This window comes from Suncus etruscus, chromosome 4, assembly GCF_024139225.1.
Source record: "Suncus etruscus isolate mSunEtr1 chromosome 4, mSunEtr1.pri.cur, whole genome shotgun sequence".
NCBI lineage: Eukaryota > Metazoa > Chordata > Mammalia > Eulipotyphla > Soricidae > Suncus > Suncus etruscus.
This window is the reverse complement of record NC_064851.1, coordinates 163,454,903-163,526,991: the sequence shown is the minus strand read 5'-3', so window position 1 is coordinate 163,526,991 and position 72,089 is coordinate 163,454,903. Positions and strand designations below refer to the sequence as shown.

The 72,089-nt window shown below is 42.5% G+C and overlaps 1 protein-coding gene and 1 non-coding gene across 2 annotated transcripts; both read left to right on the top strand.

Moving 5' to 3' along the window:
• Positions 1 to 24,241: 24,241 nt before the first annotated feature.
• On the top strand, positions 24,242 to 59,663 carry TNFAIP8 (TNF alpha induced protein 8). The gene is made up of 2 exons (XM_049771410.1): positions 24,242 to 24,257; positions 58,965 to 59,663. Exon 2 carries the CDS (start codon positions 59,030 to 59,032, stop codon positions 59,528 to 59,530), a length of 501 nt encoding a protein of 166 aa, XP_049627367.1. The 5' UTR covers positions 24,242 to 24,257; positions 58,965 to 59,029; the 3' UTR covers positions 59,531 to 59,663.
• On the top strand, positions 43,623 to 43,828 carry LOC126008204 (small nucleolar RNA U3). The gene has a single exon (XR_007495557.1). It is a non-coding gene; the product is annotated as a small nucleolar RNA U3 (small nucleolar RNA).
• Positions 59,664 to 72,089: the final 12,426 nt, after the last annotated feature.

The window sequence follows — 72,089 nt, the reverse complement described above, 5'->3', positions numbered from 1 at the left end:
ATGCTACACACAAAGGGAGTGTGTGTTTGTGTGGAATAGTTGAAGAGACCAGAGGAGTTGGAGGGTAGAATTTAAGATTGCTTTTGTTTTTCTTTTCTTGTTTATTTGTTCAATTTCAAGGGCAAGGGGCTTGAGGGGTCTCACACAGTGGTGCTTAGGGGATATTCCTGGCTTGGTGCAGAGATTGCTCCTAGTAGTGCTCAAAGAATCATACAGTATCGGAAACTGAACTTAGGGCCATAAATATGCAAATACAAGAGTGCCCCTGCTGAGCCCCAGGCCTAACCCCTTGTTTATTTTGTTCTGTGTGAAAACATAAAGTATTTGTTTTTTGTCTGGCTAATTTCATCTCTTATAAAAGACTCTATGTCTGTATATATTGTTGCAAATGACTAGATTTCATATATTATCAGCTTATCGATGGGCATGAAGATTGTTTTCTGGTCTTCGTTTATTAAATAATGCCTACCTTCGATAACCTCTGACTGCTATTTCATTTCAAAGATACAGTTTTGGAATTTAGGTTTGAAAATTGCCACCTGAATAAACACACATTATACCAAACTTCTCTATAGAGAATAAAATGATTTTGCTAGCTTTCTCTCATAAAGTGATTTCTAGAACCATCTTTGATTACTTCTTTTTAAAATATATGTTGTAGTTTTACTCTTCATTGAGGCATTACTGCTTTACAAAGTATAATTATTAATATATTTTAAGGATATAGTGTTATCACACACAAGACTGACGTGCCAATATCTCTCCACCCCAGTCCATTGGGAGCTACCTTTGACTCCCTGAAAGCAAAGGACTGAAAAGAATCTTCAAGGAGATGGGAATTGAGGAAGCAAAGATGGAAGGCAACAGAATATCGTCAAGGTCTGACCATCCAAATGCATATTTAAATTGGCAGTGAAAGGGTGATGGGTTGGGAGGAAGAAGGAACCCAAATAGTTTAAAGCAGAGAAAATAGTTAAAGCAGAGATTTGATTTAATATGGGAGGGGAAGATTATAAAATGCTCCATTTATGAGAAATTAAAAATTTACAGAGATCTTTTACTCTAGAGTTGGAAAGTTTTTCTTGGCAAGTTGAGAATTGAATTAATCTTGTATTGTAATGCATGTTTGGGGATCATGTTTGGTTTTAGGTGAAGGTTTGCAATGGACGAATGTTATAAAAGGTCAGCACTTTATCTCAGTTCAGTAGAAAATAAATGACGTTCAAATGGCAGGACTCTGAATTTATTGCAGTCAGTGCTCTGCCATTTCTTTGCTTTATAAATTTCAAGTTAGTGTTTTTATGGGTGAGGCAAGAAGAGAGAGTGTTGAAACCACACTGTAGGAAAACAGACATAAATGTTCTGTCTACTACACGGTATGAGCTCTGGATGCGGCTCTCACCCATCCTGGGCTGCCTCATTCATTGGGAATGGGCTATAGACAGATGAAAGCACAGGTTTGGCCAACACTGACCTTATGGTGTGAGGAGAGAAGAGAGATGCTTTATAGTTTGTTGTTTGATTTTTGCTTCTGGTAACAACTTGTAGAACTTGACCTTAAAACACGCTGGGGGATAGAATGGGGTTGCCTTCCCACACTTGCATTTTGATTCCCAGTTGAAGGTAAATCCTAAGGTGACCAAGTATGAATCTCTACCTGTCTCTAAGGCCAGTCCCCAGGATCACCTGCTGCCCCACTGAATCAGTGCTCCTCTGGCTTCAAAGACTGGATTTTTAGGTGTTCTTTTTCTCTCCACTACTTGCACTTGATGTCTGGCAAATTAAGGATACTTTCATAAGATATGAAGAGGAAAAAAGGTATCAATTTGGCCAGAGAGATAGCCTGAAGGTAGGGCGTTTGCCTTACATCCAGAAGGATGGTGGTTCCCATATGGTTCCCCCGTGCCTGCCAGGGGGCAATTTCTGAACACAGAGCCAGGAGTAACCCCTGAGCACTGCCTCCCTCCCAAAAAAAACCCAAATCAACAAAAAAAAGGCAATCAATTCTTTCCGAGTCAGATGGGCATTTCCCTGGGAAGTGTGCTAGATTTATGGAACGTAGGGCCAGAGAGACCGACACTTCAATTGGCTGGAGGACATGTTTGATATATATCAGACCCTGGGTTCAATCCCCAACACCATGTGGTATGGTGATATGCAAACCCACCACTCTCAAAAACCAACTTATGGAGTTGGGTTTCCTTCAACCTCACAGTTTGGGTGACATCCGAGTGAACAGAAGGAAATCATCTAACTGTGGTCATCATCAGGCTTAAATGGGGGAGGTCTCCACTCTTGTTTAGACCTGAACCAGGCACCCTCTGCTGATACATGGCCTAGCTTAATGAGAGTCTGGCAATAGCTGTTATTATGAGAACATTTGGAAAATGCTTCCGGAACATTCACCAGTTTCAGACCTATGTCTCCCAAAAGAACTCCCTCCTCTCTCAGCCTGCTTTCTTTCCTACTTCTCCAAACTCCTTTCTCCTTGGGGAAGAGGAAAAAGTTAGGAGAAAGGGGAAACTCAGATTAAGGAGGGGTGATAGATGGGGCCATTGGTTTGTGGGCATCAACTGAGTTGTGGTGGCAGAGAGAAAGTAGAGGCAGGAATCTAGAGAGGATGGTCTGTGAGAGGAGAGAGTTAAATGAAAAGAAAACACTGTCCTTGACAGTTCCCATTTTGTATCCTGGAAATGAAGGAGTGCCATGCCAACGCTAAAGGTAATGGGTTTTGTCAACATTTCTGGTTTTGTCTGCAGTATAACAAGGAAATAGAGAATCAGCATATAGGCACGAGGTCAGAATTTTTGTGGTGACTTTGTTGAGAAGACTGCTGATAAGGATGTGGGTGGCTGTTAAGGAAATATTTTTCTTGGGGTACACAGCAGTGGGTGAATGAGAGAGTGTTTATGAGAAAAAGAGTGCTTGAGTTCTGGAGATGCTTCTAGAAGAGGAGGACTTTACTCTCCAAGTTTTCAGTCCTGCCTCATCTCATCTGTAGAGCCAACATTGTTCTGTCTGAATCTCAGAAAATTGCCACTCTGTTCGCAGGGTGTGGGAATGACCAAACAAGGCGTGTCAGCAGTAACTAGAGTACCAATAGCAGTAGCTGGAGATGGAGATAAGGTGTTGCACCTTCAGGCTTGCACCTTTCAGCAGATACACTGGTTTTCTAACGTGCAGGGTCAGGTGGTTGTGAGAGATGGTGAAGAGCCCAGATAAGGAAGTACCAGATAAACCAGATCCAGACTTCCTGATCTGCAGCTTCTGTAGCATCAAAGTGGTTCTCTAGAAATTTTTAGCATCCACAGTGTCCTATTCCCAGGGATAAGGCTGGGATTGAGGTGCTGAGAAATCCCTTCTACTTTAGCTACAGAACTGGGAGCACTGAGGAGAAAGTGTCACATGCATTCTTGTACCCACTTGACCAGAGTACATCCAGAGAGATTTCTTGACCACTGGGCCACTGGGCAAAGCTTCCTGCCTCATAGCAGTGAAGACTTCTAAGCTTGAGAGAGACTTTACCTTTTTTTTTTTAAACATATATAAGATGTGCATTGGTGAAGGGTATTATACATACCCTTCTGATGGTGTAAGACTAAAATTCACTCATATCCAACTTTGTTACTGTAAATCTCAGTGATTCAATTAAAGAATTTATTTATAAATTTATAAAGCATACATAAGTTGATTCTGTGACTTTCACTCTCCCCACAGTCTCCCTGATCTTAAGTTTCTGGCACTGATATTATCACCAGTGATATTTGGGCAGGCAGTGTTGGGTCATACCCACCCAGCAGTGCTCAGAGGTTACTCCAGGCATGCTTGAGGGAACATATGGGAAACCAGGAATCGAACCAGACTCTTTCTGGTGTTGGCCGTGTGCAAGGCAAATGCCTTACCCCTCTGCTATCGCTCCGACCCCATTGCCAGTGATCTATAAATAGGACGGGGCATCTGGAAATTCAACCATGTAACTGCTTTAAACAAACTTGAACCCTGTTCAGAATTCTGTAAGACCTGGGAATTCTGGACACAGTCAAAACAGAGAAGGATGACCAAAGGAATCGGTAGTCCAGCCATGTACATTGCTTTTTCCCCCCAATGTTAGTGAGCTCTTGCCCAAATCAGGAATGTCCAGTTGGACATGAAGGTACCCAGTGATACGGGAAACCCTGATGTCTGTGGCCTCCTCTGTCTTTGCCTGCTTCTGGAACTGGATTGTGCCTTTTTGGCTAGAGGATGTGGGACAGGCCAATCCGGTTGACAGGACTCCTATGCTGCTTTGTCCGTTCCCAGCAATCAATAGAGAGATTTCTATCTGCCCCCATCCAGGAAACTATCCCTGAGGCCACATTTTGGGGGAAGGAGTTGTGAAACCAATTCCTAGATGGACCATGTCTGTCTGTTCTTTAAGCTTTGTAGTTTAACCTTAGAACTGTCAGTCATTCCATGGGGAGATGTTATTTGCAGCCCCACTCTTCCAGACTGAGTTTCGCCTTGACATCTTCTGTGACCTTTAGTGTGTGTTGATGTTGCTGTAACATTAAGGAACCAGTCAGGAACAGAGGAATCCACACACAGGAATACAAGAAAATGGATGGTTGCTAAGGTGCAAATAGTGAATCATTAAGAGTTTAGCACATGATAATGTAGGTTAAAAAGAAAAGAAGAAATATCTGCCTATAGATAAGTGTTGGTTTGGTATCGGCCTCCTCCCAAATTTCTAGTAGGTTTTTAATTTGAATTCAGGTCAGCACCAAGGCCATTGTTATTGAATCACTCACCGTGCCTGCCTTCCATACTGTTGTTTGTATCATGTGTTGCACTTTACATCTCGGTAGCAATTCTCTAAGGTGGGTGATACTATTCTCATTTGATGGAACAAAATTATTTAAGTAAAAGGTAAAGTAAATTACAAGTCTACAAAACCAGGAATGGCATAGCTGGCATTGGAGCTAAGCTGAGTTGATTCCCATGTATTTGTTGTATTCTACCTGCCCCATCCCTTTTTGCTGAAACTTGGCAGCTCAAGATCTTTGTGGTTATTTCTAAAAAGATAAAAATGAAATTAAGGACTGGAGAGGTAGTACAGAGGTTAAAGTACTTGTCTTGAATGAAGCTGATCTCTCTTCTTTTACCCTGAGCACTGCTAGGAAGGATTTCTGAGCAGTCTGGAGTAAGTACTGAGCACTGTCCCAGGTGTGGCTACGAAATCAAATAATAAAATCATGTTACTGTAGAGCAGGGGAGAAGAAAGACTACCAAAGACAGCATAAAGACATTTGTGAGAAGGACTTAGAACGTGTTCCAAAGAAGCTCAAATAAGATGCCTAGAGGTCTAAAAAGCGCTGAACTCCTGACTCAGGTCTATCTTGTTGATGCTGTGGGCTGGAATCTTGCTCGTGACAGTAAAGCCAGCACTGCCATTAAGTGAGGCACACCAATATGTTGGTTTTCCGATGCTTAGATAAAATGCTTACATTTTACCAGAGTCTATTTAATAGCAGTCCTATGTCTAAAAAGACATGCATTTACTATCTTTTAATTTAAAATAGCTTAGTGTTAAAAATATAATTATTGCTGGACTGTCTCAACTTCCATTTGTAAAAAGCCTCAAATGTGTGAAATAGAGTGAAACTACAAAATAAGTTGGACTGGGACCTGTAGTCTGTGTATGTAGTACATCTACCAATATTCATGCACGCTGTGTGAACATACACAGATTGTGTGTGCCTGTATAGAATATTGTATTCAGGGCCTGGAGAGATAGCACAACGGCATTTGCCTTGCAAGCAGCTGATCCAGAACCAAAGGTGGTTGGTTCAAATCCCGGTGTCCCATATGGTCCCCTGTGCCTGCCAGGAGCTATTTCTGAGCAGACAGCCAGGAGTAACCCCTGAGCACTGCTGGGTGTGCCCCCCCCTAAAAAAAAAAAAAAAGAATATTGTATTCATTATTTATAAAGGGAAAGACGAATCATTTTAAGTACAGCATTGCCATGACTCGGTTCATTGGTTCTCTGGAGAACAACAGCTCCACTGACTTGTACTTACTAAGAACAGATATTCATGTTTCTACTAGCCAGGTAGAAATGAGATGTTTTTGTTTTAATTTTTCTTTTTTCCAGGTAACTAGAATTAGGGCTGCACCTTCCCCACCCCTGCCCCACTTTGTCTGCTTGTTTCTGGCTTGTTGAAATGCTAGACTTCCTGTTTCTGCTTGATTTTGAAAATCTTCCCTATTCGCCTATCACAGGTAACCGCTGTGTTTCTGTGTCGTTACGGGCGGCAAGTGCAGGCAGCACCCCAGCCTTCCCTGCCGTGACTGTGGCGACCTCTCCGGATTCCCATTTAGAAGCTCCATAATGCATTCCAGCACAGGTGACGACATCTGGCTCCCAGAATAACAAGCAAGACAACTTTCAGAGGGACTGTTGGTGACCAGTGGCTTCTGTGTAGAGGTTCTGGGTGCTCACGGTGGAGTTTCACAGGGACGCTTGACATTCTGAATAGCTCAGTTTCTGCCCTACAGCAGCTCCTGACTGGTGTCTGTTTGATTCTTCTGCCAGGTAGCTGCACAACCCTCCTCTGGCTGACCACAGGGCAATGCTGAAACTTGGTGAGTTCAGTGTCACTCGGACAGCCTGGGCTGTGCTGCATCGGGAATCTGGCAGAATGTCCTGTGACTTGCTAACGTGCTGCTGCTTCTGCGCTAGCAGGGAACCAGACTTATTGTCGGCTTTCAAGTCCTAGTGTTCCATAACTCACAACTTTTAGTTCTCTCTGACTTTGGATGGTGGAAAAGTCTTTGGTGTCTTTTGGTGGAAAAAGAGTTTGGATGGTGAATGAGTGATGATAATGGAAGTCTGAGTCTTGTGGGTGGAAAAAGGAAAGGCAAAAGAAGTTTGCAGAGTTTTATTTGTCAACAAGTTAGACTCTGAATGTTTTGGCAAGGCTCCTCTGATTGGATAGCTTTTTGTTTTTACATTTTCATTTACATTACATTATATTTTGTAATATAATCTTATTTTCATTCATTCATTCTTATTCTCTGTGGTCTATTAGGGGTCTGCCTTCTGTTTGTTGTGTGATAACCTACACATATGAACGTTTATTTCTGATTCTCTATTGTGTAGGTATTGGTCAGATTATTACTGGTGCCATTTCTGTAACAGCCAGTAAGCAATTTAAGCTTCTTTAGAAGGCCTTTTATACTTTATTTTATTTTTGAGTTTTGGTTTTTGAGCCACATCCGGCTGCGCTCAGGGGTTACTCCTGGCTTTCTGCTCAGAAATCGCTCCTGGCAGGCACGGATAACCGTATGGGATGCCGGGATTCGAACCACCTTTGGTCCTGGGTCGGCCACTTGCTAGGCAAATGCCCTACCACTGTGCTATCTCTACAGTCCCCCTTTTATACTTTAAACTCACACAAACTTTGTTTTCAGTTATACTTCATATTTTTACAAAGGCTTCATTTTTAGGTAAATTGGAAAATACTTTGAGCATTGAAACAAAGAGAACATTTAAAAACAGCCTTTAACTATCTACTGTTAGATACCTATGTCCAAGTTTATGCCTAATATTTGTTGGGCTGTATAGAGATCATTTTGACTTAAATGGAAAAAGAGGTAGGAACTAAAACTTGGAAGACATGGAAAAAGAGGTAGGAACTAAAACTTGGAAGACATAGTTGGCTATTAGCGTATCTAGTCTCTTGTCTTTTTAATTGAACCCTTGGCAGCCGAGACTGTTTCCTTATGCGTGACTTCTGTTACATTTAGTGCTGTCATTTATGTGAAATGCCCATTTGCCTACCAGATGCCTGAAGCTGTGCGAATCACACTCTCTACCTCCTCTGTGTATGTTTACTGGCACACCACACCATGTGTATGATGCATTTATATTTGTATCTTTGTATAGAAAGGTTTATGTGTCTATGAGTGTATGTCATAGCATATTTACATTTGAAATCAGAGCCAGGTTTTCCTAGGAGGGTTTTGTGAAAGAAACGAATTTTTGGTAGCATTCTAAAAGGGAGGTAAGGAACAGATGTTGGCAGAGAGAAACAGCATACGTCCAGCTTACAATCGAATTAAGCTAAGTGTTGCATACAATGAGTAAGCAGCACAGCTCAGAGAAGAGTGGCAAGGGGATAAAGTGAAGGCTGACATGTGGGAGGTGGGGGTTGGGAACGGAAAAGTAGTTGGTGTGTTCAGTTAGTTGCTGCCCGGTTTCCCTCTGGAGATCAACTCAAGCAGCCTGCGTTGCCATCTAGTGGAATGGCCTGAAGAGCATGTTGACACCCTTTATGAGTGTGGTCTTTGAGTTGTAGTAGGGAAGCTCATTTATTTTTCTTTCTAGGGGTTTTAGTGGAAAGAACGAGAGGGAAAAAAAGTAGGTGTGACTATTTGGCCCAAAATGGTATTAGTTTTGGGGCCGGAGAGATAGCATGGAGGTAAGGCATTTGCCTTGCATGCAGGAGGACAGTGGTTCGAATCCCGGCATCCCATATGGTCCCCCGAGCCTGCCAGGAGCAATTTCTGAGCGTAGAGCCAGGTGTAACCCCTGAGCACTGCCAGGTGTGACCCAAAAAGCAAATAAATAAATAAATATATAAATAAATAAATAAATAAATAAGGCATTAGTTTTGATTGTAGGAAATGGAGCTGAATGTCACTTTAAAGAGCTTCCCGGTCTAGGGATGGCAGCCCAGTGGTTAAGAATATGCCTCACATGCCTAGACTCATATCCAATCCCCCAGACTGCTGGTGGTAATCACATATATTAGTAACACATTACTGGTTATATTAATAATTATATGACTATATAATATAGAATTTGGGGACTATACCCAGTGATACTCAGGGGTTATTCCTGGCTCTGCACTCAGAAATTACTCCTGGTGGTTGAGGCTGAAGAGATAGCATGGAGGCAGGGCATTTGCCTTGCATGCAGAAGGACGGTGGTTCGAATCCCGGCATCCCACATGGTCCCCCAAGCCTGCCAGGAGCGATTTCTGAGCATAGAGCCAGGAGTGAACCCCTGAGCGCTGCCGGGTGTGACTCAAAAATAAAAAATAAAATAAAATAAACCAAAAAAAAAAAAAAAAAGAAAGAAAGAAAGAAATCACTCCTGGTGGTGCTTGGGAGACCATATCATTTGCAAGAGAGAGAACCAGCATCAGCCACAAGCAAGGCAAGTGCTCAAAATGCTCTATTTGCTGTATTATCTCTACAGCCCAAGTGTAGAATGTGTTAATGTATTAGTCTATTTAAAGTTTTTCATATTATTTTAAAACATAATTTTAAGTAGATCAAATATTTTAAATAATATAGTTTTTTTAAACCCCACCACACCCCAAATAATATAGTTTTAATATAGGTTTTATTAATATTAATAATGAAACTGACGATATTATCTAAATAATAAGTATGTATGATTATTCCCGTAAAGTGAACAATTTGAGATTGGCACTGCTGAAATACTGAGGAGTCCACATTCCTTCAGTCTGGTGCATCGAGCATGTATGCAGGACTTACCTCTGCATTTCCACTCCGAGGGAAATCATCCCAAACTGGCGCTGGTTGGCTGGTTGGTGTGTGGTCGTAGACTCCATCCTGACTCTGGGTGGAAGAAGAGAACCCTTTGAGAAGAGACGCAATGGCCCATAGACCTCAGAGCTGAGAGACATTATGGAGGGCTCTACTCTTCAGTCCATCCATGCTGAGTTCATTCCACTAAACTTGCAAAGTTCCCTTTATGTCTTTAGCACCCTTCAAATTCCAGGACTACTTTGGGCACATAGTAAATTGACTCTGGAGGCTAATAAGAAAACAAAGGCAACATGCATCTCCTTAGTGATCAGTGTCCCACCTAAGTATATTGAACTGACTGGTGATGGAGGAAGCTAAGTATGGAGAAGGTGAATGAAACAAAACCAGCTGAAAAGAGTGCGAAGAAGTTTGTGTTTGAGGGAAGGACATGCAGTTGTGTGTCCTTACCGAGAATCAGATCTTAGATGACAGAGATATGAGTGGGCAGACATGGCCATGTTGGGAAAGAACATTCCAGGCAGAGGTCAAGCAGTTGCAAAGACCTCCAGGTGTGAAATCTTGGTGTTTTCTAGGAACAGCAAAGGGTTGAAGGGGCTAAGGACAAGAGGGAGATGAGCCCCGAAATGGGGAGGAGCAGACTACGAGGTGCCTTGAGAATAATTAGAAAGACTGACTCTTAGAGGATTTGAAATGAGAATCTTTTGATCTAGTTTTATCTTCTGCTTTTACAAATGATGTGTGAGGCAATAGATTCATGGTTGAGAACCTGCCCTTGACCCTAATGTCATTCTTTTGTTGTTGTTGTTGTTGTTGTTATTGGTTTTTGGTTTCTGGGTTACACCAGCAGCGCTCAGGGGTTACTCCTAGCTCTGTGCTCAGAAATCGCTCTTGACAGGCTCAGGGACCATAAGGGATGCCGGGGATCGAACCGGGGTCAGTCCCAAGTAGGCTTTATGCAAGGCAAACACCCTACTGCTGTGCTTTCACTCTGGCCCCTTCTAACCTCATTCTTGCCCTTTTCCTCCATATACCACCTTCATGCTGAGCAAGATAGGCAGACCCAAGCTGTTTGGGCTGTGTGTCCACAGGAAGCTAATAACTGTGGGCTTGTGTAGCCACTTTTCAGCACCAAGCACATTGCTGTTCCCCCAGTATGTTCCGACCCACCTCCAGATACTACCCCCATTCTACTTTGTAAATACAGAGAGCTCAGATCATTTTACAGAGAGTAATGACCAAATGTTACCTCTTTTTGATCATGAAGAGGAAGTTTTATGGATTGTTCCAATGGTTCACTGAAAGAGGGTACAATATTTTAAAGTTGCCTAGTGTTCTTTGGGTTTTTGCTTTTGTATTTTGTGGTGATAGGTGTTAAATTCAGGTCCTTACGCAGCGTAGGGCAAATGTTCTTTTACTGAGTTGTATTAATAGATCCTAATGTTATTTTTTAAAAGTAACTTTGATCTAACAAAACTTGAGATACAGTTCCTATGATCATCAGGTATTTGAGCTAAGTTTTCCACATCATATGCTTGTCATGGGAGTAAGACTGAATCCTAACCATTGTATCTAGGGGTGGACCCCATAGTACAGGTGGTAGGCTGCTTGCCATGATGGTGGTCAACCAGATTCTATCCCTGGAACCCCATATGTTCCCCTGAACCTGCCAGGAGTGATCCCTGAGAGCAGAGCTAGGGATAAACCCTGACCACCTCTGGGTGCAGACCTAAACAATAAAATGCATTGGATCCTTGCCCAGGAATGTGACTCAGGGGTAGAATATGCACGGTGAATAGATAAGGCCCTGAAACCACAACCTTCCTCTTGAAGAAAAAACCCCACACTTTCCCTCTCCCTAAATTCTGTTAATAATAAAAGAAAAGAAAAAGAAAACTAGTTGCCCAGTTTTTAAAACTCTTTAAATATAGCTTAACTTGAGCAGTTTCTGCCCTAATGCTCACTGCCTTCTTATTTAATTGTGAGCCATTTGAAGCCCTTTTTATTTTTTTTTCTTCTCTCCCTTTGATCTTATGACTACCGTCTGAAAGGCCAAATCCTTTAGCTTCAGTTTCTGATGAAGATTGGAGTAATTCTAGGTATAGTGATAAAAGACTTGATATTCTCTCCTATATCTTTCATGTCCTATGCTGTGTGCACTAGGCATTGGAAAGAAACAAGCTTATTCCCATTTTTTTCTTTTTTTTTTATTTGTTGCTTTTTGGGCCACACCTGGTGACACTCAGGAGCTATGCACTCAGAAATTGCTCCTGGCTCGGGGGACCATATGGGATGCCGGAAGATTGAACTGCAGTCTGTCCTAGGCTAGCACCGGCAAGGCAGATGCCTTACTGCTCTGTGCCACCTCTCTGACCCCGACCCCCATTTCTTTTGTTCCTTCTTCCCTTCATCCTAAAGCAAAGTGCCCACTATATAAAGTGTGAGTTTGACATAACTTAGTTTTGCATTTTCATTCACGTACATAATACTTTGTATAATCAATAATGCTTTGTGGTAATTTTTTTTTCTTTTTCTTTTTTTTTTTTGAGTGTTACAGCTCCCTGCTCTGGTTTATCAAGGTTTTGGGAAAGGTGTCCTATTGCTTATTTAACCCAAGTATTGTTTCCTTTGAAACTAAGGAGCCTCACCTCAGTAGGTGAGTTGTGGTTGATTGTGTAGTCTGTTGGGGTGCTTTGCCCGGAAGCTACTCCCAGCTCTGTGATGGGGAATTTCTCTTGGCATTGTTGATGGACCCATGGGGGTGCCAGGAATCAAACCCAGGCCTCCTCTATATAAAACATGCATTCATGGGTTTGGAGCGATAGCACAGAGGTAGGGCTTTTGCCTTGCACATGGCTGACCCGGATGGACCCAAGTTTGATTCCCGATCTCCCCTATGGTCCTTTGAGCCTGCCAGGGGTGTTTTTTGAGCTCAGAGCCAGGAGAAGCCTCTGAGCTCCACTGGGTGTCCCCCCCCCCCAAAAAAAAAATCCAAAACAACAGAAAACCTGCACTCAGCCTATTGAACTCTGGCGCCATGGTTGATTTTTAGTATCAGTCTCTATAAAGCAGTGGACTCCATCTCAAATGTCTACACCGAATTAGATAAGAAAATGAAAGTGGATAATAAAAAAAAAAAGAAAAGAAAATGAAAGTGGGCTATCTCTCCAGCAGTGTGAGTGTTTTTACATGAGCAGTCCTAGGCTGGGATGCCTGTGTCATCTGTGCAGAAAGCAGGTCCCATCTATAGGCCTAAATACCATCTAAAGGTATTAGTGTTCAGATGCAAAACACTTATTCAGCTCAAGGGCTAGTTCAGGAGGTAACTTGCTTTATGTGCAGCCAATCCTACTTTGCCAGCACTTTAGGGGAGCAAGCCCCGACCTCTGCACAGCCAAAATCATCCTCAAGCACTGCAGAGTGGAACCCCCAAACCCAAAACAAATAGCAAAAATACTTGTATGGTCTAAGAATAAATACTGCATGACCAAAATCCAGGTTTAAGTCATGATTCTGGATTTTTAGGCCACAAACCGGCTCTCTAGCAATTACTACTGTATTTCCTCAGGAGACTTGATGGGCATTTTGACTTTGGAAAAGTATCTCTGGCAGAAGTGGACTCTCTTAATATTCACCCACAAATGGGAGCTACTTCAAAATAAATATTGTGTATAAAACATCATTTTGTAACTGAGCCCTGGCCAATACTTCTAGGTCATCTTTGCCCTCTGTCCTTCCTTACTGTTTCATATTCCTCTCTTTTGGATCCCAGCATTGTCTTGAAATATGATTCATGCTCTGCTTAACCAAAGATACCCTAGTTCTGAGAAAAGTAATGTGGCATGACATCAAGGGAGCCACAAGCTCCAACAGTGCAACTTATTTTTTTTGGGGGGGGGGCACACCCGTTTGATGCTCAGGGGTTATTCCTGGCTAAGCGCTCAGAAATTGCCCCTGGCTTGGGGGAACCATATGGGACGCTGGGGGATCGAACCGCAGTCCTTCCTTGGCTAGTGCTTGCAAGGCAGACACCTTACCTCTAGTGCCACCTCGCTGGTCCCCCAACAGTGCAACTTAATTTCTCCATGGGGCTGTGTTTCTATCAGAAGTAAACAGAGGAACTATAGAGATAGTATAGGGAGTAAGGGCTTCACTGTGTACACAACTGACTCTGGTTGGATCCCTTGAGCAGTGCAAGCAATAATCCCTCAGCAGAGTCAGGAACAGCCCTATGCATTGCTGAATGCGGGCCAAATGCCTCCATCCCCAAAAGTAAGTGAATCCTGTACCACTTAATAATCCTCTCTTATGGGATTGTTAGGAGGATGAGTGATTGAGCAGAAGTCCGTCATAAGCTAGAGAGTACTTTTCCCTGGAGAGGGAGGAAGAGTAGACCTGTGCACACTATGTGATCTAAGGCACCTGGTCTAATATCTGACATAGAGTTTGTGCCTGGTAAGTTATACTTGTGATTGTTGATATATGATATATCATATTCAGGGGTCTCAAACTTGCGGCCCACGGGCCACAAATGGCCCTCCATACAACATTTTGTGGCCCTGCCCTAGAGGAATCTTTTTTTGTTTTGTTTTGTTTTAGTTGTTTGGGTCACACCCCCCAATGTTCAAGGCTTACTACTGACTTTGCACTCAAGAATCATCCCAACTTTGCCTCCTGCGGCCCGCAGGTAAATAGAGTTTGAGACCCCTGATAGGGCAGGCTTGACATCAGCCCATGCCTTCTTTGCTTCTAAACTGTTTCCAAATGGAGATATGGTCAAATAAGAGGCACTTTCCCATTCTTAGGTTCAGATAAAAGACTATTTGGTGCTGCCTTTTTCCAGACTCAGAATAATTTAACCCAGTAAAGAACTAAGTGACTAAATTAATTCAACCATTTTTAAGGGGGGTCCCAAATGAACCTCGGAACCCAACATATTGTAAACACAGCCTCTGAGAGGAGAGCTTTACTGCCTAAATTGTTTATCTCCCCAGAGAAGCTCAAGCCTAGATTCAGGGAATTCTGGAATCCCCTATTGGGGTTTATTAGTACAGAAATCCAGGTGGTCTGGTAACAGAAGCTCATTCCTTATCTTTTTTTTTTTTGGGGGGGGGGGGGACACCCATTTGATGCTCAGGGATTACTCCTGGCTGAGGGCTCAGAAATTGCCCCTGGCTTGGGGGGACCATATGGGACGCCGGGGGATCAAACCGCAGTCCTGATCCTTGGCTAGCACTTGCAAGGCAGACATCTTACCTCTAGCGCCACATCTCCAGCCCCTCGTTCTTTATCTTAAGGATATCAGCTGCACCCACGAAGAGTGAGGTGGTAGTGAGTATAAAGAGGTTGGAGAGAGGTAGCCCTCAGGCTGGTTCTGGAGAATCCTTCAGCTGGAGTGGATCTGTTGAGTCCAGTTGATGGGCAGAGATGTGGCAGAAGGGTAAATGTAAGAGGCACTTTCCCATTCTTAGGTTCAGATAAAAGCCTATTTGGTGCTGCCTTTTTTTTTTTTTTTTTTTTTTTTTTTTTTTTTTTTTTTTTTTTTTTTTTTTTTTGGTTTTTGGGCCACACCCGGTAACGCTCAGGGGTTACTCCTGGCTATGCGCTCAGAAGTCGCTCCTGGCTTGGGGGACCATATGGGACGCCGGGGGATCGAACCGCGGTCCGTCTCCTAGGCTAGCGCAGGTAAGGCAGGCACCTTACCTCCAGCGCCACCGCCCGGCCCCTGGTGCTGCCTTTTTCCAGGCTCAGAATAATTTAACCCAGTAAAGAACTAAGTGACTAAATTAACTCAACCATTTCCAAGGGGGGGTCCCAAATGAACCTCGCAACCCAACATGAGATAGGTGAGATAGGACAGTGGGTCCTTTAGTTGAAACCCAGAACCCTCCCTGGTCTCTGCAATCTGCTCTGAACTGTTTACAAGGATGTGAAAGGAAGCACCTCCACTCCATACTGCTCGTAAAACAGAAAGTTTGCAGCTGTGGCAAGGATTTCTTCTTGGCTCTTTATCTGATAGTTATTTTTTTTTAAAGCCTGACAGGTTTATAGGTTGTTGGATGTTGGACATTACATGCCTTAGTTCCACAGATGGATGCAAATTTCCTTTTCTTTTTTTTCTTTACTTTTATTACTTTGAAGAAGGCAGTTATCTATGTGCGTAGTTCCTTAAAATATGTGTTTAGTTGCTTTTTTGGGGGGGGGTGTCACACCAAGTGCTATTTGGGGATCATTCTTTTCTTTTTCTTTTTTTTTTCTTTTTGGGTTTTGGGCCACACCTGGTAACCAGGGGTTACTCCTGGCTATGCATTCTGAAATTGCTCCTGGTGTGGGGGACCATTTGGGACGCCGAGGGATCGAACCGTGGTCCGTCCTAGATTAGCATGTGCGAGGCAGACGCACTACCGCTTGTGCCATCACTCCGACCTGTGGGGATTATTCTTGGGGATACTTGAAACTGAACTGTACTGGGGATTGAACTTTCCTCCCTCATGTGAAACATTGGCTTTAGCCTTTGAATGATCTCTGCAGCACTATGCTGTACTTTACAGGTAAGGGGAAATTGAGCTACTATATATGTCAACAACATTTAGTAGTTTGTGATTATTTACTTTGGCATTTGGGGCTACACCCAGGAGTACTCTCGGTTTCCTCTATGTGGTGTGTTTACATGGGGTTTACATGTGTTTACATGGGGGTTTTCATTATATGTAGTATGAGAGAGTCCTGGCAGTGCTCAGGGCTGGAGGAGGGGAACCACCATGCAGTGCTGGGGATTGAATCTGATCTCCCACCACAGCATCTAGTCCAGCTCTTTGAGCTATTTTCACCATCCATGATTATTTTTTAGCTGCACAGAGTTGTCAGGATGTCCTTCGTGGATTGCATTTTTTGGAAGCAAGAGGGGAGGTCTTGGTCAGGCTTTACATGCAGGCATTCCGGATTACGTCTTTGCCATCATGTGATGCTGGGACATACCAGGAACAGATATGCACTTTCCTCTCATCCCTCTCAGCACTGCTGGGTATTGCCACCACCACCCCATAAAAACCTCACAGAGTATGTCTATTTATCTTCATATTAGCCTTGCATCTTGCAAATAGGTTTCAAAAAACAAAGAACACTGGGATAGGAAGGTATGAGTTTCTGAGTTCAAAATCTAGCACGCCTTCTCCAAAAAATAAAGAAAAGAAAGGGCTGGAGAGATAGCATAATGAGTAGGGTGCTTGCCTTGCATGCTGCCAACCTGGATTCAAATATTCGGTTTCCCATGTGGTCTGCTGAACACCACCAGGAGTAATTCCTGAGCATAGAGCCAGGAGTAACCCCTGGACATGCCAGATGTGCCCCCCAACCCCCAATAAAACAAAAGCAAAGCAAAGGGAAAAATATTCACTTTAAATGTAGTAGAAGTTCTCTGTCAGTTCTCTAGGTCACTCTGGGTAACTTTGGACTTGGGGAATTGATACAAAAGCTCAGAGCAACAGCAGAATAAAAGGGCCTAGCCCCAGTTGCTCTCACAGTGGGGCAATGATTCATTATAAGCTTTGTTTCCAGCAGTTTTCAGCTAATGAAAACAAGTGTCAGCTTTTCTGAGTGATGCCTGACCTTTAACATCAGTTCTAGGTGTGTGGGACACAGAGTCATCATTTGATGGCTTGCAGGGGGGTGGGGTAGGAGGTTGGGTGAGGGGCTTCACACTCACTTTGCTATTGTACCTTAGATATCAAAGAATCTTTGGTTTAGGTGCCGCTTTCACAGCTACTTCTCTGTTGCCATCCTTGGTGCAAGACCTGAGTTGACAGTGGTATTGGCAGGTATAAATGATTGAAATTGTAGCCTCTGGGGCCAGAGGGGAGCTAGGGGGGACATAATTTGCCTTGCATGCTGCTGACCTGGGTTTGATCCCCAGCATCCCATATGATCCCTTGAGTACCACCAGGAGTGATTTCTGAGTGAGAACCAGGAGGAGCCCCTGAACACCTTTGGCCCCCAAAGCCAAACAAACAAAGAAAAAAGAAATTCTAGCCTCCATAATATGTTTTCAGCTCTTTTAAGGGAGACTGGCTTTAAAAATGTGTTAGCTTGTACTAGCTTGGCTTGGCTAATAACTGTAGAAATGGAGGAAAAACAAGCCTCTTCAGGTAATTCATTTATTGTCACACTTACATTAGAAATAAAGGGGGAGGCAGAAGGTGAGCAAAGCAGGTTTGCACTTGGCTTGCACATAAACCGCACAGGCTCAGTCCCGAGCACCATAGAATTCTAGCTGCCATTGTCTAATAGGACTGCTATGAAGAAATCATGATGCTCTCTGTTGAAGTTGTGCCTTCGGGGTTTTTTTCTCTCCAGACAGGATGAACCTAGGGAGCTATCCAGACAGCTCTTAATAATGGTAGCTATAAACATGTAGACTTAGAACAAAGTTTTCCAATATTCTTAGCTCATTGAATTCTCCCTTCATTTCTAGAACAACCCAAGGAATCTATAAAATATCTAACAGTGTAATTTCTTAAGTGCTTGTGTCCAGAAATACATAATTAGTTCTTCTGTGCTAATAATTTTGGAGCCCTGTAAAAGAAATAATACCTGTCAGGACCCAGAACAGATGTTGGTTTGAATCCCAGTATCCCTTATGGTGCCGGAGCCAGCCAGGAGCGATTTCTGAGCACAGAGCCAGGAGTAACCCCTGAGTGGTGCCAGGTGTGACCCAAAAACAAAAAAAAGAACTGTTGTATGATTAATTTTACTTCATTATATGCAAAAGGGGTGAAAGCAGGAACTTGCTACAGGTATCTTTTTTTGTTTGTTTGTTTTTTGTTTTGTTTTGTTTTGGTTTTGGGTCACAACCAGCAGTGCTCAGGGGTTTCTCCTGGCTGTATGCTCAGAAGTCATTACTAGCAAGCTCAGAGGACCATATGGGATGCCGGGATTTGAACCACCGTCCTTCTGCATGCAAGGCAAACACTCTACCTCAATGCTATCTCTCTGGCCCCTATTACAGGTATCTTTATTTGCTTATAGCATCATTGTTTACATCACATAAGTTAGAAGCAACCCAAGTTTACACCAGTGGGTACAGAATGTGGTACAGACAATGGAATCACAGCTGTCTTAAAAAGCAAGGTATTTTAAATATAGTTCATAATGTGGGTGAACCCTGAAGACATTAGGCTACATGAAATAATTCAATCACAATAAAAGGACAAATATTCTAGAATTCTACACACACACACACACACACACACACACACACACACACACACACACACACACACACACACATATATATACATATATAGTGCCTTGTAGTAGTCCTATTCATAGAGTATAATGGTTGGTTCCCAGAAATTAAGGGCAGGAAAATATAGAGACTGAGTAATTAATAAAGAAAAAAAATACAATTTTTCAAGGTGAGCTCTAGAGATGAATGGTGGCAAATGTTGCAGAAGAGTATTTGTGTTCTTAATACCATTGAGTCATATACACTGAGAAATGAGTAAGAATCTATATAGTTCTATATATTTTACATATACATAAAAAGCAGTAAAGAAAAGAACTTTTCAGAAGTATTTGTAGATTCATGTAGCTGAATCAGCAAAAGCTATTGAATGTATACCCAGTGGTAGTCAGGAACGTTTTCTGACTCTGCTCAGGAGTGAGCCTGGGTGTATATAGGGGACCAACCATTTGTGGTGTCAGGAATTTAATCCAGGCTTTGGTCACCACAGCCAAATGCTGTGGTGTTAATAGTACTTGTAGTACTATCAACCCAGGCTAAGAGTAGGATAACATCGAGAAATTGTCGGCTAAGAATTGAAGCACAGAGAGTCGAGCTGATCTTGTTGGCACTGTGGCCAGCCTCCAACTCTATGGGTTGTCCTAGTACAGTTCTCTTTTGAGTCTTCTGCAGCATGAAAGACTCATATTTTAATAAATATTAGAATAAAAGATACAGAGTAAGAAAGTCTGAAAGTAGGAAATAGGAGGCCTCCGTTACATTTTACATTTACTGTGGTCGGAAAAGTGTTATGACTTCTGTGAGCTTGAGAAAAATCATAGAACCTCTATCTTTAATTACATATCTGTCAACAGGGGCTGGAGTGATAGCACAGAGTGTAGGGCATTTGCTTCGCACTCGGCTAACCCGGATTCGATCTCCGGCATCCCATTTGGTCCCCCAAGCCTTCCAGGAGTAATTTCTGAATGCAGAGCCTAGAGTAACCCCTGAATAGCACCTGGGTTTTCCCCCCCAAAAAACAACAACAAACAAAAACAACAAAAAACATTTGGAGACTACATAAAACCCATCCTAATGCAACTCATCATTGTTCAGTATTATCACAGAAACACCATGGATCATAATTTTTCAGCTATTATTTTTAGAACTCTGTGCACATATGTGTGTTTCTGTGTTTTAGCATCTGCTAACCCCTTTTTTTTTTTCCTTTAAGAATTATTTCTTGGGGCCCGGAGTGATAGCACAGCGGCATTTGCCTTGCAAGCAGCCGATCTAGGACCAAAGGTGGTTGGTTCGAATCCCGGTGTCCCATATGGTCCCCCGTGCCTGCCAGGAGCTATTTCTGAGCAGACAGCCAGGAGTAACCCCTGAGCAACGCCGGGTATGGCCCAAAAATCAAAAAAAAAAAAAAAAAAAAAAAGAATTATTTCTTAGAAATGCAAGCAAAAAACAAAAGCCTCGAAAACAGGTGCATCCCATATGGTTTGTCTTTGTGAGATTTTTCCTCAGAGGTCCCATCTTACTGTCACCTCAGAGATACCTGCTCATCCCTGGAGCATAAGTGAGCCATTGAATGTCTCCTCAGGGGAGGAGGTAGACCCAAGAGAAGTATATTACCACATCCCAAAATTGAAACAGTCTGGGTGATAACTGTATGTGTCTCTATCTCATGCACATGGGTCTGAAAATACACTGACCTATACTACTGAGACATCTGCACAATGAACATCAAGCAAGAAGGCTCAAAGTCCAGGCTTTCAAGAAACAGCTTTATGGATATGATTTAGGAAGAGTTCTGTTGCTTTAATAGAGTTAATTTGAGAATTGGGGTAAAGAAACCTCCCTTAGAACCACAGTGCCTTGGAAAATGGATGTCTCTCGGTCTGCTCTCCAACTCCAAAATCATATGAAGGAGCTGCTGATGAATAGGTTACCTGTCACTCTTGTAAATATTTGATACCTGAATGGTGTTTTTAAATCGGCCTTGTAATAGGCTTTGTAACTCCCCTCTGCATAAAAGGTAAAACATGTTACATATAGACATTTGGAGTTTAATAGATAGTATTTAAATGCCATTTGGCATGAAATATGAAGGGTTACTATTAATTGCCATCTTGTGTCAGGTGTCGAGAAGAGATTTTGGTGTAACTTTCAAGCATATTGTCAAACTAAGAGACAATAGGATGTTTCTTAACCGGTCAAGGAGCAAACAATTCCCCTTGGAAAGATAATAAACCTTGATAATACCCGTGGAGCCAAACAGTATTAAGTCCTTTTTGGAATTAAAAGCTCAAGATGAGGGAGACAGCTCCAGTGATGGAGCACAGACCTACCTTGTGTGCGATGCTTAGATCAGACCCCAGCATATCTGGCCCCTGATCATTCAGGGGAAGGCTCTTAACTCCTTTTATTAGCCCCCCCCCATATAGCTGGGAGTGGTCAGATTTTTTTTTTTTTTTGGTTTTTGGGCCACACCCTGTGACACTCAGGGGTTACTCATGGCTATGCGCTCAGAAGTTGCTCCTGGCTTGGGGGACCATATGGGACGCCGGGGGATCGAACCGCGGTCCGTCCTAGGCTAGCGCAGGCAAGGCAGGCACCTTACCTCCAGCGCCACCGCCCGGCCCCGAGTGGTCAGATTTTTAAAAATCCGAGATGAAGTAACTAATCTGGTGGAAGCCCCAGAAAAATAGCTGCCCTTCATTCAGCCTTTACCAGGTGAGGGACTTAGAACAGTGAATTTGCTCAATGCTGATGACTTTGAGTTTATACGGGGACAGAGGGAAATAAGATTATGCATATAGAGCCTTTGAAAGTACATTTAGCCTGCCCTACTCTCAACCTATGGCTTTCTTCCCCAAGGTGACTTTAGGATATATTTAAATACAAAAGAAAAGTCTTCAGGTTTTCTGAGGATAGTGGTGAAAGAGCAAAGACAATGGAACTGCTAAAAAGTCTCCAAATGCAATTACCAGGCAGACACAGCTGCCCTCGAACTGTTCCTTCAGTACTTGTTCTCCTTGTGGAATGGAGCCAGGCTAAAGGTGTTTTTTTGTGAGCCCCATGTAAAACAAGCAGGACATTGAGGATGGGTATCTCAAACCCACCTTTTGTGGCTTGTTTGACATTTAATAACTAATTCCTATGGGGACCCTTTCTGAAAAGAGAGGGTAAAAGTGAATTCTTTTTTGGGGGGGGGGCACACCCATTTGACTCTCAGGGGTTACTCCTGGCTACGCACACAGAAATCGCCCCTGGCTTGGGGGGACCATATGGGACGCCGGGGGATCGAACCGCGGTCCGTCCTATGCTAGCGCTTGCAAGGTAGACACCTTACCTCTAGCGCCACCTTCCAGGCCCAAAAGTGAATTCTTATGGGCTGACTCTGACTACTCATCCCCTTGGGAAGATGTCGTACCTTACTCCAATGATAGATGAGAAAAGCAATCATCTCTGTTGAGCAGCCCCTGCTCATTTCTGCTGGACTCTTGGTAAATATCTAGACTGGGTGGGTGGGTGGGGGGAGTAGAAGGAGGGGCAGGAGTGCAGCAAGGACAGATGGTGGAGAGGGCACGGTGCCATGATTTTTGAAGCCTGCTTTCCAGCACCAGGGACCAAGTCAAGCTACCTCTACCTTCTGGTAATGTTAACATAGGCCAGAGAAGCAAGGCTTTTGACTGATGGAGGAGCATATCTTGCCTTCATAATGGTTCTCGTCTCAGGTTGGGTCATGTTTCTTAACTTTGAGAGTCTTGGGCAGGTACGCACCTTACTTAGCAGGATGTGTGGCAGAGAGGGGCTTGCTGGTTGTCTTTTGTCTTCCAGAAGAGAACAGCCTGCTGCCCTGTTAGTGGTAAGGCCAATTTCCAGGAATTTACGGCACTGATATTTTCCAGATGTGTCTCTTCTGCTCCTCTCTCTGACTGTGTCTTCCTCTCTTCGTCCTGCTTTCAGTAAAATTGCAATAAAATTCTTCTGAGGGTCCTAGACATGTTAGTATCACTCAACAGTAGGAAGTGATTTAATACCTGGCCTTCCAGTGATGTTTATAGTATCTTTCACCACTTATGAATAGCATAAATGCTTTTCTCCCCTGTTCAGATCCAACATTGAAATGAAACCCTCGAGTTTCTTTTTACAAAAATTTACTCTTAGTGGTGCAGTACTTTATAATGATCTGTTTTCAAGTCACCTTTTGCTTTTATTGCTTTATTGAATTTCAAACATAAGCCCTTGAATTAATGTAAGTGCCTGTGCTGGGGGATGAACCACAACTTGACATACTTGAGCCCTGAGCCACATCCCCACCTGGAATAATAATTTTTTTAAATATTTATTCTACTAGAAATATTTCGTACAAGATCCTGCAGATAGTAATTGGCTGAACTTTTTTTATTTTGGTGTCACACCATGTGGCGCTCAGGGGGGATCCGTGGCAGGCTCAGGGGATGCCGGAGATCAAAGCAAGGCTACCTGCCAGGCAAACAAAGGATGTACCCGCGTTGCTATCACTCTGGTCCCCTGAACTAAATTTTTGTTTAGACTCTTTAATAAAATCTCTATCTGTATCGTTTCTCTTCATCTCTATCATAGTGTGTGTCCTTTTCACAAAGTTGACTTGAGCGTTGCGACTCTTGCTTCTTGCCCATATAAGACTTGGAAATGAGGGGATAAGAAAGCAGTGGCAGGGGTCGGGTGGGGAGGAGGGAGACTTGGGACATTGGTGATGGGAATGTTGCACTGGTGATGGGTGGTGTTCTTTACATGACTGAAACCCAAACACAATCATGTATGTAATCAAGGTGTTTAAATTAAAAAAAAAAAGAAAGCAGTTGAAAGATTGTTAAAGGAACCTAACTTGTCACACAGTTTCTTGATCGAGCTTTAAGAAATGTTTGAAAGTAACGTTCGCCTTTATTGGCAGAAAGCAAAACAACTCGCCAACAAGAAGTAGATCTCTGGGAAACTTTAAAGCCTATCCTTAGCCCCTCTTGTTTGTTCTTTGCGCAGTAGAAAAACTAAGAACAAAACCGAGCAAAACCCACCCAAACACACCAATAACTGGGGCGCTGGGACTGGACCTGGTGGTAGAAGTTATTTCACCAGCGTTTTGGAGCTTGGATGCATGCCGGCCCCCAGGCGCCTGGAACTTTGGAGGAGTTTCCCCTGGCCTGGGGAGGCGCGAAGGTGGAGGAGGGCGCGCGGGCCTGGCCCGGCCCGGCAGCAAGGGGGGTTAGGGTGGGGGGCCGCCGCCCCGACTTTGCCAGCGGAGTCCGGGGCGGGCGGGGAGGCGGCGCCGCGGCCTTGGCACGCGCGGCTCCGGGCTCTGCGCCTCCGCCCGCCCCGCGGGGCGGCTCCCGGGGCCCTGGGGCAGAGCCGCGTCCGGCCGGAGCCCGCGGGGCAGCAGCGCCGCTTCCCGCGCCCATGTCCGCGCCCGAAGCCCCCGAGGACGCCCGCGAAGGTGGGTCGGGCCGGGAAGGGGAGGCCGGTGCGCGGGCGGAGCGGGCTTGTCGGGGGCTCGCTTCTCGCGGACTCTGGGGGGCGCAGGGAGGCTCGATGGCCGGGCGGGGCGGACGGGGTCCGGGGCTCGCCTTGGCCGAAGCGACGCTTTCTGGAAGGCCTCGGACCCCGCGGGCAGCGGGTTCGAAAGCGGCGACCACTCCGAGCCGGACGCAGCGAGGCGCGCGCGGCGCCAGGGCGGTTGAGTCGTGCGCGCTCGTTCTGCTTTGTGTCCCAAACCAAGTGGCACCGAGAACTTCTCCGGGAAGGGTGGACTCAGGGTGGACAGGTCAGAAAGCGACAGCCAGGACTGCCAGGCTGGGGTTCCTTTCCTCTCCAAACCGCCTCTTGGGAAGCTGGTCCGCTGCCAACCTCTTGCTGCAGCCGCTCCGGGAGCCCCAGGGGCCCCATGCTTTCGCCCTCTGCTTTCTTCTCCTTGAAAGCTTGGCCTCTTCTGCTTCTTTTTTTTTTTTACGCAATCCTTTCCCGAACCACCGTGGCTCTGTTTCCTAATGTAGGCTGACGTTTCCCCCTGATTCTGGACAATATTAAGAACGGAGGGAAGCTGTCGGTCCAAACGGAGGCTTCTTTAACAGCCATGTGGACCTGGCATGAATGAGGAATGACAGCCAGGAGCTAGTTTCTGAGCCTGTTGTGGGGCTGGAGGGTGGGATTAGGGGGTGGTATTAATGTTTCATTACTGTGGCCTCTGTCCTATGGAGCTACATCGCTTATTTTCTTTTTTCTTTTTTGGTTTTTGGGCCACACCCGGCGGTGCTCAGGGGTTCCTCCTGGCTGTCCGCTCAGAAATAGCTCCTGGCAGGCACGGGGGACCCTATGGGGACACCGGGATTCGAACCAACCACCTTTGGTCCTGGATCGGCTGCTTGCAAGGCAAACGCCGCTGTGCTATCTCTCCGGGCCCTACATCACTAATTTTCATTTGTCTTTATCATGGCAATTTATAAGCCCAAAGTAGTGGAAAGCAAACGGGACACGTCAGGCCGAGAGAAGCTAGCTGGGCGCTCTCTCAGAATTCACAGGGTGGTATTTTCTTCCAGGCGTTTGTCCATTTGTTGGGGAAAGATGAAGTGGAGAACAAGTATGAACAGAGTATCCCAATGGTTTTGGATCTTACGCCAGCAAACCTCTATTTTCCCTCTCTTTCTCTGAGGTTTCTGCAGTTGCAGCTCTGAAAAACAAGTGTGAGCTTGTGCCTCATCTCATTTATGTGCTGCACTTCTGCAACAACTTATCAGGTTTCTTACAGAAAGCCTGAAATGGTTTTTGGTTTGGCTGGTTTTTGTTTGTTTGTTTTGTTTTGTTTTTGTCTTTCAATAATGACTTTCTAGAGTTTTAACTGATGAACGCTAATTAGGATAGATTATTGACTGGCCACGGAGGGAGACTAATCATATATTAAGAGAATAAGAGTTGTTTCTGCCTCTGCGTATGTGTATGTATACACAGTATTTGCAAAGGCTCTTGGCTGCGATCTAGAGACTTTTAGTGTCACTCTCCTGTCTATGGAAAGAAATTTGTTATGAAAACGCAGTCATTTGCTTCTCTCAATTTTCCCCCCTCTCCTTCAATTTTATTTTCATCTCTTTGTTTTTTTTTTTTTTTTCTCTTGCTCTACTAATAGATCTACTGTTCACTGAATTCTTCTCCTGGTCTCCTTACAAGAAAATTGGCATCATATGTTCATGCTTGACTTGCTTTTATGGGGGATACGTTCAAGTCAGTATTCTGAATCTCAGTGGGAAGCTACTACAGTTTCTTTGGGGGTTGACTCGGAAAAAAACTGACAGGACAGCCGAAAGTTGGATTGAGAAGTGCTTGGGTGCCAGCATATTTGTGTAAGGGAGTGAAAGTAGAAGCAAATGACTGGATATATTGTTACACTCTCATGGCTGAGAACACACTTGAATCCATGCCAGATCCTTGAGCCTCCATCCTCAGCCTATAGCTACCGCCTAAAGAACTCAGAGTTCATTTTGCCAACTTACCAATGAATAGATGATTGTACTTGAGAATAAACGGAGAAAAATTATCCAGGCCTCACTTTATGAAACGCTGTGATATTAAGGTATTCCGGCACAAAATGACAAGGAAAGTGAGGGAAAGAAAGGAACCTGCTGCTTTATTTATTAACCCCTGATCGCCACTGGGTTTGACACAAAAACAAACAAATAAATAAAAGGAGCAGGCCTGGGAAGGGATGCCATCAATTGTTTGCAGAAGATTCTGGGGAACTTCCTAAGGAGATATGTTTAGAACCATATTTCTCACCTAAAACGACTTCCTGTTGAGTAAATCACTTTATTGTGAAATGAATCAAGTAGCGAATGAAAAAGCGGGTGGTAGTTCTGAGTCTTGATTGTGTGTTGGGTAGCAGAAAGCCAGGAAGGAGGCCAAATTGGGGAAAGAGCACCACTTGAGCCAGGTGTACCAGCCTTACTAATAGCATTTCCAGCCTCTACCTCGCCCAGTTCTCTCATGCCTCACCAGGCCTGCTAAACTCAATTTACCTGCTGCGGGCCGCAGGAGGCAAAGTCGGGGTGATCCTTGAGTGCAAAGTCAGTAGTAAGCCTTGAACTTTGGGGAGTGTGACCCAAACAACTAAAACAAAACAAAACAAAACAAAAAGATTCCTCTAGGGCAGGGCCACAAAATGTTGTACGGAGTGCCATTTGTGGCACAAGTTTGAGACCCCTGTCTTCAGGTAGTAGTAACCCTTAGGCAACTCCCTCATTTCCTGTTCCCAAACCTACAGGGTTACTTAATTTTAGCCTCAGCCCTACTCCAGGTCCCTGTGAGCCACTCTCTGTCTCTTCTGCTGCAGAAGATTGTCCTTCCACCTCTGGATTCTCTCCGCATGCAGGGACACCAGCCCTGACTCCCCTCTCCACAGTGGAACCTCCCTACCCCTCTCTCTTTTTGGGTGCCCATATTGGCTGCTCTTTTTGCTGAAAGACCTCTTTTCCCACCTACTCCCCTTTTACAGTTCAACTCCTTAGTGAGACTTTTTCTGCCTCTTCAGCCTAGATGAGGATCTATCTCTCTGTGTCCTCTCTCCAAATAGTTGTTCTTTTCACAGGCAACCCTCATCTTATTTATCTTCTCTTCTCTAGACCCCAGGCTGTTGAGGATAAGACTACCTGTTTCATTCCCCACTGGCTTTCCAAGATCCATCCAGTGAGAGGGGAACAGAAAATACTAGTATTGAATCAAAGAATGAATCAATGAATGAGTCAATGATTCCTGCTCTTTAAATGGACTTGATGAGAGCTCAAAGGACTGGAGGAGAAAGTAGAACTTTGCATGAAGGCAGTGTGGGTTCCTTCCCTGTGGCATCACACAGTACCCAAACACCAATAGGTGTGGTCCAAAACACTTTAAATAAATAAACAAAAGTAATCCTCAACCTTGTCTTGTATGAGACATTCAGCTGTCATTTAACCTTTAAACATGTTTTTTTTTTACTCACTTCCCACCTTCTCACTGTCATTGTTCATTGAACTGAATCTTTTTTTCTGTTTTTTACTGCAGTCACCAAAGTTAGGTGCTAAAATCAGTGACCCAGTATCCATATTTTTGCTCTCATCTTAGTTGACCTTTCTTTGCTATTTCTAACTATTTCTTGCTCATCTCCTAGACCTCCAGCAAGGACCCTTCTAAGAATCCTTGGCAGCTAACTGGTGGTATTTTGGGTAGTTCATATGGCCACTAAAGAGAAGGAGAGTTAGACATCAAACATGCAGAACATGTTTGATATGCTAAAACCTTTTAGAACATTGTTTAGACACTGTCTAGTCTCATTTTATAGAAATAATGTCTTCCAAGCCTGAAGCACACATCTATTTTACAGTTAAAGAAAAAAACCACCAAAGTATTCTTAACGGCAAAGACAAAATAAGCTGTATCTTTGATCTCAGCAGTCAGGCCACAGTGCTTTCCAGTGTCTCAAACTCCCAGGAATAACATGGAAGCAAAGATACATTGACCCTTTCCACATGCCATAGGTGCTACTTAGCTTCCCAAAATGTGGATTAACTCATTTAATTCTTGTGCATTTCTTAATTTCACATAACACATAAGAAAACTAAAGCTCAGAGAGGTCAAATTTATCTCTGGTCCAAATCACAAAGCTGAGAATGGTGAATCCAGATTTGTATCTCTCCCACCACAATACCTGTCCCAGAGTTGCCCCCATTGCCTTCAAGGAAACTTGGACTTGCAGCCGCACAGGATGTAGCCCAGGGCCTGCATGTAGCCCACACTGAGAAGTCAGGACTACAGAGACCAGATTTTAGGTAAAAAGCAAAACCCAGAACCCTGGCTTTGTGTCCCATGATGCCCCTGTCCTGAGGTTCTTTAAAATCTGCAGCTGACTATGGAGAAGTACATGACTTAGCACATTTGTGTTTTATTCGCTGTAATACCAGTTATGTATTGCTAGAGGATGTTTTAGTCTTGATTTCTACTGTCCTGGCCTCCGTGAGCTGTGCCATACAGTTCAGTGATGTTGTAGGCTCTGCCTTCCTGTGTTGTGTTGGTCACTTAATGATAGTGTCTCATGGACCATCCTTTTTAGGGGTGATCCTTGAGGTTTTTTCACCCCTTCCTTGTAACTCTGAGCATGTACCCACACTATTCCTCAGTGCTACTACCCAGTTGTCTCTGGGTTCTAGGTCATTTGGAGTCTATTGCACCCTAGTCAGCCATAGCCAGGGCCCCCACTTCCTTAGAAGCGGCTCATTCAGGGAACCTGTTTTGATCAGTCAGCTTGTTGGTCAAGGAACCCACAGGTTTGACAAGTGCCACCACAAGAGCAGTGCCTGAGGGCTGCTCCCAAGTGCTTTGAGCCAGCAGGCAGCCTTGCAGAACCTTCCAGGGACCTCATGGTTCACATTGCCCTACCCACCATCAATTATGACCCTTTAAGGAGATAAATGGAAACTTCCACTAGAAAGAATGGGACACGTACTGGGGAGTGTTTATCATTGGGGAGGAAAATTCTATTCTGTGGCAGTAACTGACTCATATTATTCTCGGTGACCAAGAAGCCTCGTTTGTGTTCCTATAGGACGGTACACACCAGATTGTGCCACACTGTTTGGACCATTTGGACCAAAGTGGTGGTGTGGCAGCTAATCTCTGCGAGTTCCATCCCATTTGTGCCTCCTCTCCCCCTTCCCCTGCCTTGGCTTTAGGAAGGTCTGAAGGGGAAGGGAGGGAAGTTCAGAGAGCCTTTGATGAAATGGATGGTGCTCAGTGGCTGAGCTTGCTGTGATGGGTCCTGTAAAGGTACGGGGTTTGCTCTAAATCCCAGATGTGGATCTTTTGCTTCTTTTGATGTAGTCATTAGTCTGGGAGTGGAGTGTGCTGAAGGTGCTCACTACTTACTAGATCAGAATCTTGTGGGTTCCTTGAAATCAGTGGCCCAACTCCCTGTTATTGAACCTCCCTCTACTCAAAGCGACCGCTAGACAACAACATCTGGGTCTTTCGGATGACTTCACTTCTGAAATTTCCATTACGCAGAATATACCTTATGTCTCCTCTCTCTTCTCCTGAGTTAGAGACCTCACCCAGCCAGGATAACAGGATTAAGACCTCTCCCCTGCCCTGGGCTGTGGGTGAGCCAGACTGTGAGTGCCAGAAGAAAACAAGTCCTGGGCCGGAGAAATTGCATGGAGGTAGGGCATTTGCCTTGCAATCATAAGGTCAGTGGTTTGAATCCCAGCATCTCATATGGTCCCCTGAGAGCTGCCGGGTGTGACCCAAAAACCAAAAGAAAAGAAAAGAAAACCAGTCCTAGCCTTTACATTGCCCGATATGCAGCATCCGAAAGTTAGTCACAATAGTTTATTTGTGAACATTTCGGAGTATGTGAAAGAGATGCTGACTACCTGGCAGACCATGGGATGAAAGGTTCGTCTGCCCCTTTTAGTGAATGGATGGTATCTACAGAAGTATTATAATTGTTTCATATATAACTATTGTGGAGCCGAGGCCAGAGTGATAGTACATCATGGAGGGACCTACCTTGCATGTGGCCGGCCTGGCTTCTACCCACAACACTCCATATGGTCCCCCAACTTCTGCCAGGAATAATCCCTGAGCCAGGAGAAAGCCTGAGCACTCCCAGGTATGATCTAAAAACAAAAACGAAAAGTGGCTTTGCAGGGCTGGGGTTTCGTGGCTCAAGCGCTAGGCTAGATCCTGTGTCTTGCATGCGCTGGGTGCTGTGTTCTCTCTGGCACTACATGATCCCCCAGCACGACTGCTTATACGTTAATTGCACATATTTGTAAGAATTGAGGATAATATGCTGTAAGTGGGTTAGGGTAAGAGTTCAGAGAGATGGAGCACATGCATGTTTTGCATGCCTGAGCTCTAGACCCACCTGGTCCCTCCCATTCCAGCACTGCTTAGAGAGAACCTAACAAGGAGTGCTGGATTCAGTCCTTGTAGCACCACCACCTATACTGACCACCCAGACCCCCCAGAAAAGACCCAGATGTATGTAATAACAAGTTATTGTAAGATGTTTTAAATTTGGGGCCATACCTGGAGATGCTCAGGCCTTACTTCTCTTTCTGCACTCAGGAACTACTAGGGGACCATATGGGTTGCCAGGGATTGAACCTGGTTTGGCAGTATATAAGGCAAATGCTCCATTCATTGTACTGTGCTTTAGCCCCAAGCAGTACAATGATGACTACTTAAGCTGAAAACACTGATATTATACAATTTTTTCTTAATTCATTGAAAGGGATGTAAAGTTTTAACTTATTGATCAAGGAAGTAACATAATAATTTCATAGTTGGAGACTCTGCTAACTTCCTTGATCAATAAGTTAAAACTTTACATCCCTTTCAATGGAGTTACAAGTAATTGAGTGTGTAGCTTCTTCATTTTCTGTGTAAAGATTCAAAGTCCTTACTATTTCTTTGTTATTATTGTTTTTTTGCTTCTTTACTTATTTGTTTTGGACCATACCCAGTAGTGCACAGGGGGTTATTCCTGGCTCTGCACTCAGTAGTTGCTCTTGGAGTGCTTTAGGATACCAAAATTGAGCCCTGGTAGGCTGTGTGCAAGGCAAGTGCCCTACGCACTGTACTATCACTCCTGCCACACATATGTATGTGTACACACACACACACACACACACACACACACACACACACACACACACACACACACACACACACACACACCCTCCTTGATTTAGAGCAGACCTCATCTGTTTGTATAGGTATCTTAGATAGCCTTTGGAGGGATTTGCAAAACCCAAGTAGTTTCACTCAGTGGAGATTGCCTGTTTCGCCACTTCCTTTGTGTAACTCAGAACAGTAGAAGGGGAAGAGACATTGCACTGTGGATTTAACTGCAAATACATTCACAGTGGATCCTTGGGTTTTTGTTTGTTTGTTTTTGTTTTTGGGCCACACCCAGCGGTGCTCAGGGGTTACTCCTGGCTATCTGCTCAGAAATAGCTCCTGGTAGGCACCAGGGACCATATGGGATGCCGGGGTTCAAATCAACCACCTTAGGTCCTGGATCAGCTGCTTGCAAGGCAAATCCCGCTGTGCTATCTCTCCGGCCCCAGGATCCTTGGTTTTGAAGTTGGTAGACACTGACACTCCAGTGGCAGTTCAGTAGGGAGGCCAGCTCTTTTCTTTCCATTCCTTAGGTAACCTCAGTGAACAGGAAGATTAGCTTTTGAATGCTTGTCTAGGCAGTGGCTCTCTGTAGTACGAAAGGAGAGAGGGAGGAGAGAAAGAGAAAGAGATCAGCGTTCACACCCAGACATGCCACTACAGGAGCAGCTGATTGAGAGAGAGCATGAAAGACCATGCAGAGCCAGACATGCCAGTACAACTGTAGGAGCAGATGATCACCTCCAGCTTCTTCCCCTTGTAGCACAGGCCTGTGCTTTCCGGAGCCAAAATTTCTTTTCTTTCTCCCCAACAGCAGAGCAGGCACCTAGGTGAGTGGAAGGGAGGTAAAGGGCATGGAACCAATGTATGAGTGTAGTGGAGATAAGGGGATGAGGGCTCCTGTGGGCAGTGGTGGGAACTTTGTAGCTATATCTGGGAGTGGAGACCAGTGGGTGACCTAACTTTTCCCTTGGCTACCAGTCCTTCCCTTGGAAATAATAACCTTTAGTATAGATAAATAATAGACTTTAGAAGCAATTTGGGGATGGGGGATGGTTGAGCAGGTAAGAGCAACCTGCAAAGTGGTGTTTGAGTCTAGCAAGTCAGTTTGGTCAAGAGGACAAGAGCTGGGTGAAAGAAATGGCAGGTAAATGTATGTTACTCAGGCCCAAGGAGAGTCTGATGGCTGAGAATGGCATAAGAGAAAAAGGTGGTGAGAAAGGGGCTAGAGAGAAGGGAGGTCTGGGTGATGAGTTTGACCCTGAGAAAGCCCCACTTTGACAAGGGAGTGAGGTTCTGCTGAGAAAAAGGAGTGTGGGAGGCAGACCCTGGGAGGACAGGCTGTGGAAGCCAGGGGACAAGAGAAGTATGGAACCTATGGTCAGCCCTGTTGAGAGAGGTTTTGCACAAGGTTGCTTAGCTGCCTCACTTTGAGAGTCTGGGTTTGAAGAACTCATCCACTGGAGGCTGAGAACTCGCCCCCTGAATGTTCTGTGCTTTGAGGGAATGAATGAGCTGTGGCGCCTATGTGCACTGCCTCACTGCAAGTAGTGCATATCTACTGAGGATGATGATGTCCCTCATCTCCATGGTGTACTCCTTTTGAACCCTGTCAGCGGGTTCTTTCCCTCATTTCCACCCCGCCACCTCTGGGCTCTCCTGCTAGCTGTCTGTGTTCAACACTGGCACTTGAGGGCAGTAAGTGACTCATGTGGGAAGTTGAATCTAACACTTGATCGATAGAGAAAAGCTCTGGCCTTCTCAGAAAAGTTTGAGAATTGGAGCATTTACCTCTTCTTCATTTCACTTGGAACTCTTAGGACTTTAGTCTTGTCCATACTATGAAGCAAGATTTGGGGCACTGAGAGGTCAGCTTTGCTGGTAAGCATTTGTCACACCCATGGAAATAGCACAGGTGACTTATTCTTGTGAGGACCAGTGAGCTTATGCCTGTGTCAATGTGTCAGTGATTTAAGAGACACTCAGAGGTGCTATATAAATACAGGGGCTTATCATCACACCCAAAGGCAAAACCTAACCTGCTTACCTCAGCTAAGAAGCCCTTGCTTCACATTCTGTGAAAAGCAGGAAGGACAGGCTGATCCCAGGAACTTTTTCTTTCTGGAAAGATATTTATGAAAGCCAAATATTAGCAGGCTGCCTGTTTTTTGTTTTTTCATCATTGTAGAGAACTCTTTTCTTGACTTATCAGTTTACAGTATTATGGAATTTCCAGGGTTTACTTCATATCATAACTCAATATTCACTTGTTTCTCACTATTTTTGCCACCAAAAAAGATCCCCACCTTTCCTCTCCCTCTGGTAGGTAATCACTGGAGCTTTCACTTGCCTAAATTAGGTGTTAGTTTTATTTTTCCTTGTAAGTTTGTGTGTGTCAAGTACTTCTAAACCCATTTCTGCCTTCTGAGAGTCACAAGTAGAATAAAATCTATAAAGAATGAATATGCATCCCACTATTTCAAGCAACCCATGGGTTTCTGTTCTTTGGAGAAAATGGAGGGAGCTGCTCAGGCAAGTTTCCAGAGATGGAATGAAATGCAGGAGCTGAGAAGGAGAAGAAAGGGGAGAAGAGGGACCAGAGCAATAGCACAGTGGTAGGGCATTTGCCTTGCACGTAGTTGATCCAGGATGGACAATGGTTTGAATTATGGCTTTCCATATGGTCCCCCATGCCAGGAGCAATTTCTGAGCACATAACCAGGAGTAACCCTGAGTGTCACTGGGTGTGGCCCAACACCCACCCCCCACAAAAGAAAGGGAAGTAGAATGACCAGGAGAGTGATGAGAGAGAGGCCAGGTGTCAGGTTTTGAAATTCCAGTGAACAGTGAGGAAGAAGAAGGTACTTGTGAGGGTGACGGGCACCTGGGCTACACTGAGCTCAGCTAAGAAAGGGGGGACACTGTGTGGAGAGGAAAGGAGAGAGGTAAGGTAATAACTCTTGCATTGAACAAAGAAAAAAGAATTCACTTGTGTGCAAACCTAGAGAGGTAAGTAGCAGGCTGGCTAGCAATGCAGGGCTTATGTGCTTATTTTGTAGTCACATAGATGTGATGAGGTGCTTGTCCCCACAGGGCCCGACTGGGAGAACATAGGCCTCTCCAGTCCAGTCAGGATGCACACAAGAGCCCATGAACAAGGACATGACATTGAGGAATGTTGCCGTTTTCCCAGTTGCTTGAAGTTGGGGGGGGAGGGTTGGTGGCGGTGGTGTATGGAGGGGGAGCTCTGTCAGAATGGGGCTGGGTGGCCTGGGCTTGGATGTTTAGGGACTTTCTTCTTGGGTTATAAAAATGGATTTCTTTTTTTTTTTTTTTTTTTTTTTTTTTTTTTTTTTTTTGGTTTTTGGGCCACACCCGGTAACGCTCAGGGGTTACTCCTGGCTATGTGCTCAGAAGTTGCTCCTGGCTTGGGGGACCATATGGGACACCGGGGGATCGAACCGCGGTCCGTCCCAGGCTAGCGCAGGCAAGGCAGGCACCTTACCTTTAGCGCCACCACCCGGCCCCAAAAATGGATTTCTTTAAAACAAACAAAATAAAAAGCTAGCAGATGATGGATTAACAAAGCAGTTTTGAGCTGCCTCAGACGCCCCTTTCTGGAAATCTAAGGGACTCTAGTGATTGGATGGTGGAAAAGAGATAAGCCATCAAATACTCATCCTTTCACACTGTTCATGACTGCTGGATCCTCACACTCGAGCAAGACTGATGTTCGGCAGGCTCCGTGAAGAATTCTCGGCTCAAGTTTTATGGGCAGGACTGGTTTCCATGGCTTGGCTCATTCCACTCTGCCATCCCATCGCTCTCACTCATCAAGCTGAGAACCCTAGAGGTATCTGAGTTATGACTCAACATTCCTGCCTTGGCCACCCATCCTGGCTTGCTCTGAGAAGGGCTGCCCTCTCAGCGCTCTTGTTAGGGGGTGGAGAAGAGGCAGGCCTCTTGTCTCAAGGCTGTGGAACTGTCTTTTGGCATGTTTCAACCTGCATAAAGATGAATCAGGTAAAATTGCAGTTGCACTTGGAGGGAACTGCTGAAGCTGAACACAGCTGGAGGGAATCTGGGTAAGGGCAATTATTTTTTTCCTTTTAGATCTTTGGGGCCACACCTAACTGTGCTAAGGCACTTTGCTGGTAGGGACAGGTTTCTTCCTGGCCAATGCTGGATTTTACCTGTGTGCACGAAGTTGAGACCTGGACTTCATCATGCAGAGCAATCTGCTTCAGGAACTTGAGCTCACTTCTTGCCCAGAAAGGGCCATTCATTGCAACACTTAACTGATTTTCCTCTTCCCTAAAGAGAGGTTTTTAAGCTAAGATAATTATGGGAGACCAGATGATGAAGTTTCTAATACTAATCTCTGTGTTCAGAATTCTTCAGACTTCTCAAGTGGCCTGTCCTCTAAATCATCGTTGGACCAAGTTTAAAGATGAATAGGAAGAGGAGGGAGCTGAAAGGATACTGTACATAGGAGCTCCCAAATTTGATTCCTTGTTCCACAAGGTCTTCTGATCCTCATCTGTAGCCCTGATGTCCCCCCAGTGTCTGGCCCATGTCACCATACCAAGTATTATTAGTATATTCATCTTTCAGACTGAACGCTGGGTTCTCTGAGCAAAGTGGTAGTGTGAGAATGGGGTAGCCTAGAGGCCCCTGGGCACTTGGCTCTGGTGCCCCAGTACAGTTGGACCCATTGCATTGCTTGCCCTGATCGTACTGAACAGAATGTTCTGCACGAATGTTGAAATGACATTTGATTACACGAACCTGGGAATGCTCGCCCAAAAATAAGTAAAAAAAAAAAAAAATAAGAGAAAAGCTAGTTGTCGCTGCATCTTAACTCCTGAAACCTGTCTCATTGCACTATAAAATGTCAACTATCAGTAGGGCTGTGTCATGATAGAGGTAGAGGAACCATCATTTTTGTTGGTGGTATAGAATAACATAGAAATTACTAACTGACTCTCTCACTATCACTCATTCTTACTCTTCTCTCTTTCTCATTCTCTCATCCTCTCCCTCTCTCTCCCTGTCTCTCTCTCTCTCTTTCTCTTCCCTATGAAATGACAAAGTTATTCATTATTGGATTTCAGTCATACTATGTTTAATCACTGATTCCTTCACCACTATGCATTTCCCTCCACAATCTCCCTTTTTTTAGATTTTTTGCACTGTGTTTATAAGTACTATTGTTGATACATACATAACACTTTTACCACCTTTCTACATCTCCTCCTCCTGGCTGAGTGTTTTCTTCCACCAGTCATTGCTTCCTCCCTGTCCATTCCCCAGACTCTGCAAGTGGCATGTTCCTACTGAATACCAGTTCTCATGTTCTGTGTTTCCTAGTAGAATGTCTCTTATAGTGATGCTATCTACTGTTTTCTTTTTCTTTCATGGCACCATTAATCCTTGTTCTGTAAATGAGTCAAACTTGTTTTCTTTGTATACCTCCTAAGGCTTCAGTTAAGTCAGATTTTTTTTAATGTTTTTGGCTGGTTTTTATTCCATGAATGACTCAATTGACTAAATGTAGGCAGCGACTCAGATTGTCAGTGTGTGCCATTAGCATGGCCCTGGACAGGAAGCATTTAGTATAGATATGACTAACTGGTTTCCAGGCTTAAAAATAAAATGGGGGATTTCTAAGCAGAATAGGTCTTTGTCATTCATTTCAAAATACCCTATAAGTATCAAGCTCCAAGCTAGCTGCTTGCTTTCTCATTTTTTCCAGACCATTACTTCACCTGGCATTTTTTGTTATGCAGATTGAAACTTATTTTATGTTGGTTTGGGGTATTTTTTTTTTAATGAAATAGACCTATTATTTAAAGTCCTGAGAATCAGCTTGAGTCAATATTCTCTCCTTGTGGCCTTTTATTTTTTCTCCTGTTGAATCATCTCCCCTCCTGAGAGAGGTCAGGGTGGCGAACTAATTTTCTCTGCTACAAAGTGACAAGGACCTTCCTATATATTGGCTTGCCTTTTTTAATCTAGGTCCATTGGAAACAGTCTTTTCTTTTTCTTTTTCTTTTTTCTTTTTGTTTCTTTTGAGGGGCTACTTGCAGCAGCTCTCAGAGGCTGTTCCTGACTCTGTACTCATAAGAGACCCAGAAGTGCTTGGGGTCCCACATGTGATGATGATTTGAAACAGTGCCAGCTTTATGCCAGGCAAACACCTAACCCCCCTGTGCTATCTTTCTGGATCTGATATATTCTTTTTTTTAACTCTTGATTGTTTTTATATATATATATTGTTATGATAGTTTTCAGTGTAATTGTTTTTGTGACTGCACCCAACAGTCTCTATGATGAGCTTCATTTGGGAGCTGAACCCTCCAGTTCTCCTCTATTTTGTCTCTGAGAATCATTACACAAATGTTTTTCATGTTTCTCAAAACCCATAGATGAGTGAGACCATTCTGTGTTTATCTCTCTCCCTCTGACTTATTTCACTCAGCATAATAGATTCCATATACATCCATATAAAGGAAAATTTCATGACTTCATCTCTTCTGACGGCTGCATAATATTCCATTGTATATATTTACTATAATTTCTTTAGCCATTCATCTATTGAAGGGCATCTAGGCTGTTTCCAGAGTCTGGTTATTGTAAACAGTGCTACAATAAATATAGGTGTGAGGAAGGGATTTTTGTATTGTATTTTTGTGTTCCTAGGATATATCCCTAGGAGTGGTATAGCTGGATCGTATGGGAGCTCAATTTCCAGGTTTTGCAGGAATCTTTTGTTTGTTTTTGGTTTTGGTTTTTGGGCCACACCCAGTAACGCTCAGGGGTTACTCCTGGCTATGTGCTCAGAAGTTGCTCCTGGCTTGGGGGACCATATGGGAAACCGGGGGAATCGAACCACGGTCAGTCCAAGGCTAGCGCAGGCAAGGCAGGCACCTTACCTTTAGCGCCACCGCCCGGCCCCTTGCAGGAATCTTTGTATCCCTTTCCATAAAGGTTAGACTAGACAGCATTCCCACCTCCAGTAAATGAGAGTTCCTTTCTCTCCACATCCCCACCAGCACTGCTTGTTCTCATTCTTTGTGATGTGCACCAGTCTCTGTGGTGTGAGATGGTACCTCATAGTTGTTTTGATTTGCATCTCCCTGATGATTAGAGATGTGGAGCATTTTTTCATGTGTCTTTTAGCCATTTGTATTTCTTTTTTGTCGAAGTGTATGTTCATTTTTTCTCCCCATTTTTTGATGGGGTTAGATGATTTTTTTCTTGTAAAGTTCTGTCAGTGCCTTGTATATTTTGGATATTAACCCCATATCTGATGGGTATTGGGTGAATAGTTTCTCCCACTCAGTGGATGGCTCTTGTATTCTGAGCACTATTTCCTTTGAGGTGCAGAAGCTTCTCAGTTTAATATAGTCCCATCTGTTCATTTCTGCTTTTACTTGTTTGGAGAGTATCGTTTCCTCCTTGAAGATGCCTTTAGTCTCAATGTCATGGAGCGTTTCACCTACATGTTGTTCTATATACTTTATGGTTTCAGGTCTGATATCTAGGTCTTTAATCCGTTTGGATTTTTCCTTTGTACATGGTGTTAGCTGGAGGTATAAGTTCACTTTTTTTTACAAGTGGCTAGCCAGTTGTGCCAACACCACTTATTGAAGAAGCCTTCTCTGTTCCATTTAGAATTTCTTGCTCCTTTAACAAAAATTGATGCTATGTCTGGGGAACATTCTCCGAGTACTCAAGCCTATTCCACTGATCTGAGGGTCTGTCTTTATTCCAATACCATGCTGTTTTGATAACTATTGCTTTGTAATACAGTTTAAAGTTGGGGAAAGTAATGCCTCCATATTCCTTTTCCCAAGTATTGCTTTAGCTATTCGTGGGTGTTTATTGTTCCAAATGAATTTCAGAAGTGTTTGATCCACTTCTTTGAAAAATGTCATGGGTATCCTTAGAGGGATCACATTAAATCTGTACAAGCTTTGGGGAGTGAGGATCTTGTATATTCTTTTCCTCAAAAGTTACTTCCAGCTGTTGTAGTCATTCTTGAATTTCTATGTACTCTCAGCAACTCTGGAAGAACTGGATTATTTTGACAAATACCAACACATACCTGTACCTGTCTCCTATAGCTTTGGTTTCATACTTTTAAGTTTACTTTGTGCTTTTTTATTGCTGTCTCTCTCTAAAACAGGGTCTCAAACTCGAGGCCCGTGGGCTGCAAACGAAACGGCCCTCCATACAACATTTTGTGGCCCTGCCGTTGAGGAATCTTTTTTTGTTTTGTTTTGTTTTGTTTTAGTTGTTTGGGTCACACCCCCCAGTGTTCAAGGCTTACTACTGACTTTGCACTCAAGGATCACCCCGACTTTGCCTCCTGCGGCCCGCAGGTAAATTGAGTTTGAGACCCCTGCTCTAAAATATTAATTTCCCTCCCTTAATCAAATTTTTTCCTTTATTTTTCTGCGGGGAGGATTGGGTAACACCTGACACTGTTCGCTGGCAGTAGATCACTTCTAGTGATACTAGTGAGACCATTTGTAGTTCTGGGGACTGAACCCTTGAGAGCTGCATGCAAGGCACGTGCCTTAATCCCTGTGCTCTCTCTTCAGCCCTCTTCTTTCCTTTTTATTCTTCTCAACATTTTTTGTTGCCATTTTTAAGTTTGTGGCACATTTGGGAAATGTTGACTTGGACAAGCACTTCCTCGATAAAAATTTCTCTGACTGGGCCATAGAGATAATAGAGCAGGTAGGTACTTGCCTGGCTCAGAGTTGACCTGGGTTCAATCCCCAAAGTCCCGTATGGTGCGTGCTAGGAATGATTGCTGAGTGCAAAGCCAGGAATAACCCCCTAAATCCCACTGTGTGGCCCCAAAACAAGCAACAAAAACAAAATGACTCTGACTAAAAGAATCCTCCGTTCAAAGGGTAATTACTTCTGAGGTTTTCTTTTGTCTTTAAAATAAAAATCTTGTCAGGGAAAGACCTCCAGGAAATACGAAATGCTTGAAAATATTTTTAGATTGGCATAGGGCAAAATCATGATTCTATGGGGACAGCTAGATACATTGGCCAAATTTAGGAATAAAGCAAACACTGATAAGTAACAGAATTACAATGTCTATACCTGGGTTAAAATATTCCTGACAAAAATATTTATTCTTTTGAATTCATCTTCATGGTCTCCTCCTATGTTTTTAGGACCCAAGTGGGAGAAAGTAGAGGAGTTCCTGCTATACTTTGGGCCATAGGTTGATACAAACCTGCTCTGAAATACTGGAGGCCCTCAAACATACATTATCTGTTCTTCTAGAAAACTCCCAGGGGAAAGATGCAACTGCTCTACAAGTCCAGTTTTCACTGATTAATATGATTTTATGATTTAAATTTTTAATGTAGCTTATTTGATGTTGGCAGTGATCTTGGTCCTCTTGCTATTTATGATGATGGACACCATGTTGGCGAACAGGAACTGCTTGGTCATTCACAAACTGTGATGCTAAACACGGAGTCCTAAGGGTTAACTAACTGTTCCCCAGACTTAGAATGCCTGATGTTTTCATGAGCACCACAGATCATTTAGGCATGGTGTTGTTTTGTCATCTGGCTTTGCTTTCTGGTGTTTGGATGCAGGAGGACCCTGGACTGGGAAGGGAGATGGACCATCCATCTAACACTACCATAGATACGTTGAAGACCCCATGTTGGAGACCTGGGAAAACCTTCTGGCTAGTTTATGGGTGACATGTCTAGTTTGGAATTACAGCAGGGACTGTGCAAGGACTTTTTCCAGACCAGGCCTTCCCAGGCTGAGGGAAGTTGTGAATTCTAATTCTGCTGAAAAGTGTTGGAAACAAGAAAGTTGTCTTTCCAATTTAGGTCAGATAGGCTATATTAGCAGAACACTGTTGGCACTTCTTGTACCCAGGATGGCAAAGGGAGTGTCTTAACCATCCTAGCATCTGTAAACACTGGTATTCTGTTTGTTTTGCCTCAAAAGCATTTTTCCTTTTGGTTCATTAGAATTGCTCATCAGTGGAATTCTTCCCAAGTTCCAGTCACAGGGACAGGGATCTCCTTAGAGGAACATGTTGCTAATGAGGTCTAGTTTAAAGTAAAAAAGCAAATTTTATGAAAAGATGAGAGAAGAGAAAGCTGTTACTTGATTGGAGGGCAGACAGTGTGAATCCAGATGTATGTTTGGGCTGAGTAAAAGGAGTAAAGGAGGCCCATGCTATGAATAACTGAAAACTCAGCTTTCATCTGTGAGTTTCTATCTGGAAGAGAAGGGATGGGCTTTATTGAACTTTCGTAGCCAATTAAATCACAATCTTCTTTAATTACCTACATGAATATCCTGACGTTTCCTCCAATTATAAAAGTAAGCTACTGGTCAGAATTATCTGGGTTCTATAGAGATATTACAGGTGTGAGGCACTTACTTGACTTGTATGTAGCTGGCCTTGGTTTTATTCTTGTCACCACATATGTTCACTTACGGCCTAGCAGGAGTGACCTCTGAGCATCAAGGGGTTCTGATGCTCAAACAAGAAGTTCTGAATTGTTCCTAAAGACAAAATCTTGTCTCTGAGACCACACAGATCAAGAGAGATGGTCCCCATTAGACCTGAGCCACCAGAGACTAAGTAATAGCTAGCACTACAATCTCTTCAGACTATTGCCGCCTCCAGCCAGAGTCTCAGAATTCTTCTCAACCACCCCTAACAATATAAAAAATATATCTGAGTCTTTGCCATGTAGCAGAGTATAATGAAACATAAGCCAGTTGAAGAAAAGATAACCCTACTTTTTCACCCCTCAAAACTGTACTAGATGCCATTGAAACCTTAGCAAGCTGGGACATAAGGCCTACATTTGGAGCCTGAATTCTTCCTCAAATTCTGTAGCTTCCTTTTATGTTTCTCCTGTATGATGTCTTAGATTTCTTTTAGATGTTATAATGATATCATTTTTTAAAATTTTTTATTGTTTTTACTTTCCAGTATTTGATACATAGAGTTCTGCCTGAAATTATAAACTTTAGGATTAGTGAGAAATGGATTTTTCTCTTGAGTTTTTCTCTTGAGTTTATAACGATATCATTTTAACGAAAGAAAAATACTCATAGGTGCTAGACATTTAAACTAAAAATCCTTTTGATATTAAGGTCTAGGAACTCATTTCAACATGATTTCTAAGTTTCATCAAAGACAATGTTGCATATGGTTTTGTTTAGTTCTGTAGGGTGTAGTAAAATGAAATCTGTTTATTTTGATTCGCCAATAGGGAAAATATGACAAGTTATTTGGAGTCTTTGCTACAGAATGTCCTGCCTTGGAGGAGGAATGTGGGTGAGGTTTTAGCATTTGTGGATGTGTATGTCTGTTTCAGGGAAATAAAGGAACAGAGAAGCATTTGCTCATTGCCTATATAAAGACGAACTGTACAGCTGAAGCTTAAAAATACAGTATTAAACATTTCATATTCTACAGTAGCATCTGTTTCCTTTATTCCAAGATCAACAAATGATATTAAAGATATAAAAAGACCTCCCTTACGACACATACATTAACTCCCCTCACCATTCTTCACAGGGTAGGAGTAGCCTGCACTTAATGATTTAAGTGGGAAATGTTTGATTCAAAAGGAAAACTATACATTAATACTAATACAGTCAGATTTTCATCTTTTTATTTTTTTTGCACCTTGACACCATCTTGTGTTTTGGAGATAAATGTGCTGTTATTTTCTTAGCATACCTCCTGCCTTTTGGCACAACGAGAATTTTAAAAACCCTGTGAGGAGGGTCAGAATGAGACACAGTGGTCAAGCCTTGCACCTGCGAGACCCTGGATTTGATTCCCATCATCATCACACACACACAAAAAAAAGTCATGTGAAGAGGGAAATTTCAATAAAGTAGTTTCTTTTTTCCTCTTTTTTTAAAGAGTCAAATACTTTTTTTTTTTTTTTTTGGTTTTTGGGCCACACCCGGTAACGCTCAGGGGTTACTCCTGGCTATGCACTCAGAAGTTGCTCCTGGCTTGGGGGACCATATGGGATGCCGGGGATCGAACCTTGGTCTGTCCAAGGCTAGCGCAGGCAAGGCAGGCACCTTACCTCTAGCGCCACCGCCCGGCCCCAAATACTTTTTTTTTAAGACTATACTTTCAGGGATCATTTCTATAGTATATGACTAGAGAAGTTTCTCTGATTGTGTAGAGCACCCGAAGCCATGAGGAGGAGCCAGAGCGTCCTCTCCTGAGCGTGAAGCCGGCTCTAGGTGTCACTTCTGCGGCTGCCTCTTGCCATTGATGATCGTTCTGCCCTTCCTTTGGAAGGGGTAGAGGGGAAAAAAAATACTTTTTTTTTTTTGCTGGTTTTGTTTGGGGACCACACCTGGCTATACTCAGGACTCACTACTTGCTCTGCACTCAGGGATAGTCTGGCAGTGCTCAGAGGATTGCTATATGCAGTGCCAGGGATTGAAATAAGGTTAGCTGTATAGCCAAGAAAGTATCTTTAACTATTCCTTAGGCTTCACAGATGAACTAGTTGAAGCACAATGGTTAAGATGGATGAGTTGAGAGAAAGCTGTGAAGAAAAGCACATCCTCTAAAGATAGAGGAGGATGTTGTGTACAGCAAATAGTTTTAGGAGTTTCCTGGCCTGGTATGAAATCATCTTCACTCACATTCCAAGATGAGGCTTCTTCTGGTCCTGCCCATCATTCTTCAAGAATGCTTGTTTTGAGGGCTGCATAGCCTTTATCTGTTATACTGAGTCACACAGGTAGATAGATAGTGTTGGGGGCTTTATGGTTTCTTTCGTTTATGTATGTGTGAATATGTGTTTCAAATTCCCCACTGACTTTATGATTGAAGAGCAGATTGAGTCACCATGTTTAAGGCAGTGGAGTATTAATTAACTTCCAGTCGCATCGGTATAGGAACCCCTTTTTAAATACATGTTTTACTTTAAAAAGTAGCAAGGTAGGTAGCCATCAGGACATGAAATACAGGTGGTGAGTAGAAAGCAAAAACAAGTTCAGTGCTCCTTTTTTTTTTTAAATTTTGGTTTTGAGCCACACCCAGCAGTGCTCAGGGTTTATTCCTGGCTCTGCACTCAGAGATTGATACTGGTAGGCTCAGGGACCATATGGGATGCCAGGAATCAAGCCCAGGTCCATCGTGGGTTGGCCACATGCAAGGCAAATGCCTTACCACTGTGCTATCCCTCCAGTGTTCCTTAAATGATATTCCTCAAGTAGAGATAGGCTGAATTTTTAAGTCAAGAGTAAGATTGCAGCAGAGAACCTGGAATGAAAAGTGCAAGAACTTTTGAAGGTGAGTAAAGGAAGTTGGTGGAATCTGGAAATCTGCTCGAGAGGCCCAGGGACTGTCAGCAAGAACAGTTGCTGCTAGTGCTTTGAAATCTTCAGTGGTGGCCCAGGAAGGAGCTTCCTGAAATGACTTTGAACAATTCATATTTTTGCCTGCTAGAATTGCTGTCCCCTGTGGGGCATGTGGCCAGATTGTCAGACAAACATGCTTCTCCCCACCACACCTATTCCTCCATCCACTTTATTTTTTGTCTTTGCTCATAAATGTCAAGACTTTACATATTTTCTTACTGAAAGCCAAAAGGAAATAAAAACATAATAAAAGTATATATTGGGGTGGTGGCAGAAATGTTCTGGAATTAAGATGGTTTTATGTATATAGAAAAATAATGAGATTGAAGAGTCTTGAAAAAGCCCCGCTGGTAAGTTTTATGTTTTATAAACTTTATACAAATTTTCAAAAGAAGAAACATTAATATCTCAACAAAATATGTTACCCGACTAGGTTTGGTTTCTATTTTTTGGAATTACTGTTTGCTGCTTTTGATAATCAAACAAATCACCTTCATGTTGAGGAACCAGTGGTCAGGATGGAAGGGGGAAATCGACTGGGATCCCATATTGAAATTTAGACTTCTGTTTTTCTGCTTGTTGCTCTGTGGCTTCTTTCACTTCTGAAAATGAACCTGGTATTAACAAAGCCTGAGAGAGAAGAAGACTCCTCACTGGATGAGGAGTCGAGGAAATAAATCTACAAAAACATGGGAGCTGCCAAAGTATTTTCAAGAAGTGATTCAGTTTATTGTTTATTTGGCGACTAGTTGTGAGATTGTTCAGTTACGTTAATTTTCCAGAGTTCATTTTACCCAAATACTACGAGGGAAGAAATCCATCTCCATGACAGCAATTAAATACATTTAGAGAAACAAGTTCTAGTTTCTACAAGAGAATGGCTATTATGGTCTTTTTTAGTTATTTTCCTTAACTGAAAAATGAGAGGACTGTACAAAGTAGGTATATTAATATCAAAGGGTCATTAACAAGAATTTTTTTTAATGATATTAAGGGTAGCTTCCTGCTGGTGCTCAGGGGATCTGTGATCAAACATGGGCCTCCCATATGCAAAGCATGTGTTCAGCCCTACAGACTATCCCTGCAGCCCAGTTAGAATATTTCTTTGGTTTTTGATTTCTGGCCCCCACACAGCAATGTTCAGTGGTTACTCATGACTCTACACTCAGGTTGGGGGGCGGGCTGTGGGAGGCCAGGGATTGAACCTGCAAGAAAGCATCTTACCCACTGTGCTCTCCCTGGCCCAGACCAAACATTTCTGACTGACTTAGTCAGTGAAGAGTTTTTGAAGGAGAGGAATTAGGAAGGACTGTGAGGGAGTGGATAAATTTTCTTTCACCCAGGACAGCTCCTTTGTTGCTTTCTTCATATCTCTTCTTAGTGTCACCTATTTAAAAACCGACTTTCCTAGGGCTGGAATGATAATACAGAAGGTAGCATTCTTTCTTTGCACCCTGCAACGTAGGTTCAATTCCTGGCATCTCATATATGCCCTTGAACATATCTATGAGTAATTTTTGAGTGCAGTGCCAGGAGTATACCTTCAGCATCATGGTCCCCCTAAAAACACGGGATGAGGGAGGAACCTCTCAGCTCTCTCAAATAGGTAGGATATTTCCCTTCTCTATCTCCTTAATACAGTTGCCCAAGGTACATACATCCTTTACAGTAGCCCCTACCAGGACTTTGCATTTTTATACATCCGTGTTTTTGGTCTCTCTTACAGTAATTGTGCTCCTTGAGAGAAAGCACTTTGTCTAATTCTTATGCTCAATAAAATGCGTTGAGTTACTGAATGCACAATAGGACTACTTTTCAGCCATAAATCTGTGTATCAGTGCCATGCAAAGTTTCAAGTTGAAATACCCAAATTCGCTTTTTTTCTCAGGATGCTTTATAAACTTGATAATTTCATCACCTCTGTGCAATCCATTTAACACATTTCATGGAAATAGCGGGGAGATCTTGGTGCCTAGTGCTAGCTTCCTGAGGTCAGTGACTAAATAAGAAGTGTTATACCAACAAATCATGATTAGCATTAGCCTTCCCTTCCTCCCTCAAGCAAATGGTTCTTGTTATTTCACTGGCTATCCCTAATTTATGTTGAAATTCTTAAAACCATAAGTCCCATCTATAACCTTTGGTTTCTAACAAATAGATAACACTGCTGGGCAGTAGTCCTAATTCCTATGAGCCAGTGGGAGATCTGTAGATTTGCCCTAAATAGAGGCACATTTATTTCTTTAAGGCAGAATTCACCCTGGCTAATGCCCACCGAGCATGGAGAGTGACCAGAGATGTATGAAGGTAGCTGGGGGTGGGGGGTCTGTGTTGGGCTGCAGAGGGTACCCTTCTTCTGAAAGGTCAGCCACTGTTTTGCTGGTTGCTGTCATATGTGTCTGCATACCCAGTTTTGGTTAGATCCTTGGGTGATTCCCAGAGAATGAGAAACAGACTTTTGAGGTACATTTCCTTCTTTTTAAAACAAGGACCACTAATTCTAAGAATAATACAGCACTGTGCAGGCGTAACACAGGGTCAGTGGAGTATCTAGAATACCACCTTTATAAGGTCCTGGATCTAAGTAAAACAAGGAGGGGTGCCTGAACATTAGAAGCAGAGGACGAATGGTTTGAAAAAGGGTAGAAACCCTTTCAGTGCCATGCTAAGAATACTTGATACTGGCCAAAGTTGCTTCTGAATACCTGTGAGGTTATTTTAATTTATTTTATTTTTTTAGAGTTTAATCTTAGATCTACAGAACTTCAGTATATCTTAGTAATTGGAATGAGAGAATAAACTTTAAAGTTCAGAAAACTCCATTTCAGCATTCTGGCGCTAGGACTTGACATGTCTATAAAATGCTTGACTAGTATAACTTTTTATTACAGTTATCGGGGAAAGGTTTAGACAAGAATGTTGGAAAGCAGTGCAAGATGCATATTTGAGAGATGCCCAAGTTGAGGCCAAGAGGTTACTGCTCCTAAAATATTTCAGCAAATGGGATTGGGATCCTTGGAAGATTCCAGAACAGTTGATGGAAGAGATTGAGTTTGCTAAATATGGTGACTTTTCTGAACAAAAGAGACTGGCTATTCTGTGTGTTTTGGCAAAAAGGAAAGGAAAAAAATCAGATTTAAAAAAAAATATATTTTATAGAGTCCTCTCCTTAAGACAAAAGAGTATTTTATATCTCCCTATACTTATAGATGTATTAAGCGAATATTTTCCTTGTTAGGCTTTAGATGTGAGAAATGGATTTAATTTACTGGGGCACTTCTTTGAATTGCTATAAAAGGTATGAATTATTCCAGCATTGGGTAAGTTTGTACATTAAATACTTTGAAGAATACAGAGATGAAAAGATATAGTATCCAAGTTATAAAACTCTCATATATGACAGAAAAAGCACACTTACTTGAAGAGATGTGTTCTTGTCAGATTTGAAGAGGTTATTCCATCAGTGTATTTGAACTGGCTTCTTAGAAGCAACAGCATTTAAACTGAGCATGAAGGGTTGGTTGATCTGGACTTTTTTCAGACTGAGACAGAAGGAGGGGGGTTAGGAACGTCTTAACAGTTTATGTGTAAGATTTGAGTACCTTCTTTGATTTTTTTGGTTTTGTGGATTGTTTTTGTTTTTGTTTGTTATTTCTTTGAGGAGTTGTTTTGTCTTGGAGAATAGGCTAAGGAATAGTTTTCTGGGCTGCTCTGCCACGTGTGGTATTTGAAAGTCAAATGAACATTGTCTTAATTTCGCCTTTTTTATACAGAGAAAATGGCAGTCTTGTAGTCTTTAAAAGCAAAAGCCTCTTCTGAGAAACACAACTTTAGATACTTTTGTCTTTGTATGAAAATTGTGGAATATAGTTCTCCATACTAAGATATGGCCCACTTATATCTTACAGGGGCCATGATCATGTATGTGGTCCAGTGTTGACCAAGTAGGTCACAACTGAAACCATGCATGACTGTAGGAAAAAGCAATCACTTAGCCTTGCCACTACGAACAAGTCTCCTGACTTCTGAGCCTCAGTTTCCCCCATTTAGCTCTCTAAGGGTCAAGAAATTAGAGGACCAAGTTAGAATAACAACTATGAAAGTATTTTTGCCAACAAATGAGAACAATATGTATTGGCCATGGATACTAGTATTAGAGACTGCACCAGTAAATCAGTACTACAGTGTGCCTCCAACATTTAACACAGTTGTTGAACTCTGTTATTGATTTTGTTTGTTTGCTTGCTTGGTTTTTGGGTCACATCCGGCAGCGCTCAGAGGTTACTCCTGGTTCTATGCTCAGAAACCTCTCCTGGCAGGCACGGGAGACCATATGGGATGTCCGGATTTGAACATCCATCCTTCTGCATGCAAGGCAAACGCCTTACCTGCATACTATCTCTCTGGCCCCTCGTTCCTGTTTTCTTAGCAGAGTGTGAACGTTCATAGTCATCAAGACCCAGGGTATCTGACACAATGGGAGAAGTTGAAGTTATTTGCCTAGCATGTGGCCTGTCTATGTTGGCTCCCTGGCATTCCAAATGGTAACCGAAGCATATTCTGGAGTGCATAGCCATTAGTCGCCCCTAAGCATCTCTGGTGTGCCTCCCCACCCACCCCCCAAAAAACTATAATTTGCTCTGGTTTCTGTGCAAAATATGCCAGAATTTTTTGGTGAAAAATTGAGAGGAAAAATTATGAATCTGTTCATAATAATCTACATGAATCATGGCTTCATGGCCAAAGTTATGACTAATTGAAAAATCTAGAGCATAGTGTTCTGGTCATATAGCTCAGAGCTGTGGGTTCCTCCAACATGATCCCATGTTCCACCACATGAGCTTCTTTTTACCCATACAGCTTGGACTGTGGTCCAGTGAGTCTGGGCTTCTTTTTCTAGATCTTCTCAAAAGTCCCTCTTGCAGATGCAGAGTGTCCACATGGTTGCAAATGCCTCCCAGATCACTTCTCTACCTGGTCTTCTTTCTACTAATAACCTTCATGGACCAGAGAGTTCTCCATATTGGTGTGTTTGAAGTTTTTCTAAAATTCATAGGATGGATGTGCACTCCTAGGCTTCTGGTGAGCAGCTGCACTGTTGGGTAGCCCTATTTGTCCCCTGTAGTCGCAAGCAGTTTGTAAGTTAGCTTAGAATGCCATCACTTTTTTACTGTTGAAATCTTTCTCTTCCATGGACATCTCTTGAGTCAATCTCTTTTATACAGTTCTTTTATACAGATCTTCCATGCTGACTGTGTTTAATAAGAGCAATTGGGGCCAGAGATAGTACAGCAGTCGGTATGCTTGTATTGTATAGGGTCAACCTGAGTTCGTTCCCCAGAACCACATATAGTTCTGCCAAATAATGAGAGTGATCATAACAAACAATGATATTTTTATATATTGATCTAATTCTTTCACAGTTCTGAGCACTTTCTATTGACCATTCTTATTGACTCATTAAACTGTATATTGTCCCCATATGCCTCTAAGAAAATGGGCTGAGGATATTCAGTAGTTTTGCTGTGGGGTCATGAGCACTAGGTAAGTAAGTGGCTTATCTCAATATTATGACTTGAGAGGCCTGCGTTGACTGTCACTGCATTGCTCACTTCACCACGCTGCCCCTCTTGCTCGACACTGTTCTTATAGGATCACTGGGAATCAGTCCACAGGGTAGCAAGAACCCAAGATAATTTGTCAGACAGCACTTTTTTTTTTTTTTTACTGTCCTTATTAATTCACACTTATTAATGGATCCTCTGTAAAACTCATTTGGGAAACTTGGATAAACAAATCTCAAAGGTTCTTTTACTGCCTTTAATATTAATTCTGCCTTTTCTGCCTGTGAAAGAATGCACACACACAGTTTTACACAGGGTTCTTCATTTCATAAAGAATACAGAGGGTTTTGTTTGATATTTATCTTTAGCATCATATGGAAAGAAAAGCTGGCTGGTGCTCTAAACTATATTTTTTGTTTATTTTTGGTTTGGGGGGGGGTCACACCCAGCAGTGTTCAGGGGTTACTCCTGGCTCTGCATTCATAGGTCATTCCTGGTAGTGCTCGGGGCACCATATAGATGTCAGGGATTGAATTTGGATTGTCCGTGTGCAAGGCAAACACTCTACCCGATGTGCTATCGCACTGGCCCCCTATAAATAGTATTTTGTTTGTTTTTGTTGTTTTGTTTTTGGGTCACACCCAGCAATGCTCAGGGTTACTCCTGGCTCTATGCTCAGAAACACTCCTAGCAGGCTCAGGGGACCATATGGGATTCTGGGATTTGAACACCGACCTTCTGCATGCAAGGCAAACACCTTCCCTCCATGCTATCTCTTTGGCCCCTATAAATAGTATTTAACTTTTTTTTGGGGGGGGGCCACACCCATTTGATGCTCAGTGGTTACTCCTGGCAAAGCACTCAGAAATTGCCCCTGGCTTGGGGGGACCATATGGGACGCCGGGGGATTGAACCGTGGTCCTTCCTTGGCTACCACTTGCAAGGCAGACACCTTACCTCTAGCGCCACCTCTCTGGTCCCTATAAATAGTATTTTAATAGTTGTGAACCTTCAATGAAATTGCAGACTCTGGACTGTAGTGCAAGTTCATACTGTGGTATCTCATGGGTTCTCAAAACTATAAACTTCCCCCTCTAACTTGGGCAATCACCTAAGTCCTTTCTCTGCTCAGAAGCTCTATCCTAATATTTACGAGTCTAATATTCCTTAGGATTTATGTCTAAGCATCTGCAATACTACCATTAATGAGCCTAAGGCTAGCAGAGCTAGGTTGTAAAATCTTATGCCATGCAGAAAAGCAACAAGGCCACTCTTCAATACTTGCATCAAATTAGCAAAAGAGCAGAGATGCGCCTAATGGTTAAAGGAGTTACAGGAATGGACTTCTGATTTGGAAATCATCACTGGGCTGGAAAAATAGCTCAAAGGGATGGGCAGTGCATCTTGCATGCTTCAGAGCCTCAGTGCCACTCTTGGCACTGATGATCACTCACCTGACTTATCACTGGGAGTAGCCCTAGGTCTGTTTGCACCTGAGGAGGCACAGATTTATTTCTTAAATTTAAGTAACAAACCCATGGAAATAATAAGGGGCACACAGTTAAAACCAAATTCAAGATGCAGACACTCCAGAATCAAAGCTACAAAAGAAAACTGAGATCACATAAGAGAGGTCTTGGAGGAGGGTGTTTTTAAAGACATAAGCATTAAAAAACCAGGACAGAAAAGAAAAGAATAAGTACATACTCTTTGCAATGAAATTATGGCTTTTGAATCTCTGACCCTCGTGTCCATCTGGAACCAGCACACTGCTGGGCTTTCTCAGATTCATTATGATTCATTAAGTCTCATCAAATATACCACTTCACACATCAGACTTTAAAGCTCAAAGAAAGGAAATTGCACCCATGTTGACCATTCGGAACTGCTGACCCTGGAGACTTTGTCCATCTGTGCAGTTCTATGGCTCCCTGCCTTGCCTATAGGATCTCTGATTCCCAGAGAGGCTGTAGAAATTGGAACTGAGACTCAACTCTCTGATGTCATCTTGTGGGCCTGTGGGTTTCTCTTTGACACTATTTTTGGTTCATTTCTAGTCCAGCTTTCTTTGGGTCCACAGTTCTGCAAGGACATGGATGATGTCTGTCTACTTGTCTCTGTTAGAATTTGTTTTTGTTCCCTCAAGTCCTGTTCCCTGTAAACAAGCTACATTTCCTGGCAGAATCCTAAGAGCACTCACACTTGTTAGCAAATGGACACCTTTTAAAAAGGGGCCAGTTCCTGATAAAGTTTTCATATAGGTTAGATTTTTGCTGATATCATTGTGGTAAAGGAAGTAGACCAGCTGAACTATGTGGTGTGTTTTCACATGCCCTTCTGGCATTTTGCATTTTCTTAGCTCCTCATCGAAGGAAGGATTTTGACCAAATGTGATTCTATTGCAGCATCAAAATACATTTAAAGTTCAGTTTGTGGAGTTTTGTTTATATACTGGGAAAAAAAGTCTAGTGTGGGATTACTCTATAATTCAGATTCATATATCTCTGGTACAAGTCAGGAACAAGTGGGTATCATTATACTCATCTATAGACAGAGAAACTGGGTTTCGATAACATCCTCACTAGTGTGGTTTATTCATGGAACCATTTAGGTCCCAAATGTGGACTTTTAGAAACCTACCCTGCTTTTCCAGGACCCTGGGGAAATAAGTTACCACAGGAAATATGTACAATTTGTATATTTGTGCAAAAAATCACCTACTGCAATTCCTTTATTTTATGGAGTTTATGTTTTAATGTTCTACTGTATTAAAGGTAGTAAATTCATGATTTTCATATATATAGAAAATGGACTTGTCAAAGATTTTATTTATTTAATTAACTAATGAGGAATAAGTAAACTCTTTTAATCAAAAGAGAGTCCCAGGTGTGACACAGATCAAAAGAAAAGGAATAAGGGTTGGGGAGTCTGGAGTGCAAACTTTGCATGTGACTGATCCTGGTTTGATCTTCAGGACTTTATTTCCCACACCTCACCCACCACTTATATGACTCAAAAACCAAAAAGAATGAATGGGAAATCAGCTGCACCTCTTCAAAATGATATTCATGTGAATCTCTGTAAACAAGAGCTATTTGGACTGTTCTGATTTCTGCACAATGCCTAGTATTCTAACTGGAAAGCCAAGAGAGACTGCCTGCAGCTCACTACCATGGTCATTACTCTGATCCTTCCAGAGATAGTCACCCAACTTCTCCAGTCTGAGCTCACAATCTCAGATGACTGGAGCCTTGTCCTCCCTCTTACTTCCTCTTGGTTTCTTGTTTCTCCATCCTGTTGAATTTCCTAGTCTTTGTGGATTTTTAAGTGTGCAAGTTGGTTTCACAGAGCCCTCCCCCAAGTCTTTATCTCAGGCTTTCCTCTGGAGTGGTACCAATTTCAATGTGGGGAAAGCAGTCCTAGCCTGTTGACTTCTTGTGGCATCAGTCATGGTTGGTTGTGACCACTTTTTTATTGCCTACCCTTACACCCCCAGCCTGTCTTGTTATTAAGTTCCATTTAGCTCTGTAGTTTCTTGGATGCTAAGAGAGCCAGATTTTTATATCTGCTTAGAGAAAAGTCTACAAAATTTTTTCCCCATCTTTCTTAATATGGCTCCACTCCACTCACTTGAAGTAGACAAAGATTCCCAACAATATATATATGCATCAGTGGTCACCACTTCAAAGTTCCAAGTATAAAACATTTGGTAGGTGAAGAAGTGATGTATTTGCTGGTGAGTTGGTAAAATTAGGACCCTAAATGTCTGCCCTTTTATGGCCTAACATTAGGTAATTTTTACTTTCAAAACTTATAATTTTTTAGCTAATAAAAGGTATTATTTTAATCTCTTGAGTGTTTTTTCTTGTGTACAGAGTCAGCATTTTTTTTTTTTTTTTTTGGTTTTTGGGTCACACCTGGCATTGCTCAGGGGTTATTCCTGGCTGACTGCTCAGAAATAGCTCCTGGCAGGCACGGGGGACCATATGGAACACCGGGATTCGAACCAACCACCTTTGGTCCTGGATAGGCCGTTTGCAAGGCAAATGCCACTCTGCTATCTCTCCGGGCCAAGGCAGCATATTTTGCCATTAATATTTATCTCCAAATGTGTCATCTCATTGTTGATGCTAAACCTAGGAGTCCTTAAATATTGTTGATATTATGACAAAGGGAGACATAGTAGAAAATGAATAGATGAAATGAATATTTATAACTATTTCTAAAATAGTCTTTAATCACTTTAAAAGTATGATTATTCTTTGTATATTTTTGAAATTGTATCATTTTCATAAGCCAATAGCTTATTTTCAAGCATAAGCAAATTTATGTTTATAGATTCAAACATTGAATCAATACTTACAATGCTTTCTCTTCTTAGAATTTGTCTCTTTTAAAATTGGATGCTAACAAGGACACACTTCTTTTTTGTAGGCCAACATGTGTCCATGGAGAATTTCTTAAGTATATTGAAGAGAGGGGGAGATGACTTTTACATCCTTTAAGTCATCCAGGTCCCCCCATGTAAATCCAGGAGATGCAATGATGGGAATGAATAAGATAGCTTCTTTTTTCCAAGGAACTTAAGTTCTAGAAACAAGAAAAAAACAGAAATTTAGGCAAATACTGGCTTTGAAACAAAGAAAAATAATGGTTAGCAAATAATTTCAATAAAGTATCATTTACATGGATGCTCTGTGAGAAGAGATTGGCAAGGGCTCAGATGAGGCAGGTGTAAGTAAAGAGGGTGGGAGATGGACAGATTTCAGAGAATTGTGAGAAACTATTATACAAAGCACATGGTAATGGACTGAGGGCGAGGGTGTATGGGAAATGAGAGCTGGGAAATGGAAGAAATTGTTTTTAAGATAGTAACAAATAGAGGAGGAAGATTGGGGATGAGGGCAGGAGGAAATCAAGGGTACACTTTGGGTCATGGTACATTTGAGATACATGCAAATAGCCAAGAAAAACCTTGAGCTCATATACCAAATGAGTTTGGAGAAGAGGCCAAGACTGAGTTATAGTAGGGCCGTCATTCACACAAGGGTGGTATCTGAAACTGTGGAGGGAATGAGATCATCTGTGGTAAAGGTAGAAGGAAGAAAAAAAGTGGGGTCCAGGACCAGCTCTGAGACACCCCAGACCTTCTAGGGATTTGGTAGAGGTTTGAAATTGACAAATGAGCATTTAATTTGCAAGGGGGGAAAATCTTACTTCATGATTACACATCACAACGTCCTAGCCAGCAACTCTCAGCCCCAAACCCGTTGGCAGCAATGAGGTTGTCATTAATGGTAGAAAAGAAATTCACTGTATGTATGTCTTCCCTGAAAGGAGGGTAGGGTGAGGGAGAAGTAGGGGAATGGGGGTGCACTTGATTCTCATTTGCAATATGACGTTAATCCAAAGAATAAAGTAAAAGTAAAAGCATGGAGCTGTTTCGATGTTTCAGAGTCTGAGGTTCCTGTTGGACAAGTGTAACCTAGAGATCAACTTCTCTGAGTGGTTGAGGCTTAGTCCTAGGGTTAGGATGGAATTGATTTTGCTTAGTTGAAGCAACACCTTTTGGGGTTTCTCTTAAGGAAATCTAGAACCATTGAGTTTTTGTTTTATGTCTGGGTTTGAAGTTTAGAGAGTCATTTAGAATCATTAAAACAAGAGTAGGGACCGTAAAATAATTTTACGGGCTGGAGAGGTGGCATGGAAGTAAGGCATTTGCCTTGCATGCAGAAGGACGGTGGTTTGAGTCCCGGCATCCTACATGGTCCCCCGAGCCTGCCAGGGGTGATTTCTGAGCTTGGAGCCAGGAGTAACCCCTGAGCATTGCTGGTGTGACCCAAAAACCAAAAAAACAAAACAAAACAAACAAAAAAAAAACTTTCTAGATGAAACTAGTAACCTTTCAATATTATATGTAATGTGATTCTGAAATTCACATTTGCTGTGTCTGAAACTTTTGCATAGCTCTCCCATAGTAGTCAGGACTTTGAAGGTCTGTGTCTTCCATTTTATAATAAAAGATCATTCATGCTCTTGGTATATGGTAATGTTAACTTCTCTTGTTTTTTAATATGAATTCTTGTGTATGAGTTAATTCCCCTGTCTTCTTGCAAACCATAAGAATAGAAGTGAAGGGCAGGAGAGATAGCATGGAGATAAGGCATTTGCCTTGTATGCAGAAGGTCAGTAGTTTGAATCCCAGCATCTCATATGGTCCCCCTGAACTTGCCAGGAGCATAGAGCCAGAAGAAACCCCTGAGCGCTGCCGGGTGTGACCCAAAATCCAAAAAATAAAGAATAGAAGTGAAGTGAAAGGGGCTGAAGCGGTGGCACAAGTGGTAAGGCATCTGCCTTGCTCGAGCTAACCTAGGACAGACCACAGTTTGATCCTCCGGCATCCTCTATGGTCCCCCAAGCCAGGAGCAATTTGAGCGCATAAGCAGGAGTAACCCCTGAGCATCACCGGGTGTGGCCCAGAAACCAAATAAAAGAATAGAAGTGGAGGGGCTGAGGGTTGGTGCAGGTGGTAGGGCATTTGCCTTGCACTTGGCTGATCCAGGACAATGACGGTTCGATCCCTGACTTCCCATATGGTCCCCCAAGCAAGGAGCGATTTCTGGGCACAGAGCCAGGAGTAACCCCAGAGCGTCACTGGGTATGGCCCAAAAAGAAACAAACAAAAGAATAAAAGTAGATGGGGCCGGGCGGTGGCGCTGGAGGTAAGGTGCCTGCCTTGCCTGCGCTAGCCTAGGACGGACCGCGGTTCGATCCCCCGGCGTCCCATATGGTCCCCCAAGAAGCCAGGAGCAACTTCTGAGCGCATAGCCAGGAGTAACCCCTGAGCGTCACAGGGTGTGGCCCAAACACTAAAAAAAAAAAAAAAAAAAAAAGAATAAAAGTAGAATCCTGCTTCTGTGCTGAAAACCTCAGAGAGATTTGGAACCCACTGCACAAAGCTGTTTGCACAAATGATTTTTCACTTTCTTTTTTTTCTCAAAATACATTTTACTTCCTTTTATGCAGTTTTTCAGTTCAGGTTTCAGAAATTTAATTATCAATATTTGTCCAGACACTATTTTTAATAATATTTTTATTTAAACACCGTGATTAGAAATATGATTGATGTTGGGTTTTGGTCACAAAAAGAACACCCCCCTTCACCAGTGCAACATTCCCATCACCAGTGTCCCCATCTCTCTCCCCCACCCCCTGCCTGTATTCGAGACAGGCATTCTACTTCTCTCTCAATTTTCAGATACCATTTTTTAAGTGAAGCAAGATTTTCAAGGTGATAAACTAAATGACTTTCAGTGTGTGTCCCTAAACATGTGAGGTTTCCATTCTGGTCATTCATTAGGAGTCAGCCAATTTGCACCTACCAAGAGCAGCAGCTACTTTGTCTGAAGTTTTGTGTTAAGTTGTCACTTCTATGTTCCAGTTCCAAATCTGAGTTAGTGGCTCCACTTTGATGGATCATTCCTGACAGGCCCTCGATTTTGAATTTGGGAGCAGCTGCCTTTTTCGCTTTCTTTTTCTTTATGGTTTTTGAGCCACACCCAGCAATGCTCAGAATTTACTATCCTGGCTCTGCACTCAGGGATTACTCCTGGCAGTTTCATCGAGGGTGTTATTGATCAATCCTGGGTACTTGCCATGCACACAGCCCACCCAGGAGTGATCCATAACACCCTAGATGACACTGCCAGGCGTAATCCCTGCACTCTCTCCAGTCCTGTTTTGCTTTCTTAGGCCACTAGCCATCCAAACTAGAAATACTTTTGTACTAGTGATGCCCTGAATGATTCCCTTTCATTTGTCTTTTTTCTCAGGCCTTTCTTTTCCATTACTGAATCACTCTGTTTTTCAACATTTAGGTGTAGGGCTACACAGAGAGAAAAGCTACTACTCTGGCCCCAAGGTTAAATGACCCTGAGAACCCAGCTATGAGGTATGAGCAGAAGGAAAGGGAGAAAGCAGTGTTGGAGGGAAACAGCTCTCCAAGGCCTATAGGCACAAAATGGGAGGGAATTTTGCACAAGAAATGGCTCTGAGCTGGGAGCAGCCCTGACTGTTTCAGAATATTTCATCTCTCTATTCTGTCTTGGGGTTCTGCATTCAGGAGAGACCATACACCATGTGCAAGGCAAATTCCCTGACTGTTATACTCTCTCTGGCTCCAGGTATGCCATTAAACCTCTTAAATCTGAAAGTCTGATAATCCCAAAGTAAAACTCTTGGCTTCCCAGAGCGCATGGTTTACGAAGCACATTTCCTGCACTCAAACTGTATGGCTCTCTCCTCAAGCTGTAAAATGTAAAGAGAACAATGTCATTTATCAAAATAATTAGTGACAAAGAGTTCTTCTCTGAGGAACTAGTGCTAGTAAGTGGGAGGCAAGCCATACGCCATACAGCGGGGGGTTGGAGGGGGGAGAGAACTTCCCCAATAATCTGGTTTTGCCGTTGCTGATATTGACTGTTCTTTAACTCTTGCCCCACCCCACCCCTGTGTGTTTTCAGTGGCCACAGATGTCTTTAATTCCAAAAACCTGGCCGTCCAGGCACAGAAGAAGATCTTGGGTAAGATGGTGTCCAAATCGATCGCCACCACCTTAATCGACGACACAAGCAGCGAAGTGCTGGATGAGCTGTACAGAGTGACCAAGGAATATACCCAGAACAAGAAGGAGGCCGAGAAAATCATCAAAAACCTCATCAAAACCGTCATCAAGCTGGCCATCCTCTACAGGAACAACCAGTTTAATCAAGACGAGCTGGCCCTGATGGAGAAATTTAAGAAGAAGGTTCATCAGCTTGCCATGACGGCGGTCAGCTTCCAGCAAGTGGAATACACCTTTGACCGCAACGTGCTGTCCCGGCTGCTCAATGAGTGCCGAGAGCTGCTCCACCAGGTCATTCAACGCCACCTCACCGCCAAGTCGCACGGACGGGTTAATAATGTCTTCGATCATTTTTCAGATTGTGATTTTTTGGCCGCCCTGTACAACCCCTTTGGAAATTTCAAGCCCCACTTACAAAAACTTTGTGATGGGATCAACAAAATGTTGGATGAGGAGAACATCTGAGACTGCGCACGAATGATGTGATTGCTTATGAATTCTTGGAAGATGGAGCACTGTTGATGAATGAAGGAATAAACGATTTCTGAACGATGACCTCTATTTCAGGTCATTCACTTGTCAGATATGAATGAAAATGCTTTTTAAGGCTTTTTGTATTGCAAGGGTGGTGCAAAGCTTCCTCACAGTTGTGGTCACAGAATGCAGGTGTGGCGTTCTATATACTTGGAAAGAGTTTCTGGCTTCAAACCTCAGAACATCTTCCTTAGTGTGGTGGTTTTGCTGGTGGCACATTGTATATCTCTTATATGTACAAAATTGTATATTGGTTCTCTTTTATTCCTTACTGTGGACATGTACCTATTTTTAAAAGCCAATATCTTTCTCTGTTTTTTCCTTGATATTCAGGAATCAAGTCTTAATTGTGAATTAAGGAATTAGACTGAACCCTCAGAAAAGTAGAAAACAGCTTCTGTGAAATCAGTATGGTAAAAACCCAATCTTTTGACATGATGAATACGCTTCTGGGCTGGAGTGAGAGCTGCATGCTTGCCTTGCATGCACCAGCCCTAGTTTTATCCCTGTTACCAGATATGGGCCCCTAAGCAATGCCAGGAATGATTCCTAAATACAAAGCCAGGAGTAAAAAAAAAGCTAGCTCTCACTTTCTCTCTCTTTCTCTCTCCTCTCTTTCTCTTTCTCTTTCTCTCTCCCCTCTCTCTATCTTTCTCTTTCTCTCTCTCCCCTCTCTCCTCTCTCTCTTTCTCTTTCTCTCTCCCCCGCTCTCCTTTCTCTCCCCCTCTCCCCCCCCCCTCTCTCATTCTTTTAGCAGTGTCAGGATTCAGTACCAGCGATTACACTTCCTCAAAATGTGATAATTCCCCTAACATAATGGCATGTTTTGGCCCTGAAAGGGTGGCTGAGAACTTAACTTTCATGTTATCTTTCAAGGCTAGCTGATAGAATCTTATTTTTGAGTATTCATTTCAAGTGTAAGACACAGAACTTCTACATTGTTTCTGATACTGGAGTAATAAAAAGTAGTGTCAAGAAGATAAACCAGGGCTGGAGAGATAGCATGGAGGTAGGGCGTTTGCCTTGCATGAAGAGGGATAATGGTTCAAATCCCGGCATCCCATATGGTCCCCCGAACCTGCCAGGAGTGATTTCTGAGCGTAGAGCTAGGAGGAACCCCTGAGCTCTGCCAGCTGTGACTCAAAAACCAAAAACAAAATTTTAAAAAAAAGAAAGCTAAATTAATCTTTTGGTGAGAGATCCACCAAAATGACTTAGACTTAGAGGTGGGAGCAAAAGAGAATAAGGGATATTGCTATAGAACAGGAGAATGACAAAGAATGAATTTTGAAGTTTAATGTTTGTATGCAGAAATAAAGAATGTCACTTTTTTATTTAACCATAAGGTTTTTGCCGTTTTGTTATTACTGTTTTGATGGTAAGCCAAAGAGTGTTTGCATTAAAAGCAGTTCATTTGATGCTTCCACGGAAGTCTTGTGTGATTGGATACCAGCATTTCCTTATTTTATAAAACAAGTATTAAAAATGGAAATCTTTTGCTTATGGAAATAAGTCTCAACCACCAGAACTAAACATTTGCCTTTTCACTGTGATTTCGTGCCCTCTTTTGCTACCTCCCAGAATATTGGCATTAGATTAGTTCACTGAGAAAGGCTTCCCAAAAATAACATATCAGAGGTTAACTTTTTTCACCACCACCAACTCCCCCAGCCTAAAGTATTTGTTTGGGGAGATGCTGATGTGCTTGTCTAAGACAACACTGTCGGCAGTATTTCCGGTTTGATTTCATTCCTGAAACCAAGATGTGAACTGAAAGTACAATCCTCACTCTCCAGACTAATGGGTGACAAGTATTAGAGCAGTGGCAGAGTGATGGCATAAAGCCCCCCTCTCTAGCTCTATAGTCTGCACAGCTGGGACATTCAGCCCACAGCCTTCCTTGACCAGCTCTGCTTTATTCACAGTTCAGAGTCAGAAACCTTCTCTACTCTGTCAGGTTGACTCAGTAGAGAGAAAGGCTGAGCTCTGCAGAGTTGTTTCTTGATTCTCAACAAGAGAGCTTTCTATAGATCCTTATGGGCACATTGGAGGATGGAGTTGTGCCCCACAGGGTAGTAATCAGATGTTAGTAGGGCAAGGACCGAACACAGTTCCAGTGTCACATAGAAGGACAAGCAGACTCCTGAAGAAGGAGGTCTGGTAGCTGCTTTATCTTTGCCTTAGCTTTTGAAAGGACCCATCTTACCAGTCCTGGCCTGAAGGCATGACTTACGAGACTCTTCACAAAGTTCTTAGCCACAAGTTAATTGCAGAAGTAATGGGATTTCCCCTTGTATGAGTTTATATATAAAGAATCCAGATGTGCTGAAAGTAAATCTTTCTGAGCCAAATTAAGAGTCACGGGGGTGGGGTGGTCTCACAAACCGTTTTTCTTTTTAATTAGTTGTGTTTGGGGGCCACACCTGACTATGATCAGGAATTACTCCTGGCTCTCTGCTCATGAATCACTCACAGCATTGCTCAGGGGACCATATGTAGTGCTGGGAATTGAATGCAGTCAGCTGCGTACAAGACAAAGTGCCTTACCAGCCCCTGAGCTTGTGGTTTAATTGTGTCTTTAAGTTTTGGAAAGCAATCTTGAATTGTGCTGTGGTCAAATTTGTGGATTTTGTGCCAATAACTTGCCTACAAACGTTTCTGCCAGGCCCATTAATTTGGTGATTTCCTGCCCTGTAACACAAATGAGGAGACTAAGCAAGAGAAATGAAAACATTTACTGGGGTCCTATAGTTGTGGGCTGTCAAAGCCAAGGCCTAGAAAAATGCTCATTTAAAGACAATATGAATAATATGAAAAAAATACAATTCTAGAAATATTGGTAAAGAAGAGTGTGCAGTGTGCTTTTGAAACGTTTTATCCACACAGTGATTGATGAGGTGTTTTTTTGTTTGTTGTTTTGTTTTTTTGTTTGTTTGTTTGTTTGTTTGATTTGGGGCCATACCCTGACAATGTGCAGGGCTTACTCCTGGCTGCTAAGGGATCATTCCTCAGAGGACTGCATGTAGTACCTGGGATCAAACTGTTGCCTGCATCCAAGCCAAACTCCACCCCAATAATTAATGTTCTGGATAGTATGTAAAAATCCCACAGGTCTGCCTTGTTCCCTGAGGACTGAGAATGATTTTACACAAAGACATTTACAAGGCATTTAGGATGGTTTGTTTTCTGTGTGGCTCAGGTTTCTGTTCCCTCAAGGGGACAATTGAAGGTGCTCACAGAGGCTAACTTTGAACACTGACTCCTGAGATACAATGAGCTGAACTTTGTCCTCCCAGGCCATCTTTCCCTGGACCCTGAAAACAGAAGCACAGTTGACCATTGTGCTCACCAGAAAAGTTCCAGCATCAGTTTGAAACTTCAGCATAAATAGTTCCTGGAGTTACTATAACAGCATATTTTTGGAACTACAATAGCACAGGAATAATGCTTTTGGGGAGGAGTGTGTGGCCACGTGACAGTATCTTTTATGATTACCTGAACCGTTACTTTACTCTCACCACTTAATAAAGATGCAAAAGTCAAACTTTCAAATGTATTTCTCCCCTAAAGCCTCATTAGAAGACTCAGACAGGGGCTGAAGCAATAGTACAGCAGAGATAGAGCATTTGCCTTGCACAAGGCTGACTATGGTTCATTTCCTGGCATCCCTACATCCCACTAGCCCACCAAGAGTAATACCTGAGCAATACCAGGTGTGATCTCCCAGGCCCCTGCCCCCCCCCCCAAAAAAAAAAAACCCAAAAAGACTTAAACAGCACTTTTAGTGATCTGTACATGTTAAGCCCATTGGAATCTAAGAATTTTAATGAGCCCAAAAGCTAAGTCCTATTTCAGCCTACTAACCCTTGAACCATCATAAAAGGGGGGAAGTGTCAACATATGATAAAATACTTGTTGTAAAAAGTTAAATGCCATTTAATTATTAGATTAAGATTATAAGGTCCTAACAAGATAAATTTAATTAGCATGTTAATAGGATCTATGAGATTTTTGTGTTTTTAGCAGTCTTGCATATTCCAAACCTGCATCTGAATTAGATGAACTCTGAAGTTTGAAGTGTTGAGAAGCTCTGTGTTACTTGATATGCTGCATTCCTGAGCATGAAATGTTTGTATAACTTGCTCAACTCAAAGCAGATTTTAGTACTCACTGCTATATTACAGATAAAATTGCTTCCTAGCTCTTCTTTACTCTTACTTGGAGAAAGTTGTTAGAGAATAAATTCTCTGGTGAAAAGTTTGAGACAGTAACCAGAACAATGTGTTACTTTTTGTTTCCAAAATGGGACCACAAGAAACTCTTTAAAAGCTTCTAATCCATCTCATTATTGGTGAACTATTGAAAATCCATTTTCTCTTTTCCTGAGGTGTCCTTGTGATTGCTTAGTTCTGTCCAGAGCCAGAAAAAACACTTTTATCTCTGGGAACTTTCCTATGTGGAAATATTTTTATGTAATATTGATTCACATCTGTCTAGACAAAAATGTTTTTCACTTAGCAGCAAATATCAGGCCCAAATTGGAGAGGCAAGTTACTCTCAGAAACTAGTCAACCACTGAAAAAGGATACTGGCCAGTTAGCCAGGATTCCCAGATAAGAGGAAAACATCTCTGCTTCTGGAAAATGTTCAAGAGCAAAGAATTGTGCTCTGCCCACCAAATCTCTGTGGCTTTTTATGACACAAGCTAGCCAATAGCAAAAACGTCTCGGCTTCCTTCTTGGGTGGTTGAGTAGTCACTTGGGGTTGGTTCTGACACATGGGAAGAATACTGACTTTTAAAAGAAATCTCTTGGCCTGGAGAGATAGCACAGCGGTGTTTGCCTTGCAAGCAGCCGATCCAGGACCAAAGGTGGTTGGTTCGAATCCCGGTGTCCCATATGGTCCCCCGTGCCTGCCAGGAGCTATTTCTGAGCAGACAGCCAGGAGTAACCCCTGAGCTGACGGGTGGGGCCGGAAAACCAAAAAAAAAAAAAAAAAAAAGAAATCTCTTTTGATTATAATGTCCTTAGAGGAGAGGGGGAAAGAAGGGGCCGTGGTCTAACGGTGGAGGGGTTGACATAGTAACTGCAACTTTAAAATTAGCCTCAATAGTACCATGAATTGTAAAAAAAAATGTTTTATTGTAAGAATTTATTCAAGAGACAAAATTGATTAACATAATGAGGTAAGCTAACATAATATAGTGACATAACATAACATATAATATAATTGATATGATAATACATGTAAGTCAAAGAAAGTTTCTGATTAAAAACATATTTTTTTCCATAATGGCTTACATATCTTTCACAGTAGTGTTTTATGTACATATTAACATTGAATCAGGGGAATACCCATCACCAACTATGTCCTCCCCCTATTCCAGTTGAATTGTAAAATTTTAAAACTTAAGGAAAAGTCGGAGGGCCTAGAGATAGTACCTCATGAGAGGCATTTGCCTTTCACTCACCCGACTCAGTTACAATCCTTGGCATCCCATATGGTCCCTTAAGTTTACTAGGTGTGATTCCTGAATAAGGAGACAGAAATTAGCTCTCAGGTGTGTGGGTGTGAGCTTACCAGAAAGAAAGAAAAACCTGAGCCAGGGAGGAAAATGTAGAGCACAAGCTTTGTGTAAGGGAATCCCAGGGTGCAATTCCCACCACCACCCCATCCTCAGCACTGGAACAGATCCAAAAATTAATACAAATCAAAATCTCAATTCATATAATCAGTAAATGAAGATTAAAAAATAGGTCTTCCCCTACCACTGCTCTGGCATTGACTTACTCCAAAGAGTGCTCTCTTAACACCCAGACGACTTATCAACAGCAACAACCTGCTTTCCGGGCAGGTGTCTCCTCATCTAATGGTGAAGTGGAACTAGAGGACGCTCCACATCAACCTGACTCGATGAAGGAAATGCGCGGAAACCAGAATCTTAAACTACAGGAACCTGGCACCAGCAATAGGTAATGTGCGAAAAAGTTTCACCAGGACCACGGAGAATGACTCAGGGTTGGGCAGCCTGGTATGCCTGGAGCCCAAAGTCAGTCTTACAGCAGAAAACTTCAGGAGTAAGGCCTCCTTGTGATTAGGCCAAGGCTTTTTTCCATTTTCCCCATATTTTGCTGGGCCTATGCAAACAATGGCGATTGCCACTCTCACGCTGTTACTACTGTATTTTTTTAAATACTTATCCTTTAAGAAAGAAATAGAGGGCCCGGAGAGATAGCACAGCGGTGTTTGCCTTGCAAACAGCCGATCCAGATCTAAGGTGGTTGGTTCGAATCCCGGTGTCCCATATGGTCCCCCGTGCCTGCCAGGAGCTATTTCTGAGCAGACAGCCAGGAGTAACCCCTGAGCAAAGCTGGGTGTGGCCCAAAAACTAAAAAAAAAAAAAAGAAGAAGAAGAAAAAGAAAGAAACAGAAACAGCTTAATAAACTTAAAAAAATATAACTGTAGTAAAATGCCTGTCTCAAATTTAGGCAGGGGATGGGAAGAAGGGAGGGGGCATTGGTGGTGGGAATGTTGTACTGGTGAAGGGGGCTGTTCTATTTATGACTGAAGCCCAACTACAATCATGTAATGGTGCTTAAATAAAAAATCTATATTTAAAAAAAGAAAAAATATTGCTTGTTACAACTAAATGGTAATGGAATTATTAAAAAAATACTTCATTAAAGGAAAACAATAGGTCTTCCTAAGACTTACTCTCATGGACTCAGAGCAATAGCGCAGGCGGTTCTTAGTGCCTATGGTCCTGACTTCAAATCTCTGGTGTTCTACATACTTCGAAAACCATCCTGGCTGTTCTACTTGAGCCTAGCAACCCTGCCTGGTGCCACGAGTCGTAGTTTTCAGCCAGGTGTGTGTAATGATGTATGACCAGCACAGCCAGGAAGTTCAATCTCTGATGAGTATGTATGTGTGATCAACATGTATGTGTGAGTGCCACACCTTGGCTCAAAAGTATTCACCCCCACCAGCATGCACCACAATTAAATAGTTCGAGTCTCCATGAGCACCACCAACACTTGATGTGTGACCCACAGGAAACGTCACAGCTAAAATATGTGTCAACATCCCAGCCCAGTGGGCGAGCTGCGCCCTTCCCCCCAGCTATTGCAACAGCAGCATTCACCACAACAGTTGAAGAGAAGAGGCGTTGGAGAGGAAATATGAAGAAGTAGAGCAATAAGACGTTTTACCACACAGGCGCACCAGGATCCACAGATGTCAGTGTTTAATGGCTGCTCTCCTTGCCAAGAATGATGTTCTTGGCTCCCTTAAATGCACGCTGGAGAACTAGCAGTGAAATCAGTGAGTGGAAACATTCCATAGTAAGTTCAAGCACAGTATGTCAGCCGTTTGGCATCTTTCCCCTTCTCAGCACCTCCTTAAAGGCTGGCCAGATAGAAACCAGTTGGCCAGAGAGGTGCACTGGGCACCACAGAAGCTGACCTGCTTAGTGGCTTAGTTTCCTTGTGGCTCAAACTTGCATGAAAACAGTGTTTTCATCTTTTCTTTTTATTCAGGGGTCTCAAACTCAATTTACCTGGGGGCCGCAGGAGGCAAAGTCGGGGTGATCCTTGAGTGCAAAGTCAGTAGTAAGCCTTGAACATTGGGGGGTGTGACCCAAACAACTCAAACAAAACAAAACAAAAAAAGATTCCTCTAGGGCAGGGCCACAAAATGTTGTACGGAGGGCCGTTTGCAGGCCGCAAGGTTGAGACTCCTGTTTTTATTATTTTTTGAAAATTTTATTCTAAGAACTGTGATTTACAAAGTTCATACTTGAGTTCTTTTAAGGTAAAAAAAAAATACAAGACGGATTTAAGAAAAATAAAAGACATTATTGTCTTTTATTTACCTAGCAACAATAAAGTTGAGGGCTCGAAGAACCGGCCCACGATATGACACGTACCACAAAGAATGTTGAGTGCAGTTAGAGAAATAACTACATTGACATCTATCATGACGTAGTAAGTGAATCTGTAGAATGCCTGTCTCAAATTTAGGCACGGGGTGGGGGAGGAAGGAGATGGGGACCATTAGTAGTGGAAATGCTGCACTGGTGAAGGGGGTTGTTATTTTTATGGCTGAAACCCAACTACAAACATTTTGTAATCATGGTGCTTAAATAAAAATATTATTTAAAAAAAAGTGAAGGAGGCTGAGCTGTCCTGAAACTGATTGTTGGCTGAGGTTTTGTTCACTGATATTCTTCCTCATTTCCAAGGAAGCAAGGAAAAGGAGCCTGTGGTGAAAATAAATAAAGGCCTAGATTATTAAACCCAGAATTTCACTCATTGCTGAGTTCCTTTAAGAAATTGCCCTTTCGACTTAGGAAAATTGAGTTGGGGCTGAACTGTGGAAAATCATGAATTCTTGCAGTGACTCTCTTTTTTCTTTTTGCCAATTAAATTCCAAATATCCATTATGTTATGGTTCCGGGTGGTTTTAGTTTTCTTACTATATAATAACCCACTTCAAAATGTAATGACTTGGGGCTGGAGCGATAGCACAGTGGTAGGGCATTGGCCTTACATGCCACCGACCCAGGATGGACCCAGGCCACTGGGTGTGGCCTCAAAACCAAAATAAATAAATAAAATGATGACTTAAAATCATGGCTGTGTGGTTTAAACAGGTGCTTTTCTCCTTTCCCCTACTGTGAACCCCCTTTTTGATTATTTTAATTGATATTCTTTCAGTATAATAGCTTTCTTGAATTTTGTGAGTTCTTTAAATAAAGTTTAAGGATAGGTTTAAAAAGTTTTCTTCAGGGGCTGGAGCAGTGGCACTAGAGGTAAGGTGTCTGTCTTGCAAGCACTAGACTAGCCTATGATGGACCGAGGTTCATTCCCCCGGCATCCCATATAGTCTCCCCAAGCCAGGAGCGATTTTTGAGTGCATAGCCAGGAATAACTCCTGCACGTCAATGGGTGTAGCCCCCAAACAGACAAACAAAAAAATAAATTAAATAAAATAAAATAAAATAAAAGGTTCCTTCAGCCACAGAGCACATCATTTATGTTCACCAAAAAGCAGTGACTGTTTCTGGGTAGACACCATATGAGACCTGGGAACTTCTTCTCCAGCACTTTGAGGTCTTGAACAAACAGCAAATAGAGACCATGGAATAGGAAGCCCAAACGTTCTAGTATCCCATTCAATCTCCCTTCTCAGCCACCATGCCACTTGCCCCACAGTGTCTCTATAGCATAGCCCTTTAAAATGTTATAGAAGTAAAACTATGTAGTATGAAATCTTTTTTTTAATTCTTCTTTGTTTTTTTGATTTTTTTTTTTTCGGTTTTTGGGTCACACCCAGCAGCGCTCAGAGGTTACTCCTGGCTCTATGCTCAGAAATCGCTCCTGGCAGGCTCGGGGGACCATATGGGATGCCGGGACTCAAAGCACCGTCCTTCTGCATGCAAGGCAAACGCCTTACATGCTATCTCTCCGGTCCCTGTAGTATGAAATCTCTTGAGATTAATGTTTTTCCTTCAACAGATTAATGTAGAATGTTGCATATGTCAATAATTTGTCTTTTGCTTCTGAGTAGTAGTATTCCAATAAGTGGAAAGGAGTATTTAACGTATTCAACTCCTCATTCAGTGAATGACATTTGAATTGTTGGCAATTCAATATATATTTGTGTGCAGGCTTTTTATGAAATTTAAGGATTTTTTTCTCTGGGCTCTATGCTTGGCCTAATCATAATAAATGCTTCAAGACACGCTTACCAAGTGGTTAACTCATTTTATATTAACATCAACAATGCATGAGTCCCAGTTTCTCCGTCTCCTCATTACTATTGAGCTTTATTGCCCTTTTTTATTAACTGTTTTAACAGATGTGCAATAATAACTCATATTATTGGGGAACACTGCAAAGCTTATGAGCTAGCCAACCCCACAGTTCTCAGTTGACCCTGTTATCCTCAGGAGACTGGATTTGGTGCTGGAGATTGAACTGTTTTGGTGCGGGAGGTTGGCCTCAGGCCAGGCAAGCCATTTTACCTACTGTGCTGTCTTTCTGTATTATCTGCTATCTCTTTAAATTCATTGTGCATTTGATTAATTAGATTAACTCATCTCTTCTTTTGCTTATTTCAAATTTCTATTTATTTCCTTTTTCTTTTTCCTGTGTTCCTCTTTCCTACTTCCTTTTTCTTCTTTCTCTTTAGTAGCATCATTGTGAGATAGAACAATTGTCACAAATTGACTTGTTGATCTATTTTTTGATCATTTTATTTGCCTTTCTGTTGCTAACAGTGAAGTAAATTTTTGACTGCTAAAGAATAGGCTTGGGTGGGGTGGGTAGTGGGGACATGGGTGGAGGAAAATCACACTAGTGGTGGAATTAGTGTTGGACCATTGAATGCCTAAAACAACTGTATTGTGAACAACTTTATAAATTTAAATTACAAAAAAAAAAGAAGTGTCTTTCCTGAGATCATTGAGGTAAAGAGAGAGGCAAATTACCTGGCCAGTGCCTTCAAACAATAATTATTAAATTAGAGAACTTGCATATTGTGAGAACAAATCAAGGGAACTTTTGACGGAAGTTGTCATAGATGATAAAAATTATTCTCTGTTCCAAGAAAGAGGAAGTGACACATTTTGGGTTGATTTCAGTCAAGATTATTTCTAACAGATAGACCATGACATCTCTGAACTTAATTTTCTTCAGCCTTTTACTTTTGTTCAGTCCCTTTTGTAGAAAAATTTGTAGACATCTTTTAATTGTCTAGGAATTCCAACTTTCCTACCTGAAACTTGATGCTATCAGGCATGAATCATTAACTATGAGTCAACATCAGACTCTAAGCTGTTCTTGAACTCTGAGATATGCGGGGTCACTGTCTACCTATGGAAAGGAAACTGTCTTTAAGAAAACAAGACATTTTTCCAGTGACTCAAGTTGTAAATGGTAGAGCCAGAGCTTGAACACCTCAACCTGTTGCCAAGAGTTTCCTTTCTCCATTCACATTTTATTTCTCCATTCCATTTCTCCCCCATCAATAAGGGGATTTGGAGAGGAAGCTGAGTGGAATGCAACTCATCTTCTCAGGTTGTAGATGTTCAATCAAAGACTATTTTACAGTGGGCCAAAGAAAGCAATAACCAACACATGTTATCCCTTAACACTTGAGAGGCTTGTTCTTGGGCACCCAAAAGTTAAAAGCTAATGGTAACAACTAGCTTGTGGTCTAAAATGAGAAAATTGGGGTGCTTATAATCATGATCAGATGACTAGACCTATTAGGCCCTTGACCTTGTGCAAATCATTTATTTTCTTTGTCTCTTTTTTTTTCACTTGTTAAGTGTAGGTAATTATGATCCTTAAATCTAATCAACATAAAACACAAAGTACTTGTCCTTTATTCTTTTTTGAGATGCCACCACTGCCAATACAGTACCAACTGCAGAGAATGGTCAGGGATGTGGAATAATGGGTATCTATGACTAGATCATGCATGTATCTAAGTTAAGATGGTTTTGAAGTTAGGTGAGTTTGCTAAGAAAATCAAGAAAATGTTAAATTATTTAAGAATTAGATGTAAAGGAAAAGCCATTATTCTGGCTGTTTAATGATGGAACACAATGTACTTGTTCAGTGGCTGGATTGTATTTGAGGAAGATTCAACTCTTCATCGTAAGAGTTTTCAGCAACTATTATGTTGTACCTTTACTTTTGAAATGTAATTATTCAACCAAGGAGGATACCAGGACCTAATAGTTTCATCCAACTAAAAACAAATCCCATCTTACCAGCCTGCTGGCTCCTTCCAACAATGTCTTGTCTCATTCTGTAGTGTCTGACTAAGATAATCTCAGTAAATTCCAGAACTAAGAAAATAATTGATGCTTTCCGGATCAGTGTTATCTTTGGATGTAGATTTGACATAAATTCTATGCACACAATGCAAAGTCTACATGGATACCATCTGAGAATAGTCTCTTCTTCAGGATAAGTTAAAAGATTTACATTATACCAATTATTTTTTTTTTTCTGGACCACATCTGGTGGTACTTAGGGATTATTCCTGGCTCTTCCCTTAGAAATCACTCCTGGCAGACTCGGGGGACCATCTGGGAAGCCTAGGATCTAATCCAATCTAATCCAGGTTGGCCGTGTGCAAGGCAAATGCCCTACCCGCTGTGCTATCACTTCAGCCCGAGAATATACCATTTTTTAAAAATTGAACTTGGGTTTGCAAATATATAGTTTGACTTGTATTTCAGAGAGAGATACTTTACATTTTATTTTGTGACTTTAAAAATTTTTTGTGATATAGGTTTCTAAGACCATATTTTAAGTTTTTAATTGCAGCCTCTTCAGATGTCATATTACTCCCACCACCTAAGTACCAACATCCTCCACCACTGCCTCTAGACCCTATCCCAACTGAAGCCTTTTCACTCCTATCTCTGGCAACTCACCTAAGTTTTGTGTTCATAGAAATGTTTGCTCTTAG

What these genes read in the sequence shown, in the direction of transcription:
- TNFAIP8 (XM_049771410.1), top strand. Translation starts at nt 59,030, where the DNA reads ATGGTGTCCAAATCGATCGCCACCACCTTAATCGACGACACAAGCAGC.